Source organism: Pipra filicauda, unplaced genomic scaffold (assembly GCF_003945595.2).
Source record: "Pipra filicauda isolate LSUMZ 115617 unplaced genomic scaffold, ASM394559v2 scaffold16_size7369187_pilon, whole genome shotgun sequence".
Taxonomy (NCBI): Eukaryota; Metazoa; Chordata; class Aves; order Passeriformes; family Pipridae; genus Pipra; species Pipra filicauda.
In genome coordinates, this window is record NW_024104207.1 from 3,675,110 (window position 1) to 3,730,578 (window position 55,469).

Below are 55,469 nucleotides of genomic sequence, written 5' to 3' on the forward strand. Positions count from 1 at the left end.
TTATAAGAAACATTACAGGTATTTCCCTTGTTGGTTTTTTTTGGTGTTGAAATTGGTTTAATAACACTGCTGAGAAGCTCCACTTAAAGCATGGACATAATACAACTCCTGCCCTGAAGAGCTTAATGTCAAAAATTTGGCTTCGTGGAAGATGTGTTGCAACTACCCACAGGTTATTGGGTTCTCTACAGCAGTAAGTATATCACACTCAATGGACTGTGATGTGATACACTAGAGGTCTGGCAAGATGATCTAGTAGTCCCTCCTGGTCTTAAGCTCGTGAATCTAAATAAACAAGACAGGAAGAAGACAGAGGTGAAATCACTTGGCAAACGGCAGAGCACTGCAAAAATCACTAAATTCACGGTGCAGCATCCCAGCCACTAAGTCACCAAGTCTCAGAACTGTTTTGGGGGCATGTCCTTGTTCAGAGAAAATCTTTTATGTCCTTCCACCAACATTAACTGCGAGAGTACAATCAAAACTGCATCTATATGATGTATTTGTGTGTACTTTGAGGGCATGACAGGTAACGGTTGAAGGGTAAAGATGGAGAAGGAAAGCAAGATTTCATTTGCTTTAGATGACAGTTTTCAACACCTTAAACTCCCTTACATAGTCTTCCATGACCTTCCTTCACCCCTGCAACTTACCCACCGTGAAACACTCTGCTAGATTATATTGGTTCTTATAAAAACACCTAAGACATAAGCACATGTAAAAGTCAAACATTCATATAGGCTTTTTCCACCCTGCAACTGCAAGCTATTTTCATGTTCTCCTTTCCAGCAGATCCAAGTCATCCATGACCTCCTTTTTTTGCATTTGTGTGTGTGCTAGCATAAATGTTACATAGATGTGCAATTCCATGTAGGTTAGGGGAGACGGAAGCAAGAAAGGCTGCACAGCTTTCAGCTGGGAATTGCAGGGGTAGGTGGAGTTACACCTATAATGAAATTGCTTCGCACCTTTCATAGCAAAGCTTTATTTGCCTTGGTCTTCTGTTCTCATCATCCCTGTTCCCTTTCATGTCTTTGCTATTAAAGTTATTAGGAAAATTATTCATTCAATTGCTTGTAGAAGATAAACACATTCAGCTTAATAAACCTTGTTAGCAGGATAGAAGGGGAGAATGCCTAATTAATGTATTAATAATTATAATCCACTTTGAAGATGAAAAGTGCTAGGAGCTCTAAGGACAAGTTTCTGCCCTCCAAAGTCCCTAGGAATCATGTGCAGAAGCTAATTCTAAACATTACCACTGCTACAGTGTGGCAGGCAAAAAGATGCCCATACCACAACTACTCCTCAACACCTTAGGTCTGGATGCAGAGGTTAACTTACCTTCCAGACACTGCCTGTGTTCACACAGCTACATATTGTCCTCCAAAACCAGGAACAGAGGAGTAGTACTATTGCAGGGAAAGGGCATGTGGGTCAAAAGAAGTTTCCAGATGGTGAAGTTTCCATGGCTCAGGAACAAAAGTATTTCACCTCCCCAGGTTTCTCCTTGTCAAGACAATAAAGCACAGGCTGAGATCTGAAGAATAGATTTACCTCTTGCTGCAGTAAGAAATCTTCCTTTACAGCAAGGGAAAATAAGTTACTTAGAAAGTCTCTTAGATGTCACTGCACAAACAAAATACGAGCTGCTAACAACAGGCTTCTTAGTCCCACTTCCTTTGCATATGGTACCAGGAGGCACATACTGTAGGCTCTCAGTATTATGGGCTTAGGTTATGAAAACTTTCATGAACATATTTTAGATTTCAGTCTGAAGAAATCAGGTACTAGCAGCTCACATTTGCATAGCTGCCTCCTAAAAACATTGAACAATCTCAATAAATCCTAGAAAAGAAAGTAAAATGCACATTAAACAATAACAAGTTTCATGTATATCTGGTGAGAAGAAAAAAGGAGCAGAAATTATGCTGTCAGTCAATGTATTTTCTGGTTATCACTGGGGATACTGTGAATCAACTAAGCAATGTTGTATCACTCACCTCTGTAGCTGTTAAAAAAAAAAATCTCAGTTCACTCAGGTACCCGTAGAGCATTAAACATTCTGCAAACTGCACAGATCCCTTACAGGGAAGACTCCTGTCGGTGTCAAAGGCCAAAAAATATAAGTGCTCAGCAAACAAAGCCACAGGTGACCCACAGCAGATGCAAGACCAAGGCCCCAAGCTTTACTCCCAGCCATTGGGTGCTCAAAATCAGCTGCACTCCTGAGCCTTGAGAACAGGAACAAGCAGCAGCCACTTGCACTCGGACAGACCAGCTGTGCTCAAGTGGCAGCGTTTTTTTTCCAGTTTAAAATCAGCATATGTTTGTTCTAGTGTCTCTCCTCAAGTGATAAGCAAGGATAGCTACTTTCTCTCCAGGGGATTATGGGCTGACAATTACTGGATGAAGAGTAATAAATCAGCCTTCCCTCCATGAGCTAATACACTCTCTGATAAAGCTGAGGCTTTGTTTGCGCTGACCACATAATTTACCGGTGGCAGTATTGACCAAATTGTCTATTATGGATTTGTCTGCTTGTGACCCAACAAGAAAGTTTGATATTTTTTTTTTGTAACATGGTCCTTTACTCTTCCTTTCTTTTCCTGGGACATTAACAAACCCCAAACCCAAGAATACTTTTCCCTGAGGTTACTGGAGGGAACTCCCACGTCCTGCTCTAAAACTGGCATGAAAAACTAAACACAAATCAATCACTTCTTCCTACAATGTTGTTTCTTCTCCCACCCACTGTCTCTCACACCTGGCAGTGTGTTAGGACAGTGAGTGCCTGCTCACAGTTCACTCTGCTGCACACATGGTGGCCCATCGCCCAGAGAGGTTTCTAGGTGCTTGCAGCACATCAGATAAAGCAATGTGTGTTTAAGATGCACTGAAAATCAGGGATGGCCTGGTTTTCTAAACTGCTTTGCTTTCAGTAAGCTGCTGATGCCCAAAATCAAATAATTAACAAAGTCATCTCACCAGCAAGGAGCCCTGGAAATAGTCTGACTGCATCCCAGACCTCCATTCCTGCTCTTTTTCTTCTCTCCCTTCCTACAGCAGAAGCAGTCCATCATCATCATCCTTAGGACAGCAACGTGTCAGCTTTGTGCATACTCCTGAGCAGCCCCAGCACAGCTCTGTAAAAGCTTGGAGAACCGATCCCTCAAGTGGCGGCTGTAAAAATAAAAGTAGGGGTTCCTGAACCTAACAGCAGACTCAGATGAATGAATTAACAGGGGACCTGTCCCCAGTTTTTCTCTCCTTTTACTCTTTACTTGCTTTCCAAATCCTCTGTTCCACCTATCAGCAGAAACAGTCCTGTCCTCTCGTTGTGGGGAAGAACTGAAAAGGCATTACAATGACTTCCTAGCTGGAAAAAGAGGGCCAGGGCTCTGCAGCAGTCTCCAAAAGAAGATGTCTAGCTCAGAGCAGATCATCTGTGGAACTTCTTTCAAGAAGCAATTCTGAATCCAACATCTACAAAAAGTAATCAAAATAATTACAATTGCTTTGGGGCAGACATTGGTCTACATCAATCCTAAGAGAGAAGCCTCAGAATCACATGTCAAAACAAGGCTCTCCTGACATAACCAACTCTACACCTAGAAAGGACCAAGCAGCCACCAGTGGAAAGTCATTGCAGGCCTGTACCTCTTGCCACTCTATGCTTGCATTAAAAGATGGTTAAAAAGACAAAATGGATTTTGTCATTTTCGTTTGTTACCATCTTTAGAAATAGGTACAAAATGTCAGCATCCTTCTTTGGAAGGACAGGTTAACAATACAGCTTGGGCAGTTGGGGTGCATTTATTTATTCTTCCCAAATTCTCTCAAAGAACAGTCAATGAGTTTGCTAGAGGGCTGTCCTAGACTAAAAGCTTTGAGAAGGTCACAGGGACACGCTTTCTTTCACAAATTTTCCAGACTTCAAAGTCAATTAAAGAACAAAAAACCTCCTTTCATATTTAAAAAACCAAAACAACATATGTGACTACAAATCGGTACTGCTCCATAGCAAGTCAGGTTTCACTTCCACTTGCCTGTGACATAAACATTACACTATAGGTACAATAAGAAAAAAGGAGTATCTTCCTTTTTGGAAACTTTAACCACTTGCAGAATATGTCACTGATCATTCAGCAGCAAATGTCAGCACTGCCAGCAATGATACAATGGCACTTTTGTATGTTTCTCATTGAAAAAACTCAAGCAGTCATTTTGCTGGGAAAAAAAAATATTAAAAAATTGTCCAACGTTGAAAAACCCATTGCTTCCCCAGGGAGATTACTCCAATGGCCAATTGTTCTCACTGTGAAAAATTTTCCTCATGTCCAATCGGAATGTCCCTAGGAGTAACTTCTACCATTACTCTTTGTCTTTTTTATGTGAATCCTTGTAAAAAGGGAGTTTCATCGTCTTTGTAGCCACCCTTTAAATACAGGAACACAGTGATAAGGTCTCCCCCCAAAGCTTCTTTTCTCAAAGCTGAACAAGCTAAGTTCTCTCAGCCTTTCCTCCCTTGGAAAGCTTCCCAGTCCTTTGATCATCGTTGTGGCCCTTCCTTGGACCCTTTCCAGCCTGTCCACATCTTTTTTGCATAGCGGGGACCAAAACTGAACACAGTATTCCAGGTGTGGCCTGAGAAGCACCGAGTAGAGTGGGATAATGACTTCTGTATCTCTGCTAGTGATCCCTTGATGGGATGGTGTATCCCATTGGCTTTCTTTGCCACGGCAGCACTTCTGTTCACTCATACTGAGCTTGTTGTTCATTGCAACCCCAGGTCCCTTTCCACAGAGCTGCACCCCAGATGGGCACATCCCAGCCTGTGCTGCACTCCTGGATTATGTTTTCCCAGGTGCAAGATCTTATGCTTGTCCTTGTTGAACTTCACAAGGTTTTTGTTAGTCCACTCTTCCAGCCTATCCAGGTCTTCTTACAGCTTGGCAAGTGTTCACTTCCCCATTCAGTTTGGTATTTATCAGCAAACTATTATCACTGTAGACATTTAATGGAACAGTAAATAATGGTAAAGAAATCTCTCAAAGTACTCCATTATCCATACTATTATGTTTTAACCCATAAAGGAAGCTTTGGAAGGAGCCTTCCCTTATCCAGAAGCCCCAGAGCTGCATCAAGAAGTAAACAAATAGGAACTTTCTGGTTCATTTCAAACGCAAAGGAAAGTACTCGGTACATTGTCTCCTCCCAGCAGGTATGAACAGGAAAAATAACTTTCTAAACTAGCAAAACGATTTCTACCATATCACACCATCGTGTTTTTTGACATTTCTATCCACAACAAGAAGATAAATCAAGCATCAAGCCCCAGGTAAGTAGAAAAATCAGCTGATTTTCACAGCAGTTACACAAAATAAGGAGTAAATAAACCCAGAGATATTTTTTTTGATCTTGACTGTCTTTCTTGCCCTTCCTGTTTCTTACTTGATATTTGAGCTAGTTTTGGCACAGCAGACTTGGGCACTGCCCATGTACAAGTAACAGACACCACACACAGAGTCACAGGCTGAGCCAGTGGCACAGCCAGCAGGACCCTGATAATCCCAGCCTGTGAGCTCTGCCTACAGGAGGCATTTCTGTTCGTGCAGCAGCAAGAAAAGCCCTCACAAGAGAGGCGCTGCATCAACAGTTGGAAATCTGGCCAAGAGTAACTGTTGCAGAAGCCTGTAAGGCTTTTATGTTCACTTACACAAAGCTAATGCTCAAACTAAACAAAGGTCGCAATCCTGTCCTTTATCCCTGAGACAGTGCTTCTTCCAAACCCTTTACCTTCCTGATGTTCAAAGCTCATAGACTAACCCAGCATATGAGGAAGGGCTCCAAAACTGATTTCAGATGGTGCTTTGTACCCTTGCAGGATGGCCCCATCGTGTGACAGCAGAGGAACACTGCACTCACTGGGATTGTACTCAGGAACACAAAGCTGGCTTTCTCAGCAGGTGGTCCTCTGCCAGTGACTTAATTTATTCTTGCTAAAAAAACCTCCGGAGCAGTTCTTGGACAAAGACCTGGGATTAGCAAATGAAATACAGCCTTCTTTTTAACCCCTTTGTCACTTCTACACAGAAACGCTGCTTTGTGCTTCAGAACTCCGCTGCTTTGCCTGGAGAAGGAGGAGGGCTGTGGGATAAGTGGCAGTCACACAGCACGTTTGAAATAAAGGTTTAACTGTGACAGGGTTTCAAGTTTTCATTCATTCAAGCACTGCATTCTTTTTATAGTAGGAATTTGTTATTTCCATCACCCCTGCCCATGTAAGTCGGTTACAGGTTTTCATTTCCAAACCAAGAAGTTAAATTTGGTAACATTTAAAAAATTAGCATTAATGCAATAAAACTCAACTCAACTAGTTTACCGTCTTTAAAGCGATAGCTAAGATGTTATTTACTCTGTGGTCTGCACTCGGAAGCTTCTGAGCTATGTGTGTGGCTTGCAACCATATGGCTACATCAGGGGAGCCTTGACACTTACACGCCAGAGATGCTACCTCACTTCCTTCCTCCCCCACTCCAAACCTAGCTCATTTTTCCACTGTTCTTACTGTTCTTTCCATATCCTCCCCCAGGGTTCATAACCTTCCTTCACTTAACTGACGCATTAATTGTCTTCACCCTGCAGAACTCCCCACTTTGGTGCTCACTTGGCTGCCCCCAGCTCATACATGTTTCCTTTTTGGGACCTACATCACTGTCCCACTGCCTGGTGGGGCAGCAGTAACTGCCCCTCCCATCACTGGCCCACATCAGCTTTTCAGCTCTGAAATAAAATACAGAAGTGGCACAGTGGTGCACAGGGTCCAGCTTGGATGGAGTTAACTTGCTTTGTGGCAGCCCAGAAGGTGCTGTGGTTTGCATTTGTGGCTAGAACAGTGTTGATAACATACCACTATTACTACTTCTGAGTAGTGCTTGCACAGTATCTCTGTGCAAGCTCTTGCTTTTTCAGGATGAGGAGAGTCATCTCAGTCCAAAGGATAAAGTTTAGCCAGCCTTCCTCACCTCCCTCATCTGAGCCATGTGGAATTTCCTGCCCCAGACAAACTTCATCCTTTGGACCTTGCCATGAGGCAGATGGACCCAGTAAAAGTGGTAAGCCACATTCCAGTCTTCCCCTGCCCACCCCCTACCTATGGATTAAAGCAGATAATCATGTGAGAGTACTGAGCTCTTTCTACTAACTCCATGTATGCGTGAAGACTGTTTTACCACTTATACAGAAATTTAGATCTTCAGTCTCTATCATTTTCAAGCAAATAAATTTCTGTAGTTTAGCTAATGAAAGGAGCTATTTGATAAAGCTTCTTAAAGGCTTAAATGTGATTAGTTTACTACAGCTTATTAAATTATTGTCAGTTGAGCTGCAATAAGTCTAGGGCTTGCTCTTAACCAAGAGTGAATGCAAAGCAACAAGGCTCAGCTTAGACCAAAAAGGTCTCAGATAGTAACAGTAGTAATTAGCATTTGTCACAAACTAAAAATGTACATTCACAGGGACCACAGCTCAGATGACTAAGTGTAATTGCTTAATAACAGTAAATCAACCAGACCTCTAAGCAGTCAGTCTTTTTGATTATCATGAGATCACAGGATAATACATTTGGGAAGGAAATTCGATAGGTCAGATCAGGTTGCCCAGGGTTGGGCTCAAAAGTAAAATCAATGATGCAAAGAGATACAAACTTTCATATTTTTTACTGTAATTTCCAGAGTTTTGCACAGTAACCTACTGCACAGCTGTGTAACACTCACAGATTTCTTCAGTAACAAAATGTAAAATAACAGGGTACAAAAACAAGCACTTTAATTGCTTTAATTCTGCTTACCATGTAAGTGAAAGCAGGGTTATATCCCTCGCTGGCTTTTACACCAGACTATTGCTTCCACCGTGATGTGGCAAAGGCTGAAGCCTGCCATCTGCTGCCAAAGAGCAGTGAGCTCCCCAGCGCTCCCAGAGAGTTCATCGGGGGCCAGCACAGGCACAGCAGTTCTGCCACTTGTGGCACACAGCAGGACCAGACCAAACAGCACATCTTCCCTCCCCATACCCTCTTCCTCATTATGAAACCTGGCTGTGTAGAGATAAAGGCAATGTTTATGAGCCTCTTCAGATTTGGTCTTACTAGTCATCCCAAACCAAACAACGGCTGACGATGTTCTGAGCGCTGCAAGGTCAATTCATAACTGGTCACGCAGCACCAGACAGGATTCATCACGCAGTGTACTTTTCCTCCCCCTGCTTTTTTGCTTTGTGGTAGTGGTTGTAATCATTATACAGATCCTTAAAGACCTCCCTTACGCCTGCTGGTAATGATGCATTTAAGAATTTAATGTCTCGTTCAATGCAAAGGTCAAGGATGTGATATATTCCTTCTGTGAGATGTGTCTTCACAGCTGGGTGCAAAGTCACCTATAAGAAGAACAAATTGCATTAAAATTGAAGACAAAAAAGGCAAGAAAACACCATTTCCACAGTCAGTATATACTAAATGCTGAAAACAATTTATTCAGTGCATCAGACCATCTGGAACAGCACCTTAGATAAAATCCAAGATTTTGACTTGTGCAGTATTGTCCTGATTCTTGCAAACATGTTTTGCAGAACAAGCACAGCCCTTGCAATAAAATCTACGAGAATACTACTATATACATTGCCAGAGGCAGAGACACATTCTGGAATCAAAATTAAAAAACCCTACAATACTCACCCTGATTACACATTTCAGTAGATCCTGTATGTCTCATACAGGCTGTATGCTTCTAAGTCTCAGTTTCAAATGAGCACTTCCTTTAGGCTGCCCTATCATTTACATTGAGTAGTCAAACAATTTTAACTTATCACTTAATAATTTGATACTTATCTAACAATTTTTATCTGAAGACTTCAATGTACAAGCCTTAATAAAAGAAGCTTTCAAAAAGCTCAGGAGATGTACATTTCCTTAATCTGTTTTAACACTGGGAATCAGGCATCTTGTCTGAAGTCATGCAGAAAGTTGAAGGAGTACAAAAAATGACTCAAGATTCCGTGCCCTGCTCCTGACATTACCCCTGCTCAACCCCACAACCAGCAGAACTGCCACTAAAACCAGGAACATCAGTGCTGACTCTGGAGTACTCTGGTGCTCCAGGCTAATTGAAATTTGTCCTGTGCTCACAAATCACTTCCTAAATACTTCACTGCCTGAGACAGTGCTGGCCTCTGGCATAATCACGTTATTTTTGCTGCAGAACCATGTCTTATCTTTGCTAAATCCCAAAATTAGCTTTATGCCTCCAGATGTAAGCCTCTTCACTCCAGGCCTAATGAAAATTACATAAAAAGCTGTCATTAAAATTCAGGGTTCTTTCTTCCTTAGGCAACTAATAAACTTTCTGCTAATGAAGTGCACTCCTAATCACTGTGACAGGCTCCTGCTCTCTTTCTGCCCTAAATGTGGAACAGCTAATATATTTTATTAGGCCCACTAACATAGCTAGGAAAACCATATAGCAGGCATTAAGGCATATAAGCCTTTCTTTGGATCTGTGACCCTGAAGAGTTTGCAATCTAAAAGGTTGTAATTTTTTTCGCCTCTCTATCAGTTGATCAATTGGTTGGTTTATAACAGATGTTATTTCTCCCTACACCATGCTTAAAGTAAGAGAACAGTTGAGCATCACAGCTCCCAGTGAATGCACTAGGCTGGGCTCTCCCCTCCCAGGGCAGAGAAACGACTGCAGTGAAAAAGGACATGAAAACCCACAGCTATTGACAATATGGACCAGATGGCCCCCTTGGGATACAGAGCTACCTCAGAGCTGCAGTTAATGGACCTGCATCCCTCAGATCACAAATTCATCTGGATCCATGCCTTATTTGGGCCATTCTCACTTTGCAGTTTCCTATAAACACCAATAACACCATGGGAAGCAGAGCTAAAGATTTAAACAGCTGCCACTACTGGCTGGCAGTTAATTATACTTGTAAGAGGTTTATGGTCTATATAGTTAGCACAACCAATTTGTCAAGCATTACAGAGCTCTTGATGTGAGACATTAAATGTGTGAAGAGGTATTTCACTATTGCTGAATTAAGCAACAGCTCATAGGCAACAAGCGAAAAGCACTGTCAACAGTATGAAAGAGATGCCACCCACTCCAGCAAGGAATCTTTCTAGATTAATACAAAATAATTCATGGTATAAAGAGGAAGCACTGAGGGAGCCGTTACACAACCACTTTAGGAGTAAGTGACTATTTAGGCCAGTAGCTTTCATCAGTTCTAGTCTGCAGACCCTTAAAAGGGTTCCAGTAAGTGTGAAGATGCCCATATAGAGACTTAAATCTACAAACATGTTTTCTCAGTTATCTTTGATGGACCCTCCAGGATCTTCAGATCACAGGCAGAAAGCCACAGATCCAGTCTCAGAAGACATGAATAGTCGAAGGAGTTTTTCTCTCCCTCTGCAGAGCAACATGAAAGATGTGTACATGCCCCACTTAAGACAGGCATGCTGAGGCTTCCCCTTCCTCTGATATTCATCAATTCTCACCAGTCTAACGAGCAAATAATATATATCATCAATAAATCATCGCCTACTTGTGATCTATCTGCTCTGTCAGACAGAAAACACTCCTTTGTCACAGCATCTGATGGCTCACTACACTAATTCCCCTTTACACGCCCAAAGGTTCCGCTGCATACATTACTGATCTGTGGTTTCACCTATCACCCATCACTTTCCATTTCCCAAAGAAAGTATTGCACAGAACTTTCCTAGAACTCTCATGAGACTTTGTACTCCTGTTAATACTGAGGCAAGTGTCCTTTCAACTTAAAAAGGTCATTTGACATACACTCAATGATGAACAGATTACATAGTTCAGAGATGGTTAAGGAGAGCAGTAGTAGTCTTAACAGCAATCTCCCCCTTTGCTAAACTACCATGTTCACTATGTAAACAGTAACCAACTTATCAGGAACACTACATAACATCGCTAAAAACTGACATCTCCAATTCTTTTGCTCCCAAACCTTGGAAAAAAGATAAGCAATAAAAAAGGCAAACAAGTTTAACTTCTGTAATAACCTTTATGGTTAGTTACACTGGTTACACCATAATCCTTCAGAAACATAGCACCAGTTGGAATATACTTTTTGCAAGAGGGCGTAAAAACAAAGACTAATATTCCTTTCTGTATTTCAGCCCATGCCCAGGCTGAAGCCACAAATAATCAATTTGCAGGTACTTGTGCCACAAGCAGCATTCAAACCCTGGTGAAATCTAAATCCATCAGGTTGAAGAAAATTACAAGCTGAACTTAGGTCTGAATGTGAGAAACTACTGACCTGGCTCTGGCATCCATAGTAGCAGTAGTAGTTGCTTTCAGTAAGAATTGCAGTGATAGCTTTGGTATAGAAGGAGAATTACTGAAAAGCTAACAATTCTTGGCTTGGTAACATTTTTTCCACTCACTTAATCATTTAGATCAGATTAAAAGATATTTTCCACGAGAATTTTCCACCATTACTTTACCAGATGGGCCCCTAACTGCTATCAATCCTGCACAAATAAGACTAACTGGGAAATGAATTTAACTACCAGATGTATAAAGAAGCCACGGTTAAATTCTGGAACAGGCGGCCCAGAGAGGTAGTGGATACCTCATCCCTGGAAACAAGGCCAAATCAGATGGGGCTCTGAGCAACCTGATCTAGTTGAAGATGTCCCTGCTCGTTGTAGGAGGTTTAAACTAGATGACCTTTAAAGGTCATCTTTCAGCCTTTCAACCCAAGCCATTCTATGATTCTATGAAGAAAGAGCAACATCCAAAGAAGTTCTGTAACTGGGCATTGCATTGTTTAACCTTAAAAAACCCCCACAGTCCACACCTTTAGAAAGTTTTCAGGAACTCGTGCTCAAAATAACAGTCTAGATCAAACCCATACCTCCATGAACCATAGCAACTTTTGTAACTTTGTAAATTTTACAAAATTTAACACAGTTGCCTTTGGAATAGGAACGCCAAAGCCAGCACAACACTATGGCACTTTCAAGATGGATGAGAACATACCTTCTGCAGTTCAGTCACATACTGAGCCACCATGAAAGCAGAAAACACAGTAAAGTCCTCCATTTCTGCGGCAATATGAGTATACATCCGTTCCACCAAGTGTGCACATTGCAGTATAACTTCAAACTCATCTGTGTTGCCTAAAACAGAAAGTGAGATGCAGCCTGGCATTTGAGGCTTAAAAACACTAGAAAAAAACCCTTGAAGAATCACCCACTCTTCCATGATTCTTGAACTACATGAGGCCAAGGACAGCTTGCCATTTTATCTTCTTTTCTTATGAAGCCACAGCTGCGAGGCCTCCCACAACACACAATACACATCTCTCAAAATGGCTATTTTGTAAGAGCACACTGATTTTAAGTCTATGTGCACTGCAAGGCAAAAATTATTTGTTATAGATGTTGAAGTGTTAAAAGCAGCAGTTATGGTCCCATCTATGATTCAATCCCAACTAGCACTGTGGAGGAGAGAAAAGGAGACAGGAAAATTTTATTTTCTACCTACAGAAAATCAGAAGACATCTCTTAGAAAGAGCATATTAAGAAAGCTTTCTGATGAGATCTATTATGTGGCATATAGCAGCAGAAGCCACACCACTGGAGATATTTAAAGTGAGACTGGTGAGATCAGCTGAGAATTTACTCAGTAGGCAGTGAATGAAGAGAGCCAACACAAATAAGGGAGAAGGGAAATCCAGAAATTACTTTCATGTTATCTCTTACAAAAACAGAAAAATCCTGCAAAGGTAAACAGCACGTTTTTCAATTTGACAATGCTGCATATCTGTAAATTTCCTGTGATCCTTGCCTTATGCAAACATATCGCAGAAGCAAGCAAATTCTCAAAGTTTGGCACCAGTTTAACATACCTTTTCCTTTATCACTGAGCCTTTGCTACTATATTCCTCCATGACAAATACATACACTTACATTTGCCCACAACTGTGGGCAATATATCAGCTGGGATAAATCTGAACATGGCATAGGCTGCGGGACACCAGTGGAAAGCCAGGATACAATCAGTTTCAGGCCATGAAGTCAACTTGTCTCAACAACTCACCACTATTAATGGCAGGGTATTTGTGTCCTGACCAGTATAAAGCACAGAATGATTACCTAAATCACTGTGAACATCTATGACTTGGCTACTTTAATAACTTTCAGTAATAAGTCTTTTTTTTTTTCCTTCCTTTTGGGATATTTAACTACATTAATTCCAAATCCTTAACCATACAGATATATCATCTAACCCCAACTGATGCTTCAGATATGTATAATGTTCTGGCTTTATACTTAGCACAGAATGGTGACAATTCAGGTCTGTAGTAAACATAGTTGCAGTCTTAAGAAACTCCACTTAGTAGGATCGATTTGGGATTATAACTCACAAATAATAGCATGCATCACCACAGTTCACAGCCACCATGCTTTCAGGCACAGGGGTTGATCGGAAGAGCAGAAACTGGGCACAGCAGCCTTACTGGTTCCTGTCTACTTGCCAGCCAGTCAGTGAAGAATAACTTATTTACCAAAAGCAGTACTGCTGGCATGCAGTTCCGTAGGAGCCCCCGTTTTCTTCATAAGCCCATGACACCACAAAGCTCATCTTCAATTTAAAAAAAAAAAGGATGGACAGGGCTAATAGTTTCAATGCCACAGCTAGGCTTTGAGGACTTTGATTCTGATGTGCCCTGTTTGGCATCTCCCAGTCCAGAACACATAAAATTACAGTGTATATATGTATCATAAAGGTGGAAAAAATACAGTACCTCTGTCTCCTTTCTGACGTCCTTCATGCATGACAGAAACAACCAGACGATGGAAACTGTTCAGAAAAGACGGTGCTGCTTTCAACAGCACCTGCAAAAGACATGTAATAAAACCATCAGATTACATATTAAAGGGAGTGAGAGAGTAGAGGTAGACACTATCTTTTCATTCTGCATCCATAGTGTTTATCACATGAGAATCCAGGAGTAGGACCGCATTCCTAGCCATAATCAAATATAAATAGCAACATCATATTAGAGTTACTCCAAGGCAGCATTTGATTTAACAGCCTAATGTCTAGGGCATTTGTCCTTGCTGGCAGAGAACCTGCATAGCCAGACAGATTGACAGAACATGGGTTCCAGTAACACTACAGATCACTGTGTGAAAACAGCCTGGATAGGCAGCTTTCTACCACGGGGTTTTTGTAAGGGCATTTTAGCAATGCATACTGCCTTGCTTTTAGAATGTGCCATTTCCCCATCTTTAACTTTCCCCACTCTCAGTCCTAATACAAATGCATGAGGACCCTTTCCTTTTTTTTTCATCTCTGCCTACATATTCCATGTAGGAGTATCTCCATCCCCGTGCAACTCCTGACACATCTTCCCTTTCCCATGCCAGAAGGCTGACAAGAATACCAGGATGGTACAATGTTTGAAGGTCATCACCTTCAACAGTGTCTAAGCCCTGTTTTCAGAGCACTGCAGAATCTTGACCTCCAGTGAGAATGAGGTCCCAGAGCCTGAGCCATTTGTGCTTCTAGAAACCAATCATAGAAAAAGGAAGTTTTATTCTAATACCTTGTTAGATGCTGATGAGAAATGCGCTGCCAAAGAACAACACAGGCATAAGCAAAGCAGAAGAGTGACTGAAATTATGTGATTTTGAGATTCCCAGCCTTTTAAATAAGAAGCGGTACAATGTACTTTTATACTATCAGGACAAAATATTTCAAAACAACTATTAAAAAAATTCTTATTACTCTTATGTTTGTTCTTTATACCTGTAGTGGGTTGGCTTTTGGATTTTTTAGGCCTTCCTTAGCAACGGGAGTCAGAAATCTAAGGAAGTATTCCATATCATCCTTAAGCATAACACAACATAGAAACAAGGTGGAGATAAGAGAGCTCGCGCTTTTCTCTCTTCTGGTGGCTGAAGATGACAGGTCTCTCTGCAGACGGTCTTTGCTTGTATGGGCCAAGGCCTGCCTGCTCAGACCTGCCGTTATCTCTGGTCCCTCCGGGAGGCGTGGGGGAGTTGGTTGGTGCTTCACACGGTTCTGCTGTCTCGTTCAGGGAAGTATTTAATTCGTTTTTTTTTTATTTATTCACTAGCTCTCTATTAACGGTGTATATTTGGAGGATATTTGTTTTGGTTTTTTTTTATCCCTGTTTTCCCCCTTCCTTTTCCCTTTTTTCCCCTCGGGAGCTCCCTATTGTGTGTACAATATATTCAAATTGTATATATAATTGTAAATATATATTTTTGATATTATCCTGTTTCGTTAGGGCTTGTTTCAGTTTTTCTGTGGTTCGGTTTTTTTTCCTCACTTGAAAGAGTAGGAGGTGGGAGGGGACAGGTTGGACTTGGCAAGAAAGCCAGGCCAAACTGATACCATACCTTTTTCCTCTCCTCCCATCCCCTCATAGACATACCTTTGGATGACACTGCACAATAGAGAAGAGCACTTCATGGACTCCCAGGAAGACACCACGATAGTCTTCTATCTTCAGATGATCCAGAGGGATTGTTAAGAGAATGCTGAATGCCAATGACACATGATGTGGATTCACAAGAACCCCTTCTCCTTGCCTTAGCAGAGCTGCTACAGTCTCTAGAATAGGTACAACTATGATGGAAATCAGTGATGGGTCCTGACAGGCCTCTTTGGTTTGCATCTACAAGAAGAAACAGATAAGGAGGAGAACATTAGCCACCTATCATCAGTGTTCGAACCCCAGAGAATCCTAATGCTCTGACTGGAGCCAAAGGAACCAGACTGGTGCAAGCTGGACTGGCAGGCAGGCTCCTGCACCTGAGCCATTTTCGTCCAACTGCACCCTGGGCAAGGATGCCTGTGATGCACTTCAAACCAACACTGCAGTGTAACTGGAATTGCAACTATTCTCCAGTCCCTTGACAACTAGCACCTCTTTGCACCTCCTTAAACAAATGCACTGACGCAGTTCAGTCCTTTACAAGCATGCAGACCTATCAAAAAAGGGCAGACACTGCATGCTCATGATTCCCATGCATTGCAGAGCCAACCTCTGATAAATTCTGGTCTAGAAACATCATCACCACAAGAGGAGAAAAACCTGCATCCCTAGGTTTATATGCTGTACAAATGAAAGACAGGAAACTTGGGTTTGATTACTTTCCATCAAGTTTCCCTTTCATAATTTAGGGAATTTTTTTTTGTATAAGCACTTCTTTATTTTGTTTTGCTGCTGTTGGCTTCTGCTGCAACACGTGGCTGACAGTTACCTTCTCCTTTGGACAGGAAGAAGTTCAAGACACTCAGACTGTCTACTCTGCAGTCTAACAAGTTTCTCCCAAGCTCCATATTACATGGTGCAATTCCATAAAATTACTGTGTATAAGAAGTTAATGACCTACACACTGCACTTATAGGAGGAGATTTACTTGAGGGAGGCGGAGGCATGGATTTGTTCAGTATCCACAATGTTTCTGTTCTTGTGTGCCTCTGTGCACGATAGATGTAACCGCTACAGACTCTAACAAAGGAATAGGTAATTAAGTTACAATGAAGAGATACTTACCGCTAAAGCTGTGATTATCTGTGGGCTGGTAAACCAGAAAGCTTTCACTTTGTCTCCACTTAATGGGCAGTTAAGCAACAATTTAGTTAGGGTAACAGCTGACAATACTTCCTGCAGAAAGCAGAGGATCAGTCACTGGTACTAGGTGCACTGGCTCCTTTCAAGCACAGAAGAGCCCTTTCAAGGCCAGTGGCACTTTTGAGCATTACCAGAGCCTTGACACACATGAAAGTCCTCCCACCAGTACATCTCTTTGGAAATTGTGAAGTAAGCAGCAGTTCAACAAAATTCAATATGCTGAGCAGCACTGGCCCAAATGTTCTTCATGGCACATTTATTTCAGAATTAACTTGCTGTATAAAAAGGCTTGCATGATTTTTAAGAAATGAAAGCCTTCTCATACAACTGCCACTAGATAACAGAGGGAGGCAGAGGGAATACAGGGATACCAGTCTACTATACATTAAGAACATTGCATTTGGTAGCAGGGCTTTTTTTACTTGCTAGTTGTTTATACAGACAGATAAAAGAAGCATATTGCAAGCTATACTCAGGTGGCAGGAATTATATGCACAGTACAGAAATTCCAGATACACTTTGAAAAAGATATATCAAGAACTGAAGCAGCATATTTGTGTCTCTTTCTGACAAATAAGACAGAGCCAGACAACCCCCCAAGTATAATCCAGGTTTCATTCTCAAGTCACTGAGCTTTCTACAGAGCATACAGCTGGTGTTTTTGCCAAAAGTGTTTCACAAGTCACCACTGCTGCTTAAGCTGCTCTGAAGAAAGGCACAGAGCTTACAAAGCTACTGAGTGGTATCTGATTATTACTGAGTAGTCTTTAGAGACAACTAACAAAAGCATAGGGGTAGTTTTGGTTTTACTTAAAAATGCCAGCATTTCTAAAAGTGCCTTTAATCTTGTTAAGAAGATCCATTGACTGCTAGTATCTGTTGTGCAAGAGCTTGGAGCAGAAAGCAGAAAAGAGCTTTCAGCATGGCCTGTAACATCACAGCTGTGTGATTTCTGTTGACAGTACATGGAATTAAGACTGCAGAGTCCTTAAACTGGACAGAAAATTTTTCAAGTAGCTTTCCATGATCTTTCCACCTCCCTCAATTTATATCCATAACGTATTTCAGCAGTCACCAAGCTCTTATCCATACAAATTAATATGTCCTGATCACTGAACATAAAGCAGGAAGAGGAAAAAATATTTATCAAATGTCATTCAGCCAACAGGTTTTTTTCAAGTTACAGCACACTGAAGAAGGAAGTTGACAATACAGTAAGCTCGTGCCTTACTTTAGCCTTTTGTTGCCAAACATTCCTCAATTCCAGTCCCTGTAGCACCAGCCTCATTATGGCATAAAACTCCTCAACAGAGCAGTTTCCCAGCAGCTGGACAAGCACCTCTGTCAACTGCATCTCCATGCTTTGGATCACCTGGGTTGTGATTGCAGGATCTGCATATTCAAGAGACAAAAGAAATCAATTCCCAACACATAGACTTCCACAGGTAAGAATAGGGCAAATTGAAAATAAAACAGCTCTGTGGGTACCTTTTTAACACTCAGATTCACAGAGGGCTCCCCGCTTTACCTCTTTTTTAGTGCAATGATTTGCTGACCTCAAGTATTTCCTACCCTCGGGTTCACAGAGCAGCCATCATTCCAATAAAAAAGCCTTCAGTAGTACAGAAATACCACACTAACGCAGGTGCACAAGCCAAGGGAGCAGGCTAAACAAGCTGCAGGGCTTTACTAGATGGTGGCCAGAAATCCATCACAAATCACAAAAACATTAAGCTGACAAAGTTAGGTCTCTGCTGAGCCTAACTCACACTCCCCACTTACTCAATTACTACTACATAGACAGTCTTAGACTAGCTCATAATTCAGCTGATTTTGACGGCTTGTTCTTTAGTTCTGCAAGTATCCACAGGATCTGTGGCAATGCCAAAAATCTTCTTCAACAGGAATTAATATTTCATTTTATTGAATACTCTACTTATTCAATGGAAATTATTACAGCTTTTTGCAGTGATTCATTATGTCTCCAAGCTAAAGAACTTTACCAATCTTACACTAATAATATGAGGCACAGAATGAGACAGAGAAAAATCAGCAGAAAAATTACAAGAGTCAACACATCCTCATCTCCACTCCATGGAAAGCCATGCTCTGTTCTTAACTACTTAATGCCAATATAAACACTGAGATCACAACTGCAGTTCACTTCAACAGTAGCCTCCCCAGTAGGGTGCACTCCCTTAGGGTGTCTATGAGACAATTCACTGGGATGTGGGAATTATAAATAGAGTATCTTTAATAAAGCATCAAAAATAGTGTTTATTTCATCTTTGTCTCATGTTTTTTATACTCTTTCTATGTGTATGTTTTGCAATGTACATAGTATACCACTAGAGCAGTATGTGTATATAATTTATAAGTAAATATATATTGAGGCTGCATGCTCAATCTTTAATTTTAATGATAGGTATGCACAATCAAAAATGTCTGGAGACCACTGCACTACAGCATGTCAGTAACAAGTCGGATAAATTCCAACAGCTTGAAGAAGTCAAAGAGAACAGTTACACCTGTGCTGTGTTCAGCTCTCTTTCTGAAAGAGGCACTATAAAGGAGTCATTAGCTCCCACAGCTGGCAGAAGAGGTTTTTCATGTAATTTCTAGCCCTGGCTCTTTATTTAATGAGGATAAAGGGACAGACCTGCCAATTTCCCACAGACTTTATCAGAATTATGGGCATTCAACATCCATAACAGTTAGGTAACTTCCACTATTCTATAACCTCACCTACCGAAGTAGATGAGTATTTTACTGTAAGATCCTCCAAGATTCCCAGATAGGACATTTCTGATCTGACCTGGGGCACATCAGCTGCTTCAGTAGTGTCTACTACATCGACTACACAAGCAGGACACTGCATCTTCAGCCCTACATCCAGAAGTGTTATCATGTTCCAGTTACTGTCAAAATGCTCTACATGGATAAGTAATTCAGGACCTGAACTTTATTAAGATGCTTACATCTTTCAGAAGATCATGATCAAATTAGATGGTGGCTGTGGTCCATGTACCACAACATTGTCTCCTTGTAAAGCTTCCTGTTATGCATTTATAAAAGGACAGCCTGCTGCTTTAGCACAACTAAACAAATACAGACTTTTCAAAAAGCTGTATGCTTTGCTAAATGGCTTTTAACTTGCCTCTGCACTGCAAAACTAGCAAAGGAACTGGAGAAAGAGAGTTTTCATACCAGAGAGAAGCTTTTTTATGGCAAAACCAACCATGACCGCAGTTTCTTTTCCAGGATACAGCTCTGGCACTGAGCAGAAGACCGTTAGGAACTGCAATGCAGGCTGAAGGAACTGCAGATTATGTCCTGCACAGGGCAGCTCTCTCAGTATCTGAGAGTAAAACTCTTGGTACAGTTTAATACGAGGTTGCTCCAAAAACCCACTGGGCTCCTTCTGCCAGCCCCTCCTGACAGGATGGCTCAGATCTGCTTTGAGGAGAGTAGTGACAGATGGTATGAATGCTACAGGCAAAAGCTGGTTTGGGGTGTTACTCTGAAGACCATGTTCAACAGTTCTGACCATCTGCAGAACTACGGGCTCCAACAGAGCAGACAGCACATCTGCAGAATGTAGCTTCTTTTCTGGTAGCTGCTGAAGGTAGAGCGTGACAACGTGACACAGTGTGGTGAATGTCGTGAGCAGTAACTGCTCAGCTGCAGGATTCCAGTTTTTCCGGTCTTTGCTTTTGGCTGCACCGGTGTCTGGCTTGCAGCTTACCAGGAAAGATATGAACTTTTCCAAGTTGAGCCTCACACTTTGTCGTCTTTCAATTACCATCTGAAGAAAGTCTTCCAGAAAAGCTTGGAATTCCTGGAGATACTGTGCCCAAAGAGGAACAGTCAAAACATCAGAGAAGAATTTGCTCGCTGTAAACTGGGAGGTCATGACAGCCTCAAGAACATCACTGGCATGTAACACCTTAAAAACAGAGTTGGCATTCCTGCCAGCTTGCAGGCACCTCAGGAGGTGGAGGCAAGTACTTAAAAACTTCAGCAATAACAATTTGCTGCAAGAGACACTAGCCCTGGTATTGGCTAGCAGGGACAGCAGCACCAGAAAACACCGAGTACAGTCAGAGGGAAGAAAACTGTCTAGTTTCAGAAGAGAAAAAATGTCTAGCAAACCCAGGCAGCTTTCTAACTGACTTTCTTTCAGGGTGACCGGGCAGCCACTTTTTGCTAACAGTACTATACATTGGGCAACTTTCTCCAAAGTTTTCCAAGACAAGCTGAGCTCATCCTTCAGCAGTTTGGTTTCTGATGGTACTTCCAACAGGTCGAGAGTTTTGCAAGGAGACAGGATTTCTTCATGCCAAGGGATATTACTTGCAAACAGCTGCTGAAGTGGCAGATCTACCGGATCCCTGGTAGCAGTGGGCAGCACCGTAGAAAACTTAATAATAAGTCTGGTCAGAAAAGCACAGTGTAGGATCTTCATTTCTGGAAGAAAGGAGCTGTGCATCAAGCCAAGAGATATCTTTTCAGTGCTGATGGAAGGCTCCTGGTCCATGGCAGCCTCCTGAGCTTTGGCCAGCATTAATGTCTCTAGAAGCACATTTGCAACATACTCTACATCTTCTAAGGAAATATACGGCAACAGGATAGTCAGGTTGGACACAACAAGGTGCCAGTGTGCTGTGGGGTAAGTAAGATCACCTATCACACTGATATCTCCATCCCACGGTTCAGATTCTCCTCTGCTCATGGTGGATCTCCCAGACTCCAGGATGAAAGCTGCAGCATGCTGCAAGGCCTGTAGGTCAGCTTTGGCCTGCATTAAGATCATCTTCATTTTCTGAAGTGTGAGAAGTTCTAAGCAATATTTACTAGGGGAGGCAAAACTATTTGCAATTTCCATAACTCTCTCCCAAGACTGTTCCCTCAAACCAGGGAGGAAAGCTGAAATGCTAAAATGCCCCTGCCTTGCAGCAGGTTCAGTAACAGCACCAGCAATTCCGGCTGTTGGAGACACATATTTACTGCAGCTAACACCAAACAGAGTGTCTACCTCAACCCAAGTGTAAACAAGGAGGAGAGTAGTGTCACTGGCCTTTCTTAGCCAAAGGTCTGACTTCTCTTCCTCTCTTCTAGGAGCCTGCAGCAGCTCCATCAGTGGCTGAATTATTCCCTTCTGTATCTTTGCCAGCAGATTCTGAGTGCGAAGCACCACAGGGAAAGGAGTGACATCATCTAGGCTCCTCATGTTGAACAGAAAAGCATGCAGCACCGAGCACACTGCCATCAGCTTCAAGGCCGTGTCAGCTGACCCTTCAACTGCAGGAATGATAAGGGTCTGGCATTTCTCCACAAAGAGACACAAAATGTCCAGAATCTGGTTGGGTGGAAGTTCAAGGAGGCACTCACGAAGCTTTACTGTCAGGCCAGCAGAGAAGATGGGTGGCCTCAGTTCATCAACAGCTGGGCGGCAAATGACTGTCAGCACCTCCTCAAAGAGCCGTGGGAACTGTCGCAGCTTGGAGTAAGTCTGAAACACGGTGCTGATGAGAGTCTCCTGGGGCTTCTTCGTACGTGGCTCAGAGGCCTCGGCATCAATCCAAGCTGACGACACTAAGTCATCCAGGTCTGGGTCTACTATAAGGTGGTTTAATGATATCAAGAGTTTGAGACACCTGAACCAAGCGGGGATGGAAGCTCGGGAGTGTGTCAGCAACATCTGCGCCAGCTTGCGATAAAAGCCAAACTGCACCTCCTTGTGCCGGATACAGTCACTGGCGACATTATAGATATCACTGCTGAGCACCAAGCTCAGAAGCTGCTCCAAAGCAAGCAGCTCTGTGCTCCAGTCCACAGGTGAGAGCTTATCTTCCCTCCCTCCCTGCTGTAGGTCAGAGAGCCTGAGACAGCCAAAAAGCCTGCTGAACATGTGGAAACACACAAGGTGGTTTTCTGCCTTACAGTACGAGTCCAGAAAGAGCTTATATAGCAGGGACACAGAACCAGCCACAACCGCTCCATGGAGAGCAAGTTCACAAAAGTCACTGCTCAGATTGGTCTGCACTGTGTTGACTGGTAGCAAAAGACTTTTAAAAGCTCCTTTCTTCTTCTCCTGGACTTCCTGTTCTGGCAGCAGCTCCTCTTTGTAGGATGAGAAAAGCTCAGTCTGGAACAACCCAGCCCGCAGCAAAGTTTCTATTTGGTTTCGGACTTCCCTGCTCAGGTGCTGACGCACATGGTTATCATCTGCTTGTGTCCAAGCCCTCACAGTCAGCAAGTGCCTCAGGAGCAGACATGGCTGGAGCAAGTGACCTGTCACTTGCCCAAACACACGATTTGGGTTGGTTTGCTGCCTCTGTATCAGGAGGTACTGAGCAAAGGTAAGCTGGAGGACGCTGAACAACTGACAGCCCACAGCATTGTCAGAAGACAGCTGCTGACATGCCAGCTTGCACAGCTTGCTGAGGAGATCAACCAAAAGCTCACACTTTGCTGTGTAAATGATGCACAGTGAAGGAGTAGAAAGTATGCCACTGGAGCAGTTCAGCACTGTGCCAATGTTCTGCTGTGTTTTTTGAGAACAAGCCTCCGATAACCTGTCGTTTATGACCTGAAGTTGGGAAAAAAGAGACAAAAACAAAACCAAAAAACCAGTCAATTTTGCATACAAAGATCATAATGAACCAACAACACCTTCCATGAGCTCTGGCTGCAACAAAGAAGCACCAGGGACTTGCCACAAGCTGCTCCTGTGCCTCTCACATCACAAGTTCCAAACCACAAGCTCTGCTGTCCCTGCATTTGTTTGCAGCACCAGACGAGGGAGGAAGCCCTCACTTGGTATGTCTGCTACTGGCAACAGCATAAGACTATCCATACTTGTTCTTATAGTTGATCCTGCAGAAATGGAGTAAGGATAAATTTCTGGCCTTCTTGAATGGTGCCAAAAATTATGCTCCAAACAAACAACAACAAACCCACACACAATACAGGTCCCCCCTCTGATCCAGGTAGCTTATTCAGGAAGAATGCCCATGACTAAATATCATCTTTATATTTTAAAAAGAGAATTTCCTGTCCTGATATCTGGGATACAAAGGACTGTTCTCTTTTCCCTTTGAGGGATACAGAGTTCTAAAGAAATAATGTTTACTTAAACTTGCATTTCTCTTCCTTTTTTCAAACTTTGTGGGGATTTCCCTATTGTTTTCTCCTTTGATCCCCTTTTTATGTGCTCCCTTTTCTCACCTCCAGATAATCTTGCCTGTGAACCAATTCAGTAGCAATTTACAAATCTGTGTCTATTTCAGTTAAAAAACTCACCTGCCTCCTTAGACCTTATTGTGGATGGTTCATCTCCTCAGCTGAAAACCCACTGGACTAGAACAGATTAATAAATTCTTTCCACTGGACCCTCTAACACCTCTGTCCTTGGTCTTTAGGGAACCCTGTCCTGTACCTCTGATCTAATCTTCAACCAGAAACCAGGTTTTCATACCCAGACCATGTTTAAATTTGGCACACTTTCTGCATAACATCTCCAAAGCACAGATTCATCCAACCATTTCTCTGTACTTCACAATTCAATTTCTGCAGGTAAAGACAATCTTCTCTTGCTTCATTTCAACCTGATCACAACTAAAAGGGTCCTTTTCCAGTTATTTTCACTGCTTTTGCAGCCATTCACTATTTCTGCTATTTCTTTAACCAAAAAGCCAAAAAAGAAGTGTTTGGTTCAGTTCTAAACTGTAACTGAAGTCACCCCCATTCACTTTCAGCTGAGGCTAAAATAATTATATGATTAAGATGCATAATGATTCAGTGCCACCACCATTCAGAGTCATCATAAGAAGCTGCAGGGTCTGCTGAACAACACATCACAGTGCACAAATACTCAAGCCAAACACATGATGAGCCCTACAGTGAGAGAAAATCTGTCTCTCCCTAAACTCCCAAGGAAAATGGTATTACAAGCAGTAAGTAATACAGGAGAGCAACATACGAAACTGAGCCTTTATTTATCTATTTAAATACTTAAAGCAGTTCACTCTGCTAGTCTGAAGAAGTTAAGACAGAGAGGAAGATTATTATTAGGACGCTCTACCATTTTTTGCCTTAGTGCTGCACTAATATAAAACGGTATTGCAGGACAGAAATAGAGGAACTTTTAGTAGAGGTCCTGCAAGCCATCAGATTAACTATTATATATTTCAAGTAACACCTGAAACTGTGAGGAAGAGTCATGTACTGTAGAAGATACACACTGCTACCCAGTATATTACCAAATATCCACAGTTTTAGTTACCTGTGCAATTGAAAAACTGAGACCAATTGTTTTCCCACTCTTTAGGAGATCCTGTAGTCTTCTACTATGGATAACATTGTCTAGGTATGTCCAGAGTTTCTCAACAACTTCATCGTCCAGTTCCAGTTTTTTGTTGTAATTTGAAACCAATGTATGGCTTACCCAATCGAGTAATACCTGTTAACAGAAGGGAAGTAACCTTTAATAACCCCCATACAAAACCAAAAGTAGTACCTTTTCACAGCTACAGTGTTTGTGTCTTTGAGAACTGTGCTACTTCCAAGCAGTACAGGCTCTGAACGAGCAGAGAAGTCTACCCCTGTAGCTTTCAATTCCTGAGAGCTTTCATTCTAAACCTAATGTTGATCCTGTGCTCCCCTGCACCACTCCAAAACAACTTTCAGGAGTCAACATCCTACGGTCCTTTCATCAGGGCATAATTCTGACAAGTGATACCAGTTAGCAAGCAAGTCTTTTCAATCAAAGCTTAGAGAATCAGACGGTTTTCACTTCCTGACAATTGCTATTCTGTTCACATCCTCCTCTTCATATGTCTGAATTCACCATCTAGAAATTCAGGCCCAGGAATTTAGATGTGTGCAAACTGGAAAAGGTTGAAACCTACTAATTTAAATTACTGACTTAAAAACAAAAGGATAGTATGTGGCTAGGTTTAACACTCTATGTAACTGAAATAACAAGAACCCAAAACGCAGGTCTCAGACAGTGCAAACCCTAGACCCCACAATACTACCAGGGCTGGAGGAGCAGGACAAGATATCCTTCACTTGAGGAAACACAGCACAGACCTTCAGTAAACAGAGTCAAAACAAAGGCTTAAGGGGACAGGGTGGGTTCCATGAAGAGAACACCAAATTACCTTACAAGGTGAACCCCAAGAATCCACTGCGTGCTCTTTGCTCACGCACATGTTCAGAGCACCAGAGACCACACATCTAACTACAGTCAGTTCTCCCACTCTGAACTTCTTGTTCTTAACTATGATCAGAAGCATCTGACTTTGGAGTGTCCTGTACTGGATGTAATAACCAGTGGCAATGACAGTTCTGAAGACATCGATTTCTCATCTTTCCGGGAGACAGAACACACAGACCACCCTCTCTATGCGAAAGCCTCTTTCATCCTGCACTAATGCAGGTCTTTTTGCTGAGGCTACTTGAAAGATGATGTTATAAAACACATTTCATATAACCACAGAGAAATCAAGAGCTGCCACAATCACAAATCAGAGCTATATTTGCACTACTGTCTATGGTCAAAAGCTAGATCTGGGTTTTATGAATTGATTCGCTATCGGGGTTTTCTTCTTTCACTGTCTACCATTAAAAAGTACTCACTTGCTCCTTATTAGGCAGGAAGCACTGGTGAGAAATCCACGCGAAACGAGCCAGCTTGAGTTTGTCTTCCCAAGAAGTCTTGGAGCTTTTCAGCTTCAAGTAAATCCCGGAATAGATCGCGGCCATGGCGGGGGCACGTGGGACAGGCAGACAGACAGACACACCACTGGAAGAAACGCGGACCCAGGAGAGGCGGTAAGGCGGGCAGAGGCGGCCCCGCACCCCGGCACCCACCCACGCACCCACACACGTGGCGCCGCTCGGGGCCCAGCCGCCGCCACAACCACCAGCCCGCCGCCCGCCCCGGCTCCCCAGCGCCCGCTTCACCGGCACCAGCCCCCCCGTGGCACTCGCCTTTCCCTCCCCTCGCAGGGCCCTCGCTGGCCGCTCCGCGCCCTCCCGGTCCGGCCAATCCGTCCCGCCGCCTCCCGGTCCCGCCAAGCCGCGCCAGCCGAGCGCCGAGCGCGGGAGGCGGCGCTGGGGGAACTCGCGCCCATTGGCGGCCCGAGGGCGCCTGCGCGGCCCCGGCCCCGCTCCCGCCCGCCCCGGCGTGTGTCAGCCGGGCCATGGAGCGGCCGCCGCCGCCCGCCGGGCCCCGGGCAGCACCGGCCGCGCCACCGGCACCGGCCCGCAGGGGATGCGGCAGCGGCGGCGCGCCCATCGGCAGCGCCTGGCGCCGCTGGGCGCAGTGACAGCGCCCTCCCGGCCGCGCCGGCCCCCGCCTCCCTCCCGCCGCCTCCCGCCGCCTGCGATGCTCAGTGAGTGGGGACCGGCCCGAGGCCGCGGCCCGGGGCCCGCGCGGGGGGTCGCGGGAGGCGGTGCCGGCGGCGGGAGCGGGGCCCGGGCGTCCCGCGGCCGCCTCGTGGCGGAGGCCCCGCAGGCCCGGCCCGGCCCGGCCGGCGGCTCCCGGGAAGCCGACGGGGGCACCCCGGGCACGGGCGCGGCCCTGGGGGCAGCCCCGGGTGCTGACGGGGCCGGGCGCCTGCCCTGCGCCCGGAGGTCGCTGGGGGGGCTCTGTTCCTCATGCTCTTCTTTCCCTTGGAAAGTGCGTGGGTTTAATGAGCAGCTTCTTATCGCGCCGTCTCTCTTCCCTTTTCTTTTTTTTCCTCTTTTTTTTTTTTTTTTTTTTTTTTTCATCCTGACAGGGGAAGGCTTTCACTTTTCGCGTCCCTCCAGCGAGCGCACTTCGGCCGGCAGAGCAGCCCCGGGACGGGCGAGGGGCCCGGCAGGCTCCCGGCCCTGGTGTCCGCCCGCGGGGCCCACATGTCCGGCAGCTCCGCTCGGCCGGGGAAGGGCTGGGTGGTGGAGCTGAGCCCAAGGTGGTGTGAAGTGGGCTGGAGTAAAGCGCCCTGCCCAGGTCGCGCAGAGGAGATCGGACCGGTGAAGCCAGGCGTTCTTTGGCACCGTCTTTGAAGCGGGGGGAAAATAGTGGAATGGGCAAAGCTAAATTCATGGACGGCGAGCTACATCTACGTCTAAATGCAAATGGATTCTTCTAAAATCACAGCTATTCCTTCTCTGCCTCTTCACGAGTGCCACTGCTCAGGCAAAAGCTTTCTCCGTAGTTCCTGCTATCCTGTTTTCCTATTTTGCACCATTCCTATGCTGTGTCTCCAAATTAACTTGTCATGTTTACTTGCCCGTTTTTTCTGAATTGCAGCCACTGCATGTGCGACATCCCTTGGCTCTAAGTTTGTGGTTATCTTCGTATTAGTTTATCCTTATCCTGTTTACGCTGAAAATTTTGTAAATCTCAGATTACCCTAATGTCACAAAGTTAAAAATTTGGAGTTAGTATTGTTGGTAGGCCCCAAATTTCACCTGTAGCAATAAAGGATAAAAGATTGTACTTCTCCATCCACAACTGAGGCCTGAGACACAGTTCTCATTGGAGAATATTCAAAAGCTGCTTCTGTTGTTTTATTTTTTATTGTTTGGGTTTTGATGGGGGTTTTTGTGGCTTTTTTTGTTGTTTTTTTTTTTAAGATTGCTTGTCCTTGGCGCTCTGCTCACAGGTCTTTCCACAGTCTGTTGGAAGAAAGACACTGCTGTCCCAAACTCACAACAGGAATACAGAGTCTTTAAAAGCGGCATTTCGAATGCTATTTTTCGAGCTCTTTTTGTAGAGTCCGTACTGGGATTTTTCCAAGGCCATGGAATCTGCCTAAACGTGTACCTGAAATGTAGCATAGGCAGGAAATTAATTTCCTTGGCCCGATGTTTAGTTCATTCCCAGCTTTTTTAGGAAGGGGGAACTTGTGATGTGTTTTCAAAGTCACAATGTGATCTTTCCTCTCTTTCCTTGTGTATTTTGCTTATCAGTAAAAACAGTTAATGTGATTAGTATTTGTTGTTCTCTCTGGCTGTTTGAGAGAAATGAGGCAGCTGAGATTTTCGAACAATTGTTTCAAGCTTTCTGCATTTCATGGACACGGAACTATACACTTGCGGTTTTCATGTGCTTTTCATATTTTGGAGATTATCTTCAGTGATGAGAGGAAGAGTCTTAAAATTGATGGGAAGTTAAAACAGCAGGCTTGTCCTTTTATGCCTATAAATTCTGCATCATTGACCTGTTGTGAATTGGCTCAGCTTGAACCCAGCTGAAGGCATTTTGGCAAGCCGTGCATATATTTACTTCATGATATATTCTACTTTTGATGAAGGGCTTGATAAAGAATATTTGCAGGACTGTTGATTTTGCTCTTGCACTTTTCATTAATACTTTTTCTGCTTGGGTGACATTGTTCTTTGTAATGCTGAGGGTGCGGTATAAAGGCAAAGTGAATGAAGAAGCCAAGACTGAAATTAAACTAGAGGTGATAGTGTGTCTGATGCCAACGGGTGTTTCTTGGTGAAGATGCATTTCTTGTAAAGTAGTTCCTGTGCTATCATCTGAGAATAGGGAAAGAGATCTCTATGAGATACTGCTGGTAACATGCACTACTGTGACTGCAGGGCAAGAAACTATGCAGATTGCATAAATCAGCAGCAAACACCACCTTGCTAGTCTTGACTGAGGAAACTGGGGCTTCCCTGTTTTTCCCAAAGCTCCAAAGAAGCTTGGATTTGAATCAGCTGCCAGCAGCTGCTCCTTTCCCAGGCTCTTCTCTGTTGCTGCTAAAATATCTGATCCTGATGTTAGAATTTGATACTACTGGGTAACCTACTGCTTTTTTACCTATCATTTTAAAATTTACCATTTTCTCTGTTGGTCATTGCTCGTTCAGCAGCTTGAAAATGCTGATCATGGTGCTCTTCTTTTGTCACTGTCATTTCAAAGGGTCTCCTGGAGTTCTGCATCTTTCACCAGTTTTTGGTTTCTCCAATCCATTACGAGTTTGGGGTATCATCTGTACATGTATGCTGTGCCATAATGAATAAGGGTTTTCTTACCAAATCTAACCTAGTGTAAATCGATCCTGTAACTGAAGCAAAAACAGTATAGGCAAGGGTATTTCTAAATGCTCCCTCTTTGCTTTTGAATCACTGGCCTGAGGCTATTTGCACAGTTCTGACTGGCCAAAACTGCTTCAGAAACATTAAGTTGATTCTGTCCTGTGCCATTTTCCTTTGGATTATAAGATAAATACGACAATCTAGATGCAAACTTTCCAAAACAGTTTCTAGACCTAAAATAAACATTTAGGAGAGCATCTCAAATACAATTAAGTTGCTACCCAATTCTAAACTGAATGCCAGAGTGCATGTGGAGGCATTTACTTGCACCTGGGCAAGTAATTTGCACGTGAGTCCGTGCTGCTGGCTGAAATGCAGGATGGTAACATAATACATTGTGAACTTTAGTTAAGAGTGGGTTTAGATGGTCCATCCTTGTCTCCATCTTTCTTCATGGCCTTCATTAGAATTCTGTCTTTGCCACAGTTTTGTGCAGCAGAAAAGGTGTTATATTTGAGACAGTGTAAGTCTCAGATATAATTTCTTTAATTTCAGGGAAGATGAAAAGGAAATTTATTTTTGGAGTGGAAAAAGGTGTGGTTGAAACTATTTTATTGGGTCTATCTGGAAATGCTTTGAAAACTCCACACTTGTTGATGACTCCGCCCTCAACAGTTACTTAACCTGTGAGAACAAATGGGAACCTTTTTAAGGTTTTCACCAAAGCATATGGGCTTGCAATTCCATGTATCTGTTGGAAGTAACTTTTGCTGAAACCTTGCATCCCCATCCACTTGGAATTAACTTCACAGAAGGCTTATTGTTCTAACAACTGGGATAAGCACTAAAGTGTGCATGAGTATTAGCAAAGCCTCATTTATGATCATATTTTTAAAGCTGTCCTTTGTTAGGAATATGGTTCTTACAAGGAGGGAAGGGCATCTTTGTCTATCTCTCTCAAAAGGCTGTGTTTCATCAGATTTAGCTGCCTAAACCAGAAAGCATGTGCACTTGTGAAACACATGCAAGTCATTGGTAGCAAGACTGTAAGTTGAACTCTCTCAAGGCAGGCTTTACCTAGTATTGTGACAGAAAAAAATCCCTGTTGCTTAGTTCTGCTTTATTTGAAGCCTTTTAGGTTATCTAAACTTCTGTGTAAAATCGATGGCTATTGTGAAGGAGTGGTGGCAGTCAGGGACTACTCAAATGGCAAGGGAGCTATTGCATTCATCTTACTGAGGTTCCTTTATTACAAGCCAGGGGCTAAAAGCCAGCAGTGAACTCCTTTTGCTTTTGAGATACTAAAAGTGGTGTTTGTGAGGATGGCTTTCAAAATGTATATATAAGATAAACCTTCAAAAGATTCTTTTTTCTTTTTGACCTTTGTAGGAGGTAAGCCTTGATAGATGGAGCCAGGTGACAAAGGCAGAAGGTTCTGCTTTTGTTGTTATTTCCCTGGGTTTTTTTGGGGGGACTTAACCTGAGCAAAGTGCCAAAAGTCTGGCTCTAACCTTTAAGTTCAGATGATAAGCTATTGCTTCCTGAACTACACAAATAGGTTTGGTATTAAAAGCCAATCATATTTATGTTTATGAAATTTCCTTCTTTGTATGTTAATTTCTCATTCTCCTCTGTCTTCTGGAGTTGTTTTGTTGATTGGTCAAGCAAAAGAACCAGAAAATGATTGAAGAATACTTAAACTGCTACTATAAAAACATGAGGGGGAAAAACATTCCCTTTTTATGAGCTATTTTTAACAAAAACAAATGCTTCAGCTCACCACTGCAGTTTTAGTCCAGAATCCTGGTTTTGATTCCTCAGTGAAATTAGCAGAATTAGGCAGCAAAACATCTTCAGGGATCTGATACAAAGTCTCTAGGTACGCCTTAGTACTGAGAGGCAAATGCCCTAAGGTTCTGTTTCATACTTCAGTAATGAAGTTGTTTGACTTCAGAAATGAAAATACTGAGCTGTTTGTTTTCTGTCAGTATTAACACAACTGTGGTGTAAGTTGATCTTAGCTTATGCTTGCACAGTAAGAGCCTCATCGTCTCTTCCTTTTCTTTTGAGGTCATGAAACGCGTACGCACAGAACAGATTCAGATGGCAGTGTCCTGCTACCTCAAGCGCCGTCAGTATGTGGACTCAGAAGGTCCCCTAAAACAAGGGCTGAGGCTGTGTCAGACTGCTGAAGAGATGGCAGCTAATCTCACAGGTAATTCTGTCAAATCTTCCATGGGTACTTGACAGAGTTGTATGTATATTGGCAACTGTGTGAATTTGTCTGCACATATGGACAGCTCTCCTTTTGAAATAAAGAAATTTCTCAGTGTGAAGTTGGCCTGAGTTATGAACTTTTGAATAATGAAAATGTGGATGAAAGTGTAACAAGGTGACATTCATAGTCAGCGAAAGAGCAGGCTGAAATACCAGGTTAGGGTAGTGGAAAATACACATGTTGTATCCCAAAGAACATGAAGTCTGGTGAGTAGTGCTGCTTTGGGACAGAGGTGAGAAGAACCTAGATGAAGAATTAAGTAGAAGCAGGAAAATCTGTTGTACCTTTGTTATATCATGTGAAGTGGAAGACATAAGGCTGTGTCTTTTTCTGGACTAGTCAGCTTTGTAGTGGTGAAAGCACTACTCTGTCACTTGGGGTAAAAAAATCTAAAACCTTCAGTGGAGAGACAGTTTATTTCCCTGCATACCCTTTCTCCTCTTTCTTAAAGGCTTTTGAATCCTGCCACACTACCTGCTTTTCAAATTGTGTCTGTGACAGTCTGTGTTGTAGTTATTATTTTTGTTACAAGAAATTCTGCTGCTTGAGCACATACAAGTACCAGAAGGATGCAAGCAATGCGGAGGTTATAGAAATTAAATTTACTAGTAAAAGTAATAGAAAATGCTGGGATAACCTTTGAGTGAAAATGTTTTCTGTTAATGAAACTGCTTAGATTGTGACAGTATCCTAGGCTAAACAGAGTGGTAGAGACCTTAGTTACTTGTGGTACAACTTGTTTTGACAAAACATAAGTTGCTGTATAGCTCTCTTCTTGTGGCTACGTAAGATTGGATGCCAAAATAGCTTTTCCCACCTCTAGACTATTTTACCATAGTTAACAATCCAAAGATAAGTGACTTGTGGGTAAATGTTCAGGCTGACTCTCTCAGGGGTCTGAAGGAAATTTGGTAGTATTTCCTTATTTAGAAGTGACTTAGGTCTTACTAATACTTTTCATTTCCTCAGTGTAACGATCAGAAGTTTGTTGCAACTCCGTGAAAAAGTACTGGGGGAAATGGGGAAGGAATGAAACCAAAGTAAAATGCTGAATTGTTTTTTTAGTAGGAGATTTTATGTGAGAAGTGGGTAGAAAGGTTAGTGTTGAAATGGGCTTAGAATGTGATACCAACCATACCAGGTGGCATCATGCAGAAAAAAAGTTTCCATAAAGAGTGAATGAGTGTGTGTTTGGGTTTTGTCTTTTTACTATCTTCCACCAAATGTTATTACTAGATTTCATATTAGTCGGTATCCTCTAGCCAGGGTGCGGGTTTTGTGGATGGTGATTCAGAATTTAGTCATCAGTTTTCAATAGAACTGAAAATGGTCTGCTCTCATGTATTCAGCTGCTTACTACTTCTTGTCAAACATGCTCATAATTAGCTGTCAGCGAGCATGCTGCAGTTCCATGAATGACTGTTGAAAAAGCAAAACCCAGCTTCTTATTCTGACAACAGAGGCTGAAAATACTTTTTGCTGCAGTCATCTTAGTTTTGCAAACTGACTAAAAACTGAGCAGACTGTAAAGCCTGCATTGCTTTATTTTGGGGAGAGCGATCAAATATGTTTTTCTGAAAATGTTTTTGGTTTTTCCATAAGAAAACTCACCTTGCTTTTTGTGTTCAGGTCTTTTGTTTGACTTTTAAATTAACTAGCCTGTGTAAATGGGAGAGTTGCTTACTTCAGGCTTCAGTTCTGTGATTTCTCTTTCACAGTGTAAGGTGTCCTCAGATTTGGAAGTAGCTTTGTTTTTCAATTTTACTTCCACATTTCTTCCACAGTCTCTTCAGTTCAGCCCTTCTTCAGTTCGTCATATGTTTGCTATATCTGTACAGCTGTTTTCACAGAATCACAGAGCAGCCCAGGTTGGAAGGAACCTCAGAAGATCATCTGGCCCAAGTTTTTTTGTGGGAGAGGTAGCCCAGAAGAGATTATCTAGGACCCTCCCCAATCACATCTGCAGCACAGAGCTTCCTTGTGACTATCCTATATTTCTGTAGAAAAGTAGAATAATATTTGAGGACAGAATGAGTGACCAAGGAACAGGTTCCTCTAATATTGCCCATAGGACTGTCTGAAATAATATAAAGTTATACATCATCACACTCACTCAAAAGACGAATCAGTTGCTGTTCAACTGCATTTACAGTAGCCACACATTTGTTAGCTGAAAGCAAATCTGGTAGCAAACACACAAAACCAGGAGGGTACTGTCTGTATCCCTGAGTTAGGAGTGAGTTCCTTTCAATCTGCTATCAGGTCACATAGCTGGCTCCACTTACTGGAAGTGAAGGAGCAGATGTTTCCAATAGATGTTCCTGTGACCACTGGAGAAGATGAAAAAGAAGCTATGGTAGGTTTATTAATGTATGAGAAGGATATAGCCAGTGTTTTATTTCTACCAGGAAGAAAATATGCTTGAAATTTTACTCTTGTTTTGGAATCAATTGAGCTCTTGATCCTTTTTGCAATTCTGGTTGGTGCAAAGTTTTGGTAAGGCAAAGACTTGGACTATAACTTGTTACAGCTGTCTGGTATGTAGGGCTTCATTTACCATTTGCTGGATGGAAATGAGCTCTAGCATTGTTACTGAAAGAATAGGGCATAATGATTGTCCAGTCAGACTATTTCAGGATAGGTAGCCAAAGATGATATTTCACTTTCTGAAGCATCAAGTACACCTTCATTTTGGAATTAAGTTGCTTATGCAGAGAAAGTTGTGGCATGGAGGGAACACTTCATAAAGCCAAGGCCAATGAATTGTGCTTTCATGGAGTGAGCAAGGTGTCAAGTCATTCCCATTCCTGCTGAAATGAGACCACCAGAACTCTGAGGAGTTGACCCTTGTATATAATCCTGTGACACAGCATAAGAGACAGGCTGTCATATTTCTGTTTTTCTTTGCTTTTATAGTGAATAGTATGAGTGAAATTGAAAATTGACACTAAGCATTCTTGAGTTACTACATGTGCATGCCGTTTACTTTTTCATGCTGAATATTGATTATATTAAATTTTAAGTCCAAATAGCAGAGCTTTTTACTTTAGCTGTTAAGTACTACAAATACGTGAGGCTGGAGTTCTTACCAACTTTGAGTTTCAGAAGCAGACAGGCTGTAGAAAGCTCAGTGTAGCTGTATCTTTCAGCAAGTTATATTTATTTATTTCCAAACTAATTTAAGATACAGTAGGGCATTGGTGCTGGAATCTGTTTGGGGTTTTTTCCCAAGAGGGAACGATGAGCGCAGCCCAGCTCTCTGTTTCAAAAGCTGAACTGGGCTTGCCCTTGAGAGTTGGTAAACACACCTCCTATATTTACATAAGCTGAAGGAAGATAGACCTGTGTCTTACCAGAGAGAGAGGGGGAAGAGAATAGCAACAGGCTGCCCATGTATACCGTGTGCTGATCTCTTTCTAATTAGAAGCATTGAGATGAGCTGGAGGCTGGCCTATCTCTCTTTAGCATGTGAACATTTGATTATGTTGTTTATAGACTTCCAGGGATGTCAGAGCTGTGCCTGTGTGCATGAGCCAAATGCTGGAACAAAAAAAAACCCCAGTCACTCAGAAGTAGAAAGACAAAGAGAGAGGATGGAAAGTGGTGCAGGCCAGGGGAAACTGAAAGAAATTGAAGTGAAAGTAATAAAAATAGCTTGTGGAGCGAAAAATAGTTATGAATTGAAAAAAAAAATATGAAAGGAAAATAGTGAAACTGCTTACCCTCTTGTGCTCTAGAAGGGAGGAACTTGTGTTTCTAATCACCGGTATTTCCATATGCTTGGGGTATGTTCGTGCATGTCTGTAGACTTGCACAAAGTCCCCTGTTGGATTCCAGGCAGTTAGCAGAACGGCAAAGGTTTACTGCCAGAGAAGGAGAAGCCAATTCCATTTCTAAATAGTTCAGAACCACTTTTACCAGGGTCAGTACTGGTTCGGAAAAACAGTTTAGCACCATCTCAGGAGACCATACCAACCAGCTACCCTTTAACCTAAAATCCTCAGGGAGGAGGGCACATTTTTATTAAAAACTACTAAGTGTTTGCTTAAAAATTCAGTGCATTTTTACCACCATATCCATGAGACTTAGTAAATTATACTGATTATAATTTGTTGTAAACTATAATGACTGGGACAAGGAATTTGAGAATCTGAGGTAGTGTCACTGCAAACCTTCTGTTTAGGAGAGTTGGTGGGACCCACTGATTAAGAAACTATGTTTTGGAGAAACATAGATTGTAGATGGCTTTCCTCATCTTTTTTGAGTGCAAAGTAGTAAAACTACTGAGTTGTAAAACTGTTAAAGGATCTGTGATGGTGTTAGTCTGATTTTCATGGGAACTTAAGGTTGTATTTGAAAAGTTTAAAAGGTATTCTGGGTGGAGCACATGAGTTGCTGAGATTTTTGGGAGGTGGGGTTTAGCTTTCATTATACTTTCTCATTCATGATCTGTCTAGGTTGTTAATGCCACATTTAGATGCTTTGGACTATGTCCTACCTGGGTGGTTTCAAAGATGAAATGTCATCTGAGTGGCTGCGTATCTTGAATTTTATGAGAAGCTTTGTTTCCAGACACACATACAAAACTCCTTAAATCCCCATTTAATTTTTACTTATTTTATTTCACAGTCCAATCTGAGTCTGGTTGTGCCAACGTTGTGTCTGCAGCTCCCTGCCTGGCAGAGCCACAGCAATATGAAGTACAATTTGGACGATTACGCAATTTTCTCACAGGTAAATATCAGGAAGCAAGGAAGAGGACAATAGCTGACTTTTTTTTTTGTCATTTCAATGAGTAAAGCACAATATAATAAAATTCAAAATCATGTCTTTAACAATGTTCTGACTTCTAGTTTTGATATTTCAGTTACTAGAAATAGAAATATTTGATTTTTTCTTATTTGGACTGTTGTCTGTGTGCTGAGTAGCCTTGAATTTTGTAGATGTCTGCTCTTTCTTGTTCAAGCATTTGGCCTTTTAGATCTTCTAGACAACAGCATACATACACAGGACAAGAAGGAAGATTAGTGTTTTATGTGAAAGGCAGGTAACTTAGAAATGAGTGTAGTTCTCTGCTGTCTCCTCGTTTAGGAGTTTTAATTTTATCTATAATTAGCTTATTTTTATGGTGGTCTGGATTTTTAAGGGAGAATTTGTTCCCTTAAATTTGTACTGGCTTTGAGACTGGAGGGATATGACAAAGTAAAAAAATTCTCACTCTGTGGTGATGCCCAAAACAATAATAATTTTTTTTTATTATTATTCACTCTTTTTTTTGAAAATGTTCTCGTGGGAATCTCCTTATTCTTCTACCTAGTCTCCAATGTGGGAAGAAGAAAGTAGACAGAATTTTTAGAGAATAATACCAAGGAAAGTGAGGTTGTCACTCCTCCTGCCTTTGGGCACATCAACATTTGTCCAGTGTAGGGATTTGATCCCATTGTGCATAACATCAGGATTAATATTTCTGATAGTTGTTGAAGGGAAGAGAAGCACGCAGGCAGGAAGGCAGAGGCAGAAAATAATGAAGTCTTAGAGCCTTGCTGCCTGCAGCAGTTACACACCTTTGCACTTGAATATTTGAGGTAAATCCCTGTGGTTTAATAGATTTTTTGAGAAGTATGGTGGCTCTGTTCGGTCACTTAATTGCTTGAGGAAGTGTTAGGCATGGTTTTGGTGTTCAGGTTGGCTGTTTTCATCTTTTTTGTTGTCCCTCTTGCTCTGTTTTGATATCTAACATGTACGAGCTACTTCTTTCTTCATGGGAGTAACTTGCCAGCCTGCACCACCAGGCAGAGCAGGACACTTCCCATTTCTGTGATGCCTGCGCCACCGAGGAGTGGGCAGGGTCATTGAAGAACTAAACTAACTAGTCTCTAGTTCAACCAGCCGCTCAAAGAAGGGCAGGATGAGAGTTTGATCAGGTTGCTCAGAGCCTTTTCCAGTCGGGTTTAGAATATCAAAAGAAGGTACATATTGCTCTGCACCTCTGGGACCCGGCTGCAGGGCTGAGCAATTTGATGAGAATTTCCCTTGCAGCAGCTTGCCTAATGTCCTTCCACTGAGCACCTCCGAGGAGAGGCAGGCTCCTTTTCCTGTGTAGTGTCCCACTCTGTACTGAAGGCAGCAATTGGATACCCCCTTGGTCTTCTCCAGACTAGACAGACCCAGCTCCTGTAACATTTCTTCATATGTTCCTAGGGAATGTTTTTCTTCATTCCTTTTTCTGCCAACTTCCCATCTTTTCCCTTTTGTCCCCACTGCAGAATGAGGTCCTTCCTCTTGTTGCATTTTTGGACTAGTGCACCTAGAGAGAAAAGACCACCTGCTGGCTGCTTAGAGGTTTTACTACATCCAGACCACTGTTTTCACTGGCTTTGTCCCAGTTTCAGTGGGACAGGAAGGAGAATGATGCTTAAGTATACAAGCATGCCAGACCTACTCTATATTTGCTCATAGAAATGAGAGAGAGAGAGGCACAGTATGGACCAGAGAAAGTCTGGAAGAGTGCTTAGCACAGAGGAAAAATAACCTAATGGAAACGGGGGGGGAAAAAGGGTATGCACTGGTGAGCGGCAGGAGAGATGAAAAAGCTGAAAAGCAGCAATGCTTTTTCCATTTTAAGGATCGGCAATGCCTATTTGTTTTCCAGTAATTTGGACCATTTGGTCCTTTAGTAGTAACTCATTGCAGCCCTGTATGTTGCCATGGTGTTCTGCAGCAGGGCTCTGCTTCCTCACAGCTTCCTGTAGCTGGCAAACAGCCCCAAGAAGCTGGTGAAGGAAGGGTGGAGCTGTTGCACAGATCAGTCTCTGCAAGGTACAGCACAGCCTAATCGGGGGTTTGTTACGCTGTGTACTAGGAATTACTGCTGGGATTTGCCTTGGCAGAGAGAGAGAAAGCGTGTACATGGGCAGACACAGAAATAAAACAAGAGCATAGCGTATTGCAGTACATTTTGGAAACTAGCTTCTTTTCCCCTGGGGACAAATTAGTTCCATCCGAAGTACCACATGCAAGTTTTATTGAAGCTAAGAGAAAAAAAGCCAACAAAGCTGAGGCCTAAACAAGCTAGGTAAATAATTTTGACTTAAACACTTAAATACTATTTTAAATATAATGAATAAATTTTCCAGTTCCTTTATCGCAATAAACAAAGGGCATAGTTTTTCCTCTTAAATAAATGAGGGAAATTCAACTGTCATGTGTTTTATGAGGTGGTATATTATTAGGTATCCCACACCTAAAAAGAGTTATGAAATCTCTGAATTTTGTTCTGACAAGGTACCTCACTGACTTGACAGTCTCTATTGAGGTCTGTAATAGGTACTGTACCGCCTTTAGGTGACAGAAAAGGTTCACTTAGATGTGCCAACAAGTCTCCTTTTGCTTGCTCTCTGATGCCACTGTCAAGGCTTTCTCAGTAATCATCCTTGCTCTGTTTTATTCCCAGTAGAAAGAGGATTGAGAAATCATTCAAAGTTTGTTGCTGTTTTTTATACAGATTCAGATTCTCAGCACAGCCATGAAGTGATGCCTCTTCTATATCCCCTCTTCGTCTACCTCCATCTGAACATGGTCCAGAATGGCCTAAAAAGCACAGTGGACAGTTTTTACAGCCGCTTCCATGGCATGTTCTTGCAGAATGCCAGCCAGAAGGATATCATTGAACAGTTGCAGACTACCATGACTATTCAAGATATCCTGTCCAACTTGAAGCTCCGGGCTTTTCTGGACAACAAGTATGTCATCCGCCTTCAAGAGGACAGCTACAACTACCTTCTTCGCTACCTCCAAAGTGACAACAACAATGCCCTGTGCAAAGTTCTGACCTTGCACATTCATCTGGATGTGCAGCCTGCCAAGAGGACTGACTACCAACTCTATGCTGGTGGGAGCTCCTCGCGCAGTGAAAGCAACGGCCTGGAACCCAGCGATGTGCCAGCTTCCATTCTGCAGAATGAGGCAGCGCTGGATTTATTGCAGGACAGCATTAAACGTGTCAAGGACGGGCCCCCTTCCTTAACGACCATCTGCTTCTATGCCTTCTATAACACAGAGCAGTTGCTGAACACTGCAGAGATTTCACCAAACAGCAAGCTGCTCGCTGCTGGGTTCGATAACTCGTGTGTGAAGCTGTGGAGCCTGCGTTCCAGGAAGTTAAAATCTGAGCCCCACCTTGTTGATGTGTCCCGCATCCGTCTGGCTTGTGACATCCTGGATGAGGAGGTCTGGATGCCCTTTTCTTTTTCCCCTTCTACCCCTTTTGCTGGGCTATTTTGGATGTGCGTTGTGAAGTATCTAGTAATGTCTTAGGGGACTATGAGGCTGTTCCACAACCTGTCTGCCTTGCTGATGCACAAATTTTATAGCCTAGTCTTGTCCTTATTCTTTCCTGGAGTGGTTGTAAATGCTGCACTGAGGTGCAGTGAGTTTGTGCATGGGTCATAGTTTGCTAGTCCTGGGTGCTGATCTTCCTCCTCCAGCTGTCCTTGAACAGATGACAGTAGACAAGCAGCTAAGTAAGGACAGGTGACTAGAGAAGGCTCCCTTTCCTTAGGAGCATGGAGCCTTCTTAGGGGTGGGAAGACGAGTCAAGGAGATATGGACAATAAAAACACAGCACTGAATGAAAACTATAAGGCAAATAGCTCAGAACAACCAGGCAGGAGGGTGGAGACACAGGAAGAGGAAAATAAAGACAAAGTAAGGAAAGAGCCAAAAGAGTCTGCTCCAGTGCCTAAGTGCAAAACTGCATTTGAGGCATCACCTTAACCAGAGGTGAAGAGTTATCATGGAAAAAATATGCAGAATGTTAAGGAATCCAAAGTGTAGAAACTTGAGAGGCTTTCTACTCTGGAGTGCTGGAGACAAGGTCAGGAATGTGTATACCTTCACTTTCGAGGCCAGATAGCATCTTCTAATTTGCTTTTTTTTTGCCTTCTAGTCACGCCCTTCCTCCCCTCTTGACACAGCTGCCTAAGTAGCATCTTATATCTGGTTAGAGATCAAAATTTGTGACTCTTCTGTTTTTTAATCACTCCCCTCTTGAAAAAAAGAAAAGCCTCATTTGTTCTTGTGTTGAGCATTTAGCAGTAGAAACAGCTTTTTTTCCACCGTTTTTTCTTCTCCTAAAAATACTTAGTGTCAGGGTTCTGTTTATTTTGGAAGAGTGCAGAGAGCTTGGCGTATGCCTGTATGCAGAGATATGTGATTAGGGATTGCTTTGTTAGTCAGTTTGAGAACAAGAGGCAGGTACTGAGGTGAGACAGCACAACAGCATGTTTGCTGCTTCCCAGGTTAACCCTTTCTGCAGAGTGAGCAGGTAAGTGGGTCAGACTAAACTAAGGTGGGACTATGGATTTGTTTTCATTATAACCTGCAAGAGTTCATAGGACATGTGGCTATTGTCTATCTTGGAAGCCAAATGTCAATAGCCTGCAACAGAGGAGAATTTGTCTGATAAATCAGTGGGTCACCTTCTTTGGCTCTGGCCTATAGAAAAGTGAGATAATGCCAGGTTATCAGGAGTGTGTGTATTAGGTTTTTTTGGCACATAGGCACATACTTGGGTATTGTACCTGTATTATGAAACAGCCATGGAAGCTTGAGTGCAAATGGCTTTTGTTGGCTATTTGATATTTCGTGTATCCTGCAGTTTTTGTGCACAGATCTAAAATCAAAAACTGGTCGAAGACCAGCACGGGTCAAAGTCATCATTGCCCTGAATAACTTCCACCACTAACAAAACAAATAGTGACCTGAGCAGGAGTTGAAAGTTAAGGAAGGATACCAGCCTTAACACACTGCTGGTTACCAAATGCAAATGAAACCCCTTTGACTACAAAGGAAATAAATTCCATTGTCTAGGAGCCCTAAATGAAAATACAGAGGCACCCATAGGATTGCAGGTGGGGACAGACCAGCACTTGCGTGGGTGCCATGGGAGTGGAAGCCACAGATACTAAGACCAAACCAGACCACCTCAACTGGGCTGCATTATCAGTCATGCAGCTCAATGTGAGCAGGGGCTGTGTTTCAGACTGTCACTGCAGTCTGATTAGCAGCAATTCAGAGGGATAAATCTGATGAAAACTTTGACAAAGAACAAAAATCTTGAATGTGCTTTGACATTACTTCAGTGAGTTCTATAGAACAACTTGTGAGGATGTTAAAATTTGTTTTGGTTGACTTCTGTGTTGTGTAATTAGCTTTGGATATTGTATTTAAATAGTAATGCATGAAATAATTAGTCTTTATCTTGGTTTCGTTTGCTGCAAAGAAATAGGTCCCTCTGTTTATGAAATTATAAAGGTCTAAAATTATGGTAGTTACAGTGGATCTTGTTCAAGGTGGCACTAAAGCTATACCATTGGGTTTAGTTTATTAACTCTTTTTCTATATGTGTGTATACACACATGCACATATGTGAGGTCGAGAGTTGGCAAAAGTGTTAAGAGAACAACATTTTTTCCTAGTCCGTGTAGAGCCTTTGTGTCACTAAGGTCAAAATCATCTTCTAGGCATAGTTTTAGTGAATTTTGCTCAGTGTGATGCTGCAGTGTACTTCACCACTGTTGTCTTTCCTCTCAGAAACAGGTGAGGCTTACTATTTTGGGATACTGTAATTCTGTTTTCTTTATAGTAGCATCTCACAAATGCCACTTTTTAGTCTCTTACTTAAGGTCCAGTATAAAAATGTAGTTTTGCAGCTGTCCAAATGGATTTATTGTCTGTCTCTGCAATTTTGCCATGCTCATCGCTGGTACTACATAACAGCAGAAAATAATGCTCGGTTCCAAGCCGCAAGAGTGGCATCCTTTAAATCCTGTGAATATTTAAGACTTGACCCTTTTTAGCTCTGCTTTTAAGGTTTTGCTTTTAAGTGGCAGTGGTCCTTTAAGTGGTAATGAGCAGGGATGATGCTGACACCTTGTTCAGTGGCAGATGGGAGGGAATTCTGGAAGGAGCAGTAAGAAATGTCTTGCAATGAGAGCCATCCTTCCCCATCTTTCCCTGCTAGGAGATCTCTACTGTAGGCAGGTAAGAAATCTTCCCTTTTGACATCTTAAGAGCACTGCAGGATGAGAAAGATGATGACACCCAGGGAAACCTGTTCCTAGTTACTTAAAAAAAAAAAAAGGGAGTGGTGTGAGATTTTGTTTTCGGGTTTTTTTGAGGATGTCACTGTTGTTTTTTGAGGCTTACTCATTCCTTTGAGGCTTATGCTGGGTGGAAGACCAAGATAATTTTTGTCAGCTAGATAATGTTTGCTGCTTACATGGTTAAATGTATTAACTATAAATTTTTCTAGGTCCAAGTGACTGTCATGCAAAATCCATTACTGATTTAAGCAATAGCTGAGGATTTGGGCAGTTTGTCCGTAGGTATGTCATTTAGAAGATGTCCTGTGTAACAAACCATGCCAACATTTTTGCTCTTTTCAGTTTCTTATTAATATAATTTTTTGGAGTCTTGCACTTGCTCAGGAACATTTTCTGTTCAGTTCTTAAACAGTAAATTTTTTAGCTCACTTTAGTAGTGTGGGTAGGCTTTCCAGTTATATCCTGTTACTTAAAATCTGTTTTGATAGTTCTTTTCAAAATAGGTAGTTCAACTAATAAAATGTAGCTGTTTGTGTGTGTGTGTGTCTGTAGGTTATTGATTAACATAGACTTATTTAATTTAATTTCTTGTCCATTCCAAGGAAATACAAATAGTTCATGCTAACCTGCAGCAGCAACCACTTCAGAAGGAGCTGATGGGATCTGGGTATGCCCAGTTGTATGTTATATCCAGGAATCACATTCAAGGTGTGAAATTGAAATCCTGAAAAAATATTATGAAGAGGGATTCCCTGCCTCCCTGTTGATTTATAACACAGATTGCAATCTTTCTATAGCTGCTGCAAATGCACACCACAATGGTGGTAGTAGCTGTGGGATGCAAGCGTGGTTGATCTGACGAAGAAATGTAGCTTGGTTTTGCAAGGAAGTAAATTAGTGGCTGCACTTGCAGCTGCTTTTGTTAATAGGGTCAGCAGATTAACTTGGATAGGGAGGAAACAGAAAAATGTAGTGTCTCAGAAGCACTATAGGTGTACTGTCTTCAGTGAGCAGTGTGCAGTTGTTTTGCTAAGTGGGTGTCAAACAGAAGTCAAAGATAAGATTTGCTGCCTGTGACCATATAGGAATGTGGCTTTCAATGCTGCAGGAGGTGTTGTCAAATCAGCTGCTACTGTAATACAAGGAAAGAAGAGGAAGTGCGAGTAAGAGAGAAAGAGTATATGCTTGCAGACAGCCTGAGTAGCCTTGTATTACTTCAAATGCATAAAATTAAGTACCTGGACTTGCAAAATTTACAGAAACTGTAGTGCAGTATAGGTAATGGGCTTCCACCGGTAACTTGTCAGGAATCTTATGGTCATAATTAAATAGGCTGATACCTGCAGCATTTTATACTTTCTCCTTTAATGTTCTCCTTTAATAGCCTAGAGATGCTGTAGATTCCAGCAAACAATGCTCTATCTGAGGTAGAAAAAGCAATTTGAATATGAATGGGGCTTTGCATGCTAGAGCCTGCAGTTTATCTCTGCCTCACCTCCATAGCAAAGATGAAGTTGGCTTCCAGCCACCTCATAAAACTCCCATGGGCACTGACTGCTCTGAAGAGAATTAGTATCGCTAAATGCTGCTTGCTGCCTACTATGTATCATGCCATTGAGATGGAGAAAGACAAGGAGGTAGCTCAGTCAGAGTTTGTTCACTTTTGACGTGAAGTCTGAAGCCAAAACTGTCTGTGGGTCCTGAGGTCAGAGGGATGAAAGCTGCTCACAACATGTTGACTTCTGCTGGTCAACTGCAGTCCAGCAGCCCTGGGGAATTGAGTTTCCTCTCGGGGCAGGAAGTGCTCCTTCTGCAGGAAACAGGCCAGTTCACTGATAAAAGTTGAAGGGGCTGCTCACAAACAAAAGGGCATTGTGTTGAATTTGATGTGCAGAGATTCTGTCAATGAGTGTTACTGGTTCAGTACTGAGAAAAAGTGCCTGCCTGACAGCCCTGAGGAAAGGTGGTCTCAACCTACTATACAGGTACACCCCAAGCCATGGTTATCTTGCACTGTCAGTGAGACCACAGCTTGTCAGGCAAGGACACTCTTGAGATTTGTTGAAACTTTTGTAGTCTGTAGCCTTTGAGTGTCAAGAGGTGCTACCTGAGTAGGCTTTCAGAGGCTCTTACCCATCATGTGGAGATTCTTTTAGCATAGCTCACTGAACAGTCTTTAAACATGAAAGCCTTTACTTACCTGCCCTGATACTTGAATTAGAGAATAACAGGATAAAAAGGTTTCCAGTGCCATCATTTTTGTGATTATTCATCTTTTCCTAACCCAAAATGGATACATTGACCTAAATAAGCTGCACACATTTGCAATTCTTGAAGGGTGTTCTTGAATGGTGAGGATGTGAAAGTATCCTGATGGAGCTTGCACAGGGAAATAAATGTTACAGCCTTACTGGGTTTCTATTCACATGTGGGTTTAAGAAAGAATGTCCAACTTGTCAAATACGCTTTGTCTTGCCATATCCTGCCTTTTGTTTAAGACATCTGTGATTATTTCCCTCTACTGTGAGATTCACTTCCAATAATGACTGCACCAAAAGAGTAGATGCCAAGATCTGTTTCAACATCTTAGCCAAATGTTTAGTATAGCATGAATAGGGACTCTGCATATGTTTTTAGCAAAAGGAAAAATGTCATTAAATAGTTATTTTTTCCCTATTTACATACAGTCTCAGGTAAGATGCCTTCTGGATTGAGCATGAGACCACCCAAAATGAAGATTAATGCCATTATAGAAAGTCTTGTCTCACCATCTCTTCCAGCATCCACTTAGATACAGCAAATGCACCAGAAATGTTTGTGTCTCAGAGTTGCACAAACTGTGTGTGCCATGTCTAAAATAACTCCTTCTGTATTAACACCCACCTGTTTTCCTGATGGTGATTCCTGTAGTTGTTGAACAGATTAACATGCTTTCCTTTCTTGTTCCTTTTTCTCCTCCATGACCAGGAGGAAGAGGATGACAGCACGGGCACAGAAATGAAGATCCTGAGAGGACATTGTGGACCTGTGTATAGCACAAGGTTCCTTTCAGACAGTTCAGGACTCTTATCTTGTTCTGAGGACATGTCCATCAGATACTGGGACCTTGGGAGTTTTACAAACACTGTGTTGTACCAAGGGCATGCCTATCCTGTGTGGGATTTGGATATTAGCCCCTGCAGCCTGTACTTTGCCAGTGGTTCCCACGATCGCACTGCGAGGCTCTGGTCGTTTGATCGGACGTACCCACTGCGAATATATGCAGGCCATTTGGCAGACGTGGACTGCGTCAAGTTCCACCCCAATTCCAACTACTTGGCGACGGGCTCCACGGACAAAACTGTGCGCTTGTGGAGCACTCAGCAGGGCAATTCAGTGCGTCTTTTCACCGGGCACCGTGGCCCTGTGCTGGCGCTTGCGTTCTCTCCCAACGGTAAGTATCTGGCATCAGCAGGCGAAGACCAGCGGCTAAAGCTGTGGGATTTGGCATCAGGAACTCTTTACAAAGAACTGAGGGGGCACACGGACAACATAACCAGCCTTACTTTTAGCCCTGACAGTAGTTTGATTGCTTCAGCGTCAATGGACAATTCAGTTCGGGTCTGGGACATTCGGAACACTTACTGCAATGCCCCTGCGGATGGGTCTTCCAGTGAACTGGTTGGTGTATATACCGGGCAAATGAATAATGTACTGAGCGTACAGTTTATGGCCTGTAATCTTCTTCTAGTGACTGGAATTGCACAAGAAAATCAGGAACATTAATTTTTTTTTTTTTTTTTTTTTTTTTAGGGAAGTGGGTGGGTGTATTGAATGTCAGAGTCCATTGCAAGCTGAGATTACTGACTGTGAAACACTTTTCTTCCTTTGCCCCTTGAAAGGCATGTTCAGAGTAATGCAGATGCTTTAAGATGTCACGAAAAGGCCTGTGCTGTTGAACAGAATAAGGAAAAAAGGAGAAGTGATGAAAATACATACACGTTCTAATCTTGTACTTGTAGGAACGAGAAAAAGGGGAGTAAATCCAGTAGCTTGGGGAAACCAAAAGCTTGGTCCAGACAAGTGAAACTGCCAACCAGATAAGCTGCTGACCTGCACTTAAATATCCTGCGTTGATTGATGGGCACATGTTACCTACTGTTAACTGAGGCTCAAGTGTGTGGAGAACTACTGGCCCAGTGTTTTTTGTTTTGTTTTGCTTTTGTTTTCCTGGTATTGCAGAGGACCAGCATTTTTAAGACCCTTCTATTAAAAGAACATTGTGTATATTCTACAATGATAGTGGTCCTAAATACTACAGCTCCTTATAGCACTTCTGGAATATTTTGGACTAAGTAAGTAGAAAATACGATTGTTCTTTTTTGTAAGGGGATGAAAATCTGACCTCAGTTGGGGCCCATCTCTGCATTGTCATTTGGGTTTGATTCCTGATACTAGCTGTGATATTTGTATTTATGTTCCATTAATTAGGAAATTTTCTGACTCTGGTTGCACTGTGTTTTGAGGATGGGAGGACAGTGGGGGCAGAGCGGTGGCTTTAAGGGTAATAAACAACTTGCCTTGTCTGGAGGGAGGGCACAATAGAAATAAAGTGGCTAAGTTTGGACTCCTATTGGAAACAGGGCATGTCAATCCACCACTGCACCTCACAGAAATATTTCCATAAATGGAAGTTGGCAGTCCAGGGAGAGGGGGATGAAGAGAGACACACAAAGTGACATGGGAAAAAATAGTCTTACTAAATTATTGTGTGTACACAGAGGCAGCTCTGCCAGTGTTGGATTCTTCTCAAATGTTGCAATACCGGTTTCATGAACACTTTGTGAGATAAATCATCAGCATTTACAACAAGGATCTGCGGAAAAAGCACGTTCTAGTTTGTCATTTGGAGAGATTAAATATTTCTGCTTTCTGGAAAGAGTTATTTTGTATTTTGTTTTCTATTAAAAGCATTTAGTTTAAAAAGAAAAATAAAAATGGTTTGGTCCCTTTCTGGGAAGTTCACTCCAACTTGCATGGGAAGAAAGCAGCAGCATGTTTCTACACTGCTTGAGCCAGAACCCAGTTGGCACTTGGAGGCTGAATCTGGTGGTCTCGCTCACTTGGTGCATGCTATTTTGATGTCCCTCTACTGGCTTTCCACAGAGCTGATGTGACAGATCACAGAATAGAGTGTTGTAGGTTGGCTGAAATGCACATGTACAGCTTTACAGGTTGGCTGAAATCCACATGGAGGATCTAGGTGCCCCCTGAGGTTGACACTATGCACCAGTAGTGCTGCATGACCTTTACTTTGATGTTTTAAAGTGCCTCTTTTGAGCAATGTCTTCTAGACAGGCTGTTAGTATTAAATGAGAATTCCCTTCAGCTTCCCTCAAATCTTCTGGATTTTCATGAGAAAATTCTCTTGAACACCTAAACAATCTAAGAGTTTGGACTACAATTCACAGTTGCCTTTTTTTTTTTTTTTTATTGTGTACTTACGCATTGGTAAACCAAAATATTTTATTAGAAAAGTGTTTGACCTTTCTGAGATTAATAACAGCATGAGCTGTGGCACAGCTCTGGGAGTACTAGAAACCCCTCTGTACACTTGGAGATAAATGGCACTGCTAATCTCCTGACAGCTGCACATCAAAAGTGTCAAGCAGCTTAACAATTCCAGACCAGCACCAGGAGTTTTGAGGGGGAAAAAAAAGGGTCATGGTTGTATTTCTGGTTCTTTGTGCTATGCACGTTTCCAGAGAGACCTTCATCTTCAGCTCTGTTGAGCCAATACTGCTCTCCAGACCAGACACATGGTATTCTTCAATCTGCAGTAGTCTTTCCAGTTGTTTTGAGTAGTTTTACTTTGTATCCCAAAGGTTTCATTGTGAAATTACTCTTGGCTGAATGCCCATGTGAATACCTAGGTAGGATGTGGCTCATGAGTGCTCTCTGGAAGTCATTTTGCTGTTTGTTGCCAAATGTCCCGAGCAGTGTTTAGATTTAGAGCAGCTAGACTTTCAGTCCTGAAGTAGAGCAAACAGAAACCTGTAGTAGAGCAAAAAGGGGGGGAGAAGGGGTGGAAAGAGACGGAAATAAGAGTGAGATGGGCAGAGAACAAAGTTTCCCTTTAACATCTTACTTTTTTACAGTAGAATTGGGCTTTTTATTACTTGGATTACTGTGAAGTATTTTGCATACAGAAATGACAAGAGTAAAGATGCTTGGGAAGAAAATCCTGTTATACGTACATAGGCTGAAAGATGTAAAAGTAATGTCTGAGGTGTTGGAAAAAAATCACTAATTATGAGCTTCAAGCCTGTAAATTTCTATGTACAGTGTGGAGAGTTTTTTTGGTGCTTGTGAAACATAAATGTTTGAAGGAAGGAAGCCAGGAAATAATCTAGACTATTAAGAAATGTTTGCAATTGATTGACAAGCTGAATTTTAAGGCAGAACTGGGAGAAAAGTATGAATGGGAGGAATACCATTAAGTCTAGGAAAATTTGGACTGTAGCCTCTATTAACTATCTAGCAAGCGCAGTTGTGTGGAACACTTCCTTATTCTATTTTAAATGTATATCAAAAACCACAAAAGCATTTAAGCCGACATAGTTAAGCACTCAAATATAAGTAAGCATCATAGCAGGGATCTTGCAGCTCATGTGTCTGTGCATAATGCTTTCTCTGTCGCTGACTGGGTCCTCCTTCCCCTGTAAAGCTCTGTTCACTTCATGTGCCTCCTGGAAAATGCCCAGTGCACCAGGCACTGCATGGTATCAGCCAGTGGCTATTGGTAGATGCTGAGAAAAAGAGGACAGTGGACAGCAGTCCTTCCTTGGTTTACACATTCCTGTGTTCTCACAGTTATGGTTTGTTGAGTTTTGGGATTTGTTATAGTAGACCACCAGAACTGCAGCCTATGTGTCTTTAATAGCTGCTGATGGATTTAGTTTCATCTAAATTAGTCTCATCTCTTTTATTAATCAGCTATATACTTGTACCTTCCACAGTTTGGTGCAGCAAGAAGTTCTGCACCTTGTTTTTATGAGGGGGAAAAATATTTCCTTGTTCTTGACATTCGTTATCTGATAATTTTGTTCTGTTCCCTAACTTCTTGAATTGATAAAGACAACGAAGAGTAAAACACCCTTTCAAAAGGTGTCAGGTAGTCCAGGCCACAGTAAATACAGACAAAGCTGAGGTAAAAGTCTATTTTTAGTCACTGAATACTGATGAAAGGAAAGGGTATTTGCTCTAATAAATTGCTACACCCATTCACAGGTCTGTACTGAAGTTTCCCTTCTCACTTTCAACACTGGCATCTCCCGTGCAGTATGCTGCCATACTGCTCAGTCAAATGTCTTAATTTCCCAAATGGCAAAGTTCATCCTATTCCTCCCCATTCTGGTTCCATTGTGAAAAGACTATCTCTTACAAGACTGTCTCTTAAAAGTGTCTTTTAAGTCTAACAACAGTTTAAAGAAACGGTATTACCATTAACAGATCCTTCAGGTTTGCCAAGAAAAATAAAAAGGATTTTGGGCCATTTTGTTAACCTTGTTTCAACACTTGCTGACTTTTGTTAGACCTGTGGGCTGTGGGTTCTTCAAGAAACTCCTGAAATGGCCTTTCTTCTGAGTGGTGTCTAGTCGTTTGTGATGAGCCAGGCTCTAAAACTGTACCGTTACAAGATGCCAACGTGACAGTTAAATTAACTGCCTGGATGTCCCTTGCCAAAGACTATCCTGTCATGCTGCACATTAGCTATGGGGGGTTTTTTTTAAGGTACTGAATAGGAACCAAAACTGACTTAAATAACTCAACAATGTTCTCCATGCTTAAGATATTTCAAGTACAAAATATTGATAAAATTTGTCTTTGGACTAGTAATCTTTTTTAACAATTTCAAGCGTATCTGACTTTCTGTTTCATGGACGCTGCTATACAACTGCACCAATCAGCATGTGTACAGAGGTGTTATGTTATATACAGGGATATCTTGAACACCCTGCCTCTACCTTGGAAGATGGCAGATTAGACTCCACTTTTACACTTGGGTAAGTGGGCTGCCTAGACAGCAGTGAGTGAGCGCTGTGGGTCTGTTTGGAGGTGCAGCAATACTCCTGCTGAAGCATCCAAAGGCTGGGTTGCACGTGAGTCTCAGGAAGTTTCTAAAAATGATGGATAGAGGAGAAGCAGGTGGACACTAAGTGGAGCAAGGCTCATAGATAACTAACTACTCCTGCCAGAAGGAGTTTCTTGTTCTCTGGACAGCAGTGATAGTACCTGTCCTCTGATGTCTGCCTTAGACCAGCTCCGGGCCTGGCTCTGCAATAGCTACTGAAGCTTTGCAGTTCATGGAGAGGGACAGGGCAAATAAGGGCAGAAACTCCTGCATGCTCATTGCAGTGATAAACTGAGGTCATGCTGTAAGACAACCCCAGACAAACAAGTGCCAACTGCATGTGGAGAATGGCCATTTGTCTGGCATCCAGAAAAGCATAGCAAAACTTGTGTACTGACAACTTGCCCTTTAGAACTAGCACAGATCCTTCCAGAGCTGCATGTACTTCAACACTAGGAATCGGCCAAGCCCTAAACATTTGCTCCTTAGGACTGGAGTTGTGAGTGCACATGTGACTTTGTGGTATTTTAGGTTAACACATCACAACTTCAGCACAGATTTTGTTCTTTTTTTTTCTTTCTTTTTTTTTTTTTTTTTTTTTTTGTAGATATGTGCAGGACTGCTGTTACTTTTTGCCATTTTTGCTTAAGGTAATAGCAGAGTAATCTGCATGTGAGAGACTGGAAAAGAATAGCCAGAATTGTATGCACTCTCTTCCCTCCTGGCAACTCCACTCCACTGGTGCAAATATTTCATGACCACTTAGGATGACTGTATAACCATATGTGAGTTTGGCGGTGGTTGTGTTTTTATACGTTATTTTTTCCCCAGAAGCAAAGCCTAAACCGAAGTGGAGCGTCAAGTTCTGCTGCATCTAAATTTTCCGGCACCTTTGCCAGTCAGATCTCCTTGTCCTGATGAAGGTAGGGGGTGCGTGGCTTTCTCTGTTCTTTTTAAAATTATTTATCCATAATTCTTACTTCTCCAAAGTCTCTTCAAAAGAAAACATCTTGTGTTCTCAAAAGCCCTCATCCTGCAGCCAGCACAGGAAAGACAGAAGCGCTGAGAACCTGCCTTCCTGAAGCACTGTTTGTATCTCCATAGATTGTTTTATTGCATCAAGAGGTTACTTCACAGATCTCAGTGACATCTATGTGCAGAGATGCCAGAGCCCCACCCTGCATACCTCACTGCTCGGGTGCACCTGGCAGTGGGAACTGTATGCTTCAGTCAGGTTTAATTTCACAATGTTTCATTTTCCTCCAAATAGCACTGTGGAAGAATGTGTATTGTGGGATTTCAATGCTCTGTGTTGCTTTTGTACTGCTTGCTTTGCCCCACGCAAGGACTTTTGTCCTGCAGTGCCTGGCTTTTTTCTCCCTGAAGACAGGCTACAAAACTATTTCAGTATCACACGATAACTAAAGAGAAATTTAGCATTTGCTCTTTAATCTACAGCATGTAACACCATCAGCTTTTATGCACCCAGTCAGATAACATGGGGACAGCACAGCTTGGCCAGGACAACCTGCAGCACCTGAAGCTTCACTAGAAGACATAAACTCACATCTCTGCAAACTTTCCTGAGTGTGCCACTCTTGCCATGCTTTCCCCTGTATTCACTGGGTTTCCCCTCTGCACCTTCCAGGATCCTGCAGGAGCAGGGGTCCAGCACTGTGTCAGGTTTGGCAAGACCCTGGCCCTCAGTACTGCACCCAGGCTGGAGGTTTGCTCTCTGTCCTCTCTCCGACCCTAATTAATCCCCAGCCTCTGGAAACGGGGTGGCCAGCCAGGGGCTGGTGTGGGGAACGCGGTGCTGACTCCTGGGGTGCACTGTGGCACAGACTGCAGTGGCATGAAGCTCCTCGGGCCACAACAGCCTAAACTAACCACCACTCTTATTAAAAAGTGCTATTTAATTAAGTGTTTCTCCCCTCTCATAGGCTGTCTTGTGTCATCATCATGACTAGGGTTCACGAGTGAAGATTTGGGATTTTGGATATCTTGTGTAGTGTTGCTGCAAAACTACACTAGTAGTTTGCGTATTAGTGTTTTCCAAAACCAGGTTGTTTAGGTTGGAGAAGAAGAAGCCCAGGGGTGACCTTACCATTCTCAACAAGTACCTGAAAGGAGGTTGTAGCCAGGTAGGGAGCGGTCTCTTCTCTCAGGCAACCAGTGACAGGAGGAGAGGATGTAGTCTAAAGCTTCAGGGAAGGTTTACATTAGACATTAGGAAGAATTTCTTCACAGAGGGGCTGATTAGACATTGGAATGGGCTGCCCAAGGAGATGGATGAGTCACCGTCCCTGGAGGTATTTAAGGAAAGACCGTATGTGGCTTTGAGTGCCATGGTCTAGTTGACGTGGTAGCGTTCGGTCAAAGGTTGGACTCGATGATCCCAGAGGTTTTTTCCAACCTTTATGATTCTGTGATTCTGTCACGCCTTTCCAGGAAAGGCGGGACCGGTCGGTGCGATCCCGCCGAAGGGCGCTCCCCCGGCCCTCTCCTGGCCCGTGGGAGGTGGCCGCGCGCTGCGCTGTATTTTCCAACGGGACACAATTACCCAAAAAACGACCCTAACACTGGGCACGAGGCGAGTGCGGGTCAACTTCCACACACACACTCCGCCTCTCACAGGGCGGGCGGCCCGCCCCGTCCCGCTCCTTGCCCGAGGGATCGATTGGTCGCGCCTCTGTTTCGAGGGCAGCCCGGGAAGAGGCGAGCGCCACAAAGCGCACCCCGCCCCGGGTGCTCTGCGCGGGGAAGCGGCGCGAAAACCCGCCCCTGGCTCGGCCCGGCGCGGCGCGGGGCAGGGCCCTGCCCCCTGGCGGCGCCCCGGCCCCGGCGCTCCGCAATCCCAGAGGTTGTGGCTCCGTGAGGCACCTCAAGCGCTGGGAAAAGGTCACGGGATTTCCATTGCAGAGACGGCTGAGAGGGGACCTCATCGATGTGTATAAATATCTAAAGGGAGGGTGCCAGGAGGATGGAGCCAGGTTCTTCTCGGTGGTGCCAAGCAATGGGACAAGAGGCAGTGGGCAGCAACTGATGCACAGGAAGTTCCCACGGGATATGAGGAAGAACTTCTTTACTGTTCAGGTGACCATGCACTGGAACAGGTTGTTCAGAGAGGTTGTGGAGTCTCCCTCACTTGGAGATATTCAAGAACCATCTGGATGCAATCCTGTGCCATGTGCTCTAGGATGACCCTACAGGGAGTTTGGACCAGATGGCCCACTGTGGTCCCTTCCAACCTGACCAATTCTGTGATTAAGTATATGGTATATATACCATATCCTCCTGCGGTGCCCAAGGGCGGCATTGGAGAGGGCAGGGAGGCTTCCTGTGGGAAAGGAGGAAACCCAGGCACCAGGGTGAGGTTGCTGTGCTACTTCGCTCACACCGCAGGTCTCCAAACATTCCCGCATCACCTGAGGGCTTTGAGGAAGGTTTATGCTAATTCACTCAAATATCAAGGGAAAGGGCTCTAGTGGTTTTCCCAGGATGAGCCTCCATCCCTCAGCATGCTCACTGGGTGTGCTAACCCCTCAATTTCCCTAAATGCTGGGAATTTGGCTATATGATTTGCAGTAGCAAAAGGCTGTTCAGTTTTTCTTGTGATCTTTTAATACAAGTTTATTCATTTGCAGTCTTTAAAGCACGGTTGTTCAAACCATTCTGGCAAACTAAATCTCACAAACTGATTTTAACTAATTCACAGAGAAGCTTGACCCAAAAATTTAAAACTGAAGTGTAGGTATCCCTATACTGAGCACTCCAGTGGGGAAAACAGGTCAGTGGGGTCAGTTCCATGTTCTGGCTCCCAGTACTGTGTGGCCTCAGAAAAGCTGTGGCTCCATTTCCTTTTCTTAAATCAGGGTTAGGGGCAGCAGATTGTTTGGAAAATGGCTCATACCCCAAGAAGTAATATGTGAAGAAAATAGTAACAATGAAAAGCTGTTTGTATGGATCATAGAATCATAGATTGTTAAGGGTTGGAAGGGACCTTAAAGATCATCTCTTTCCAAACCCCCCCTGCCATGGGCAGGGACACCTTCTACTATATCAGGTTGCTCAGTGCTCCATCCAAACTAGCCTTAAACACTTCCAGGGATGGGACAGGCAGAACTTCTCTGGGCAACCTGTTGCAGTATCTCACCCCTCTCACAGTAAAGAATTTCTTATTAATATCTAACCTAAATTTCCCCTCTTT

At 42.9% G+C, this 55,469-nt stretch overlaps 2 protein-coding genes across 6 annotated transcripts; one reads left to right on the top strand and one right to left on the bottom strand.

Moving 5' to 3' along the window:
- Positions 1 to 7,530: 7,530 nt before the first annotated feature.
- URB2 (URB2 ribosome biogenesis homolog) lies at positions 7,531 to 26,803 on the bottom strand. Its single transcript, XM_027721386.2, has 10 exons — positions 26,719 to 26,803; positions 26,365 to 26,530; positions 25,007 to 25,183; positions 19,927 to 23,311; positions 17,951 to 18,111; positions 16,642 to 16,752; positions 15,514 to 15,756; positions 13,855 to 13,945; positions 12,084 to 12,223; positions 7,531 to 8,436 (listed from the first exon to the last, which is right to left on the bottom strand). Exons 2-10 carry the CDS (start codon positions 26,488 to 26,490, stop codon positions 8,239 to 8,241), a joined length of 4,632 nt encoding a protein of 1,543 aa, XP_027577187.2. The 5' UTR covers positions 26,491 to 26,530; positions 26,719 to 26,803; the 3' UTR covers positions 7,531 to 8,238.
- A 135-nt stretch (positions 26,804 to 26,938) lies between these two features.
- Positions 26,939 to 48,064, top strand: TAF5L (TATA-box binding protein associated factor 5 like). Of its 5 annotated transcripts, XM_039379504.1 has the most exons (6): positions 26,939 to 27,122; positions 27,510 to 27,910; positions 31,834 to 31,978; positions 36,671 to 36,775; positions 39,546 to 40,270; positions 46,114 to 48,064. In XM_039379504.1, the coding sequence occupies exons 3-6, from the start codon at positions 31,837 to 31,839 to the stop codon at positions 46,909 to 46,911; spliced, it is 1,770 nt and encodes a 589-aa protein (XP_039235438.1). In that variant the 5' UTR covers positions 26,939 to 27,122; positions 27,510 to 27,910; positions 31,834 to 31,836; the 3' UTR covers positions 46,912 to 48,064. The 5 variants fall into 5 exon arrangements, with proteins under 5 accessions (XP_039235438.1, XP_027577205.1, XP_039235440.1 ...); XM_027721404.2 differs by lacking the exon at positions 27,510 to 27,910; XM_039379506.1 differs by lacking the exons at positions 26,939 to 27,122; positions 27,510 to 27,910 and adding an exon at positions 28,633 to 29,525.
- The last annotated feature ends 7,405 nt before the right edge of the window (positions 48,065 to 55,469 follow it).

Excerpts from the sequence above, each read along its gene's own strand:
- TAF5L (XM_039379504.1), top strand. The coding sequence starts at position 31,837 with ATGAAACGCGTACGCACAGAACAGATTCAGATGGCAGTGTCCTGCTAC. Across the intron at positions 31,979-36,670 it reads GATGGCAGCTAATCTCACAG|TCCAATCTGAGTCTGGTTGT; the intron begins GTAATTCTGTCA and ends TTTATTTCACAG. Across the intron at positions 36,776-39,545 it reads ATTACGCAATTTTCTCACAG|ATTCAGATTCTCAGCACAGC; the intron begins GTAAATATCAGG and ends TTTTTTATACAG.
- URB2 (XM_027721386.2), bottom strand. The coding sequence starts at position 26,490 with ATGGCCGCGATCTATTCCGGGATTTACTTGAAGCTGAAAAGCTCCAAG. Across the intron at positions 13,946-15,513 it reads TTGTGCAGTGTCATCCAAAG|GTGCTGTTGAAAGCAGCACC; the intron begins GTATGTCTATGA and ends TGTCTTTTGCAG. Across the intron at positions 12,224-13,854 it reads ACGTCAGAAAGGAGACAGAG|GCAACACAGATGAGTTTGAA; the intron begins GTACTGTATTTT and ends TTTCTGTTTTAG.